Source organism: Taudactylus pleione, unplaced genomic scaffold (genome assembly GCF_031769625.1).
Source record: "Taudactylus pleione unplaced genomic scaffold, aTauple2 ptg000053l, whole genome shotgun sequence".
Classification (NCBI taxonomy): Eukaryota; Metazoa; Chordata; class Amphibia; order Anura; family Myobatrachidae; genus Taudactylus; species Taudactylus pleione.
Window position 1 is genome coordinate 47,017,471 of NW_028284455.1, and position 63,150 is coordinate 47,080,620.

Consider the following 63,150-nt stretch of genomic DNA (forward strand, 5'->3'; position numbering starts at 1 on the left):
TACAAATTATTATTATATGTGTGTTAAGATTGTGGATAGGTATCAGCAAGGCCGTAATTAGGGGTGTGCGAGCAGTGCCTCCAGCCTCGGGGCAGCAACATTGCTGACCCATGGCACCTGCATGTGGCCTAGAATGGCACCCTGCAGAGCTGCAGCAGAGCTGTTTCATACGTCCTTAGGATAGAAATGGCCATCAATCATTGAAGGTTAACCAACATCGATGATTAACCACCGATGGTAGATGGTTTTGCCATCGATGATGGAGAACCAATGGTTCTTCACCATTGATGGCTCAGAGCCCTCAATGGGTGTTTTTCTTTCTGCTTGGTGCCGAGACCCAGAACCTACTGTAGCTTTGCCCCCTCATACAACTCGGAAATCCTCAGCCCCACCTCTAATTGGCCCATTGCCCACTAGTAATAAAGCAGGGATGACTATCGGTGGGAAAAACTATTAATGGTTTCGCTGCACAGGGTGGATTATACCCATCTACAACCCTGGGTTTCAGACCTAAATGGTTAGTACATTACAAAACTTGTTGATAACCTGAAATACTAATTACTAAGATACTGGTATAGATGAGTAGGGGATGCCAGCTCCTGGGAACATGATGTTACACAGTAAATCCTGGGTAAAAGCCGGCATAAATTTACATAATCCAAAAATGATTCTTCTGTTAAAAAAAAAGAGGAAAAACCCCAATTGGAACAATTAATATAAATAACTTTTCATTGTAACTGTTACTATTGGATCCTTCCTGGGCCTCTAATCTCTAATCTCACACAGGAGAACCTTTCCCATAGACAGACGTGTTCCCACTGTCTGCAGGGCACATTGGGTGGTATCTGTTACTACGTAGTTGGGATCCACATAGAATTGATACCAAGCTGTAATAAATGGAATATGTGCATGTAGCTGTTTAGTTCCTCAGAATAATAGAATCTTTCTCCCCAGCTATTTGAACAATTCTTTATTGGCTCATGCTGGACGCGTTATGGGAAGCATATTTCAACAGAAACCCTGACTATACTGTGGTCCGTGACGGTCAGCATTTTATACTTTGGGGCCTTTATATCAGCTCACTTTGCTTCTCGGATGGCAAATAAATATGGGAGGTAAGCTCTACTCTCTTTTAAGTCATTAATATTTTATGTTAATAGGATATTACTCAGTGCTGTCTGTGTGATGTTACTCAGTGCTGTCTGTGTGACCTTACTCAGTGCTGTCTGTGTGATGTTACTCAGTGCTGTTAGAGTAACCTTACTCAGTGCTGTCTGTGTGACCTTAATCATTGCTGTCTGTGAGACCTTACTCAGTGCTGTCTGTGTGACCCCACTCAGTGCTGTCTGTGTGACCCCACTCAGTGCTGTCTGTGTGACATTACTCAGTGCTGTCTGTGTGACTCCACTCAGTGCTGTCTGTGTGACCCCACTCAGTACTGTCTGTGTGACCCCACTCAGTGCTATCTGTGTGGCATTACTCAGTGCTGTCTGTGTGACATTACTCAGTGCTGTCTGTGTGACATTACTCAGTGCTGTCTGTGTGACGTTACTCAGTGCTGTCTGTGTGACATTACTCAGTGCTGTCTGTGTGACATTACTCAGTGCTGTCTGTGTGACCTTATACAATGATGTCTGGTGCACAGTGAGTGCCCTATATACAGTACATATGTAAATTGTGTAGTATATATGTAAATGTGAGGGAATAACTTGTCCTGTGGCCTGTTTCTGGTGCAGCGGCTTCTTCTCATTTCTCCTTATATTCTTTCTTTTATGGCTGAATTTAGACGGACGTCCATCGTGGTCACCAATGCGTTCTCGCTGACGTCTGCGCTGCTGATGGGATCCTGCAAAGTAGCAAACTCCATTGAGATGCTCATTCTGGGTCGCTTCTTAATGGGCCTCTTCTGTGGCCTAACAATGACCCTGACACCTCTATACATTCAGGAGTTGGCACCCACTAACCTCCGAGCGGCCTTCTCCACCATCCATCCATTGGCCTTCACTATTGGCATCTGCATTGGGCAGGTAATCCACCTTCTATAATAACTGAGGAAAATACTTTGTCACACTGTGTAGTCTGTGTATACGACTGGTGTGATATAATGGAAGTACTGACATCATGTACATACTGTGACCCCAGTGGATGTTTGTCATTCTGTTCTGATCTTTGTATGCAATGTATAATTATCTCCTGATCATCACATATCTTGTGTTATGTTCCTTGTTGTCTGATTGGCTGAGAACTCTCCTTTCTCGTGCAGGTGACAAGCCTGGAAAGCGTTTTGGGCACAGATAAGTGGTGGCCTTTAATGCTCAGCATGTCAGCAGTTCCTGGCCTTGTGCAGATTGTGACCCTGCCCTTGTGTCCTGAGAGTCCCCGTTATCTATTCATCAACTGCAGGAGAGAAGAAGAAGCAGTAATGGGTAATACAGAAGCTACTAGTCAGTAAATATGTCCATGTAGGGTGACACGGGGACATATAGCTGTGTGATGTGATAGTGATAAAGGGTGAAAGTCAGCCATTCAGTAGGATTCCTATGGTCTCCTCCATAATATATACCTGCATCCCGCTATGTGGGACAGTCTGCATCTATATATAATGTAGTAACCACAAGTCTGTGCAGCCTCCAGCTATGCAGCATGTGAGATAGCTATGCAGTGGGATAGAGAGCTATTGTATGTAACATGTATAATATAACAATGGTACAATGATACATACGTGTGTGGAACTTTGCTATGTAGTGGTGCATCATGATAGTCAGTGTAATACAGCTATTAGTGTGATAACCCATGTACCGGAACATTGTGACACAGTGACCAGAAGCTGTTCTTGTCTCTTAGGGCTGCAGAGACTCCGGGGGACATCAGACGTCTGGGAGGAGGTAGAAGATCTGTGGAATGAGGTGACCCAGATAATGAGGAAACAAGAAGTGACCTTGTGCCAGCTGTTCACTCAGTACAAGAAGCCAGTGTCTAGGGCCTTCATCATCACTGCCTGCACACAGTTATCTGGCTGTAGTGGAGTAAGTGCTTCCCTAGGAGAATTGCTATAGTGACAATGAGGAATAGATAAAGAAATGGGATATGGGCTGTAATGGCTGGTCAGAATGGCAATTGCTGGGGCACTGTAGAGGATGGGGGACCGTCCACCTCAGTCACACACAGATTTTAGCCACTGAGCACCAATGACCACCGGATGCTTGGAAAGGCTTTCTAGAAATTACCCCAGTCTTGTCTTGTTTTTTTACCCCAAGCTCCTGGCTCTGGACTCCATTACGGAGCTTCCACAATGTTTTGGCCCAAAAGTGCAGCTGAGTAGAGTTTTAGGGGTATATGTAATAGCCTGCGGACTGCAGGCATTGCTGAGTCCTGTGTACTACTACTCAATGTTTTTTAAACACTGGACATGCCGATGCCTGCAGTCTACAGGCTATTACATACACCCCTTAGTCTCCCCTTTTGCAGGGGAGCCCAGACCCTTAGATACGGTACTGACGGGAAGTAGTCACAATGCCCATTTTGATTGGAGAAATTGATGGATAGTTGTTATTTGGTGTCACAGACCCAAATTAAGGACAGTGTTGTTGATAACTCCTAATTTAGCAAAGTCCATTATAGTCTTTGGCCAGCATGGTGTCTAAGGATGCACCAGTCGGTATTACCGTGTGCACAGGCGCTAGAAGTAGGCGTCTCAGTTCTTGCACATTCGGATGTTCTTCGTGTTGGGAGGTCTGTGTACTCATAATTTGTCATCTTGTTCTTTCAGATTAATTACTACTCCACTAAAATGCTGCACAGCGCTGGCCTCCCTCATGCCCAGGAGATTGCATTGTCATTGGGTCTTATCAACATAATTGCTATCATCTTATGTGTAAGTGCTGGAGCACCAGTTCTGCTGATCCCTCAATATAGACACACAGGGGTAATGACCTGAGGAAGTGCCTGGCTGCATTGTATGTGTCATATATGGGATAGACTCTGTACTGTGGGAACATCTGATTACCAGATTGTTACTGTCCCTGGACAACACTGATACCTGCAGATGTGTCCAACTCTGATTTAGCCTCAAACACGTGTACACACGCTAAGTGAATTTGGCCTACACTTGTAAATCTCTTCTTTTCCCCTGTTTCTGTGCTAAAGGGACCACAGGCTGGTACAGAGTGCTAAAGGGGCTATGGCTGGTAGAGTGCTAAAGGGCTTATAGGTTGGCACCGAGTGCTAAAGAGGCCATTGTCTGGTACAGAGTGCTAAAGGGGCCCTTGGCATGTACAGAGTGCTAAATGAGATCACAGGTACAGGGAACCATGTTTCCAGCAGTAGAACATGCATGTCCTTCTCTCTCTCCAGCTGTTGGCATGTTTCTGTTTTTGCTGTATTCATGGGAAAACTAGAATGACACAAATCAGATCAGGGCCAGATTGCACTACAGAGATAACCTTGGAGTGACCAGTATTTCATCATCAAGAAGGACATTTCCTCAGAACATGCAAAACATATCTGTTGTCTTTATTTAGGCTCTTCTGGTGAAGAAGGCGGGAAGGAAGACCCTGCTCATGATTGGGCAAGTTGCCCTGGCTTCCTGTAATATCCTGCTGGTGGTATCAGGGGCCACATTGGTAAGTCATAGAGGAGAACACATCACATATATAGTACAATAGAAGCTATAAGAGTCACATTACTGCAGGAGGAGGTTACATGGTAGAGACTATGGGGTTAGTACAATTAGGTGCGAGTTTGCTTGTGCGAGCTGTTTCCATGGCAAACTCACACTGCATATTGCTGGTGTAATTTAATTCCAAACTTGCATTTTCCAGAGGAAATTCAGGTTTTTTGTGCGCACCACCATGAGGGTGTAAAATGGCAGGGAAAATCTTTATTTTAAGGTACAAAGTCAGGGAAACAGTGCAGAACCACTTGGACACCCCTTCTCCCCCCCCCCCCAATGAATAATTAGACATTTTGGAAGTTTTCAATTAGCTTAATTGGCCCAATAATTACATGTAATTTTTGGTGTTAAACAAAAAATTGCCTCAAATTACCCCAAAATCTACTTTGTCGTTTTTTTTAGGCACCCCAAATTTAATTAAGGTATTTCTTAAATAAAAATAATTGTTTTTTATTATAATTTTTTAGCATTTATTTGACAAATTTGAAAGTGGCCTCAAATTACCAATAAGGGCAGTATTCAATTGGTTTTGCGTAAGCGATAAAGTTTCGCCTGCCAGACTTTTCGCCTACATCGCATCTTTTGGATGCAGAAATTTATCGTGTGCATCCCTGCTATTCGCCGTATTCAATTCCAAAAGACGCAAAAACGCATTCCGGCAAATGTTAAACAGGCGAAAAGTGCTAACAGAATTGGGGAAACCAGCCTGTCACCCCCAAAAAGATTCACTAACATTGGGAATCAATATAGATGTGCCCGAATACCCCTATAAAGCTATTTGGGGTACTTAAGTTGTGTCAATTGCTTCTAATAAGCGTCTTTGTACAAGGGGTGAAGAATGTTATTAAGCAGCTTTTTTGGTGAAAATAAGTAGTCCTGTCAAATTTGGGGTACTTGAAAATGGGTGTAAGCATATTTTAAAGTGGCTAAATTGATATTTTAAAAAACATCAAAAACGCACCTGAAGCAATCACCAGCAATTAAAAAAACACCACACCCATACTTGCAGACCCCCAAAAAGTCTATTTTGCTACTTTTAATGTTTGTAACCCCACTTTGTACTTTTTTGCCCCCAAATTCAAACTTCTTTTTAGGGGTGTTCCTCACTTTTTTTTAGGGATTTTTTGATGCAGTTGTCCATTGAGGGGCTGTCCCAAGGATTCTGAGTGGTTTTCCCACTGTGTTAGTGAGGACAGGGCTGCATGTGACAGGGGCAGTGACATGATGTGAGGAGGGGAATGGAGGCAGGAGGAAGCCACAGGCTGACAGTTATATAGTGGTAGGAGCAGGGTCCCCAGCAGCACAGAGTATATCAGAAGATGGATAATGTGTTAGTGAGGACAGGGCTGCATGTGACAGGGGCAGTGACATGATGTGAGGAGGGGAATGGATGCAGCAGGAAGCCACAGGCTGACAGTTATATAGTGGAAGGAGCAGGGTCCCCAGCAGCACAGAGTATATCAGGAGATGGATAATGTGTTAGTGAGGCCAGGTCTGTATGTGACAGGGGCAGTGACATGATGTGAGAAGGGGAATGGAGGCAGCAGGAAGCCACAAACTGAGAGTTATATAGTGGAAGGAGCAGGGTCCCCAGCAGCACAGAGAATATCAGGAGATGATTGATGTGTTAGTGAGGACAGGGCTGTATGCGACAGGGGCAGTGACATGATGTGAGGAGGGGAATGGAGGCATCAGGAAGCCATAGACTAAGAGTTATATAGTGTAAGGAGCAGGCCCCACAGCAGCACAGAGTATACCAGGAGATTAGTGATGTGTCAGTGAGGATAGGACCACATGTGACAGGGGTAGTGACATGATTTGAGGAGGGGAATAGTAGAATATGAAGCATTACATTTAAATGTTGTAGACAAAATAAATTATTAATAGATGAAGATACACAGTGAGTAGTTATTTGAACTTATTTTAATGATTTTGTTTCTCTCACAGCCAAGTCTAAGCTGGATGAAATACCTGCTGCTAGTGGTATTGTACCTTCTGGTATTCGCCTATCAAATAGGACCAGGGCCCATATCATCGTACATAGCAGCAGAACTATTCATCCCAGCCGTACGCCCTATGGCCATGGCTGTGACCAGCAGCTGGACTTGGCTCATGAAGTTCATTATAGTCATCAGCTTCCAAAGCCTCATGGTAAGTAATATCACTTTTCCACCAAACACCCAGCTTCAACCCAGGACACTGAGCCTGGTCGGAGATGGGTTTTACTTTTTTCACACTGACGGCTGGAACCGGTTATTCCTGGGTCCAGCCGTTCACACCAGACCTGGCTCTTCCACCATTACAGCTACCAGAGTCAGATTGCCAGGTAACTCGACCCAGATTATTTTTCTTAGACTCTTTTACACCAAACATAAACCCAGGTTTCTTCAGCAGTAACCTAGATTATTTGTTTGGTGGAAAAGGGGTATAAGTGAGCCTGTGTCACAGATTTGTTTGTTCTATGGAGAGTCAGACTCTCAGGTCTCTGGTAGTGAGCCCTCCAATTGATAGACCTTTACATGCCGACTTTTCCATGCTGTATAGTCACCTGTTACTGTGGCTACAGCTGTGTGGATCTGCCGTCTAGGGTAATACATAAGGAATAAAATGGGAGAAGTGAAATTAGTTATAAAATAACTTTAATGTATAAATATGTAATAACCAATGTGCATATGGGTAAAACCAATTAGCTCCCCAATTCTACATGTAAAGCTCTATATTATATTCCTTTCTGGTGGAAGTGTAGAACCAGTGGAAATTACATTGTTCCGTAGCTGCAGTCCCAGATATACGCTGTTTGCAAGCCGCGCTGGGGTTACAGTCCATCTGATGCCTACGTGATTTATTTGTAACATTGTGCAGCTTATTCTGGTTACCTTATCTGTAACTTTGATATTACATTTTTATGCATAAAAACTTTATTACTAATTTTGCTGTCAACTGTCACATGTATTATAATGGAATATTTCCCTGTAGAGCTGCCAGTTGTGTCTTGCTAAAGATGGAACCTCTATATAACCTATCCTCTATAGATACATTTATATTCCCAAGTGTAAGTAAGTGATGCGTGTAGTGTAAAGCATAGCCCAACTCTCATTATTACTATTCTTCTCGCAGGGCTCACTGGGACCCTACATATATGTCATCTATGCCACAGTCCAGGTAGCAGCTGCTCTGTATACTGGGCTCTGCTATGCTGAGACAAAGGAAGACCATAGGCAGCCCAAGCCAGATGTGTAGGTGGTGGAAGGGACCCATGAAGAACAAGGATGTTATCATTAGCCAGAGATGTCCTGTCACTCACCTCTGGCAGTTTTGGTCACTCTTACCCTGTCCGGCAGTGCTTTACCAAGGTGGGCCATTCTGTCCCAGTGTGCTATCAATCCACTTCCTTAGGTTCATGAGAACAGCCATGTTGTCTTTGATCAGGTGAGCACCAGTGACCAGTCTCTACCTGTCTCCTGCACTCACATGATCACGTCATCCTATCCCTGACAATGTGCTTCTTTACCTTACAGTAATCTCACTCACTAGTGAGTAAGTGCTACCACTGATCCACTGCCTGAACCTGCGCTACTGGAGTCCTGCAAGCTGCTGCCTCTGAGTCTACTCCATTCACTCTGCAGTACTGCACTGTATGCTGCTTCCAACCAGGACCTACCAGCCTGTGTTCAAGTACTGGCAGTCCCGCTCAACTACTGTTGCTCTGACTGGTCTCACTCTGGTTTAAGCCTACGGTCGCACTCTGGCTAGTTGCTGCCATCTCCGGTTCAAACCTGCAGCTCCACCCTGGCTGCCGCTCTCTCTGGTCCCAGTCCGGTTCAAGATTCCGATTCCACTCCAGCCAATCTGCTGTTACCTCCGGTCCCAGTCCGGTTCAAACCTCTGGTTCCACGAATTGAGCGCGCTATATCTTTTTCTCCATTGTGGTTCCACATCAACGACATCCGGTTGTTATCCGGTTCATCTATCATCCAAGTCTGTGGTTCCAGCTTGTGGTAATCTGAAGTCTCCTGGTCATTACAAAGACATTCCTAGTGCTTCCAGTGCCAAGTCTTCTGCTACAGTGACTTCATCTACAATCAAGTCCCCTGAGTACATCTCTCCTGCTCATTGCAGGTTCAACTGGACTTTAACCTCACTGCACTTCAGTTTACTTCTGTAATTCATTACATTAATTATAATCAGAATTGCATCTCCTGACCTACTTTGGTGCTCACTACTTGCTATACCATCTATCGATGGCGGTTGTCGCTCTGTAGGTCCTCTCCTAGAGTGTTGGGGGTCGTGCCGAGTTTCTGTTACAGTGTTTGTTGTAGAATGTTGGGACCTGAGTGCTGGACCTAGGCTCCTACAGGATTGAGACTCCGGTCACCCAGCCATGATAACCGGTCTGCAGGATATGTAGCAGATAGATTCCAGAAGGGCTACTGATTATCTGTATTACTGTCCTGCCCCTTGAGTTGTACTGGGAGGGGGGAGGGGGGGGCTAGCACTGTTATCATCTTTGTTTATTTAAGAGTTACAGTGAGTAGGGTGTGAGACAGGCTCCCAGCACTCCATGTGCGTCTCTCACTGCACTTCACTGGGTAACAACAATTAATCAAGATATTGACAGTAATCTTAGCATAACCCTGGGCTACTTGTCCTACTGTATTGGTAAAATCAGAAATATTGTCTAAATGCCAGAGCGGTCTGACAATATGATATATGTGAGAGACAGTAAAAATATATGTGATAGAAATAAGAATATATAGAAATTCAAAGGACACTCAGTTTAAAAAGAAAGACACCTACTCACAAATTGACCAATATATATCAAAAGTAGCAAGTAATCTGTCTCTTAGGGTCAATGACTGTGCAATACATTTACACATTATGAGACTACGTAGGTATCAAACGAGCACAAACAAAAACAAAATATCCGCGGTACACACTGCCTTAGAGTCTATAAGGTTTAGGGTGTTTAATGAATATACATAAGAAAGTTAATCAGCAGTGTGGGGGTCATCAATAAATTTACAGTTAAATCACATAGAACCATACAGTATGTTGCAAATAGACCATGTAATCATTATATCTCAAGTTTGAGAATATCATATTTAGTCCTATGAATCATAGCAAAATCATGTCATGTATTCAGAATATCCCAGATCTAAGCATACAGAGGGAGATTTAATAAAGCTTGGAGAGAGATAAAATTGGAGATAAATAGCACCAACCAATCAGCTCCTAACTGTCATTTTACAGGCTGAGTTTGAAAAATGGCAGTTAGGAGCTGATTGGTTGGTGTTATTTATCTCTAATTTTATCTCTTTCCAAGCTTTATTAAATCTCCCCCACAGTACCATATTACTGTACATCATGCGAATTATAAAAGAATCACAGAAAAACATATGTTGTAGGTAGAGTATATATTAAGTATTTCCCAGGTTTAAGCATACCAAAGCATAGCCTGTAATGAGGGTCTATATCTAAATAGAGTTCTTATTAGGTACTTCTAAACCACATAGGACCAAATGTATGCAAATAAAGCATGTGTTCAGTATATCCCAGGTTTGTGCATACCATATTTCATTTGTGAGTCACGGGTAAATCACAAGCATATATTCAGTATTCCCAAGTATGAGCATGCCGTTTAGTTCACAAAAGATTGTCTGTAGCAGATAATGCATGTTTTTAGTATATCCTAGGTTTTGGCCTACCAGGAGAGTAGCCTATAATCATGATGTGTTTCTTTTGCAGTGATGCTTAATCAGTATACATACATTAGCTAACATAGAACACTTATCACATTTTATAATAGTGTAATATTGCTTAGCAGATAATGGCCCTGATTCAGAGCCAGACGCTCTGACCAGAGCGCTCGCTCTGAATCAGGGCCCACCTCCATAATTATGGAGTGTCCTCCTGGACGTTCGTATAGCTGTGGGTCACCACCCACAGCCTATACGAGCGTGCAGGATGATGGTCGCGATGGTCTTGACCATCGCCAGTGCGAGCAGAAGCCTACGGTTGAGTTTCTCAACCGCAAGGCCAGGAGTGATTTTGGCTCTATCAGAGCCAAAATCACTCCCACTGACATCACTAGTGATGTCAGTGGGGCCGGCTTCTGACAGTAGGCGTTCCCTTGGGAACGCCTACGTCTGGCAGGCACGCCCCCGGCACGCCCACCAAAGGGGGCGTGCTGTCAATCAACATCGACAGCACGCCCCCTTTGATCAGACACTACGAGCGAAGGAAAGCCCTTCGCTCGTCGCGTCTCGCGCATGCGAACGACAGAGCTCCCTCCGTCGTGCGCATGCGCAGTGCACACCATCGACCCACTTGCAAGCGGACAGCCGCTCCCGAGTGGGTCTGAATCAGGCCCAATATGTTTAGCCTTTTGTCAAAGTAGTGGTATAAGTAAAAGAGTGGAGCACTCATAAGTTGCTGCCTCTACTGTTACCTGTTATACAAAGTAGTGAACAGGGAATGAGAGAGCAGGCACAATGGCTCTTAGAAATAGATAGAAGCATCATCTGATGTCAGGGTACCTCGACATCTGTCTGCTCTGTTGCTACTGCAGCACATGATAGCACAACACGGGGACCACCAAAGAAAGAGCTGCTAAGGGAATACTCAGGGAGTTCTTAAACATTGATTCCTGCCCCTTATCCCTCCATTCAGTGTATCACTGACCTCTCCAAAGGCACCACATTGGTCTCACCCATGTGTAGACCTCAGATCTTACACCACTGTTCTGCTAAAACCCATCAGCCCAGTGCCCAGGGTCATGATTCAGCTGTAAACACCCTAAACATGACACACATTATCTTCCACTGCAGCCTTATGATTGGATGATGACCCTTTATCTAGGCTTTGGACTCTCATTCTGGTCCCAGTGTTAACAGCTCCTGTGCTGCTCTGGCCCATGTTTGCTTCAGAGCTTGACCTTGGCTAGTATTGACCATTCTATGAACGGATATTCTGGCTCAGACCTCGGCTGGCTCTCACCATTCAACGGACAGATATTCTGGCTCTGACCTCGGCTTGTATTAACCCTTCTACGCATGGATATTCTGACCCTGGTTAGCTCTCACCATTCTTTGGACCAAGCTAATTAAAGAAAAATCTATAGTAACATTAAAAATGTTTCTCCAAAATTATTTTGTATTACCAAAAAGCATATATTTATTACAGTATGTTTAGTGATTAAATAAAATTGCAAACAGACTTATTGTAATCAGTTGAATTGCATTTGTGATATTTAATAAATTGTATTCTATTTTATTTAAAAAAATATAGGGAGTGTTTTGTTAACATAGCATAACATATATATCTGTTGTGTTGTGAGTCATTAATATACATTTATGCTTTTTTTGTTTAAAAAAATACATCACTTTCAAGTCCATAACAATGTGGCTAAAAATTAATAAATAAATAATTAAAATAAATAAATAATAGAATAAAATAAAAACCTTAAAAAATCTCTTAAGATTAAGTATTAGCTTTGCATTGCTTGAGTCATATTGGTAGATGAACATAGATGGGTGTGGAGTACTGGTTTAAATAACCACACAATTATAAAAACAATATATTTATTTATTAAAATAAAGTAACACACATTAAACAAATAAAATATAAATATAAAAGATGATACAATCCAGTGCTGTGATCTGATCAAGCTCTATATTCAGTCCCCAGAATCCGTTCTTAAATAGATGGCTCAAAAAAATAACCAATTACTGACATGTGGGGATGGTAAGTAGTTTTGTACCTGTTCTTCAGTAAGCGCTTAGATAATCATGTTGACCCCAGATGACAGTTAAAAACCTTCAGTATGCAATGCAATGTATTGGACTTGATCCACTTGTTATGTTGAAGATACAGTGTGAAATAAGTGCTTTATATTGTGTACTCACTGATAGGAGTCTTATGCAGACGTGCTCTCAACCGCTTGTGAGCGGGAGTGCAGACAGGCTTTTAAGTCCGCTTAGCAATCCGGGGTGGTCCAGTGCAGTCACTCGTAGCACGGTGAGTGAGAGAGTAGCAGCGGGACCACTGATGTCTCCAGTGGAGTCACACGGAGCAAATTCAGTGTAAAACTGTCTCCGTCCAAGCAGTACTGAGGTGTAGAAGCAGGTAAGTCTATGAGCAAGGTATTCTGGAGGATTGGGGATGATCAGGATCTCCATCCTTGATGCGTTTCTCCGGGACTGGCAACCCCGGTTTCCTCAGAAGGCATGGGTCTCACTTGGCTGGTAGCAGCTATTTAAATGGCTTTAATTGCCTATTAAGTAGTGGGAATTTTCAACAGTTGGTTAAACAGGTTTCAGTGAGATTCAATAGCACTGCTCTATATATATATAATTAGTATCTAACAAAAGATACTATATGTGCACAACTTACAGAAGAAACATAGGGCGAAATGTAATAGTGTGAGTCTGCACTGCTGCGGGAATACATGAGAGTATGCCTGTATTTTTTAAAGCAGCAAGCATGTTAAAGGCTAAACCAGCTTGGTTTAGCCTTTAACATGCTTGCTGCTTAAAACATGTGTAAGGAGCAGGATTCCCAGCAGCACAGAGTATATCAGGAGATGGGTGATGTGTTAGTTAGGACAGGGCTGCATATGACAGGGGCAGTGACATGATGTGAGGAGGGGAATGAAGGCAGCAGGAAGCCATTGACTGAGAGTTATATAGTGGAAGGAGCAGGATTCCCCAGCAGCGCAGAGAATATCAGGAGATGAGTGATGTGTTAGTGAGGACATTGCAGTGATATGATGTGAGGAGGGGAATGGTGGCATCACAAAGCCACAGACTGAGAGTTATCTAGTGGAAAGAGCAGGGTCCCCCAGCAGCACAGAGTACATACAAATATTTATACAGTATTATCACACTAGTATATAGACAGATATTTATATAGAGAGAGATTAGCTATATTAGCAAAACAGACCTGCACTCCACAATGAAATCATGCTGCCTGCCTAGGAGCCCTCCTGAATATTGGATCTAAATAGACAATTCTTAGAATGAAGTGGCAAATGGGGCAGCGTTGATGGTGTAGTGGTTAGCATTATTGCCCCACAGCACTGAGGTCATTAGATTAATTTCTGGTCATGGCTTTTCCAGGTCTTCCGGCCTCCCCCCACACACCAAAGAGCAACGGGTAGGGTAATTAGCTTCTGGATAAAAAAAACCATTATTCATAGTGTACATATGATAGGGAATATAGGGTCTCATTCAGGAGCCTACGCAGCTACAATTTCGTATGGAACACTGCAAAAATATGCTAATGCCTGACAAAGCACAGCCGGCATAAAGACGCCCACTTCTGCCTTCTCATATCAGTCCAACCTCGCTTTTCTGTGTGATTATTGGTACCATCGACGCACATCGGCCCGTCACGCAGCATTTACAGCAGGTCTGGCCAGTCGCAGAAACTGTAAGTCTCGTAGCACGCAGTGAGTACTCAAGCCGTGTATGCAATCACAGTGGCTACTTTATGCACGCCCATCAAACGGCGTTCATATGGACAGGCATGCCTGTGTTTTTCTGAGCACCCCCCTGTCACCACCCCCAAACGCTGACAGCCTGTCACTCACTTTGCGATGGATTCCTTAATGCATCTCGGTAATTACAATGTGATCGCTGTGCACGCGCAGTGTGGCTTGTACGCATACAAAATGGCAAACACTCGCTCGACTGCGTCCATAATCGCTAGTGCGTATGCTGCTAAATCAGGCCCAAAGACTGTAAGCTCCACAGTGTCAAGGACTGATGTGAATGACTGAAATATTCTCTGTAAAGCACCACAGAATTAAAGATTTTTGCCAAAACCGCCCCTCACGTGTTTTGGTTTTGGCTTTGAATCTGTCTTTAAAAAAAAAAAAATGTTTAAAACAGCTAAAAATCACATAATTTGGGCCTGTTTTTGTTCCTACAGTATTATTAACCTCAATAACATTAATTTCCAGTCATTTCCAGCCAATGTAGACCACCTCACAGCTCATAATATTGTTTTCATCCAGTTTAGGCCAAACGGTCGCAACGAGCTAGCTGGCTGACTAAGCTAAGCAACGGTAGTAGGCGGCACAAATACGTGGCAGTTCAACTTCCAACATGGCACATCTAGAAAACAGAGTGGCACTGCAGTGGCAGACAGGATGGCAGTTTGATAAACTATATGACCCCATACAAAGAAACCAAGAATGTTTTCATTAATCAAGAGGCATGAGGGAGATGAAGTATGTACTGTATGTAGTTGAAGGGAAGGAAGGATTGATTAGTTTATACATTTTATTAAGTTTTTTTATTCGAAGCCAAAATTATGATGGACGAGGGGAGAGTATTACAGCAGCTGGGTGAACATGTCGCATGTTTTGCCCACAAAATAAACTTGGTGGTTCAGAATGTTTTTTAAATGAAAGGGACATACAGGAGATGTTGTCTATGGCAATAAACATTTCTGGACATTTTCGGCATTCTGCAACCACATGTCGAAGATTTCAGTGTCTCTGGCAGTTCAACTTTCAACATGGCACATCTAGGAAACAGAGTGGCACTGCAGTGGCAGACAGGATAGCAATTTAATAAACTATTAAAATGTTTGTTGTCTATGCAAAAAGACAGTCAGCAATGCCCCAAACAGTGCATAATGCAAAGAAAAGAGGTGCAAGATGGAATTGTCCTTGGGCCCTCATTGTTATCCCTCTCGATGGATACTGGTGAATCCAAAAATCAACTTATAAAGTAATGAATGTATCAAAACAAAATATATGACAGTGCTGTCTTATATAATCATGTGACTATTATAGACTATAAAAACAAAGCAAAAGAAAAACAGATGTGTCCATTCTAAAATAAGTTTAATTTACCTTTAAATGCCTATTATACATAAACAGTAGCACATAACATTCACAGAGTACTAAGCAATTGTATCAAATTGTAGCCAAGTATACTGTATGGCTAATAAAGAGGGATATATATAGTTATCTACCTAATTATCATTCAGACTACTTAAGAGTATAGGAGGATGTAGTAATTGTTTATTTAGTTATGTATGTGTATTGTTTACTACTATGTACTATGTAAAGTGTTATTTATTAATTTTATGAGGTAAACTTTATTAAATAAATGTATTTAATTTGTATGTAATACAGGAATAGTGTTTATACACTAAGCAGAAGCAATGGCAGGACTTATAAACATACAGGGTATGGGGTTGAGTAGGTTTGGAAGCCAGCCAATGGTGACAGGGGAGCAGGGAGAAGTTTCTAGAAGCAGCATGAGCCAGCTGAGCAGGGGCTCATGCTCAGAGTGCGAAGGAGAGAGGGTGTGGCCTCTCTGGAAGGGCTATATAAGGAGGGAGATCTGGCAATATCAACAGATTGCTGTTCCCCCACGAGAGCTCACACTAGGGACTTACCAGCTCCTACTATACTCCCTTTATAGTAGTGCATTGGTTCTCAAACTCAGTCCTCAGGACCTCCACACAGTTCACATTTTGCAGGTCACCCAGCAGGTGCACAGGTGTAATTATTACTCACTGACACAAATTTAAAAGGTCCACAGGTGGAGCTAATTATTTCACTTGATTCAGTATGGAGACATGGAAAACATGCACTGTTTGGGGTCCTGAGGACCGAGTTTGAGAACCTGTGTAGTAGTGCATCTGTCCAGTACCTAAGGGGTAGTAGTCTTAGAGAGGTAGTGGCAGTAGCTGGGAGCCCTGGATGATTGAGGCCAGTGTGGGCTGTACCTATGGGAAGTGGCAGTGAGCAGCACTGGTTGGGGATTCAGTGTTGCTGTCCCAGCAGAGGAAGCAGCATCAGAGGTGGCTGATCCAGAAGTCCTGGCTCCCATCCAAGTGACAGGCAGAGCGAGGGAGGGATAGAGAGAGCTCCAGCTACGGGGGTGTGGCTTAAGGCTGTCATTCCCCTGGTGACAGGCTAAACGTCTGTGTGCACACAGAGGGCCTGATTCAGACCCGGTCGCAAGCGCTGAGCGCCACAACCGGGTCGATGGTGGGCCAGTGCACATGTGCACAACAGAGCCGGCTCCATCATGCGCATGCGCGAGACCCGGATAGCGACGGGCACTCCGTCGCTCCAGGTCTCGTACCAAAGGGGGCGTGCTGTCGATGTTGAGTGACAGCATGCCCCCTTTGGTGGGCGGGCCGGGGGCTTGGCTGCCCAGACGGAGGCGTTCCCATGGGAATGCTTACCGTCTGCGGCTGGCCCCACTGACATCACGAGTGATGTCAGTGGGAGAGATTTCGGCTCTGTTACAGCCGAAATCTCTCTGGGGCTTGCGGCAACGAGACCCTACCACAAGGGTCTCATCGCTAGCCAGATGGTAATGATGGTCTTGACCATCGCGACCATCATCATGGCCGCTCGCTATAGCTGTGGGTGGTCACCCACAGCTATGCGAGCGGCCAGGAGGCCGTTCTGAAAAAGAAAATGCCCGGCCCTGATTCAGAGCGAGCGCTCTGTCAGAGCGACCGGCTCTGAATCAGGGCCTCAGCCTGCCGAGTGGTGTCTGGCTGGAGCTGACACTGAACACTGACAGGTGATTGATGACCCTGTCCCCCTCCCTGCAAGGCAACATTATCTGGCAGCTGTGAGTAAATTAACTCCTGCACCAACACCCTGAGGGCTAATTATTAAGCAGTTAGCTCTGTACATTAAGTAGCTGTGAGCCAAAGAGGGGAATTTTACCCCTTAGGTACTGGACAGATGCACTACTACACAGGTTCTCAAACTCGGTCCTCAGGACTCCAAACAGTGCATGTTTTCCATGTCTCCACACTGAATGAAGTGAAATAATTAGCTCCACCTGTGGACCTTTTAAAATGTGCTAGTGAGTAATAATTACACCTGTGCACCTGCTGGGTGACCTGCAAAACGTGAACTGTATGGGGGTCCTGAGGACTGAGTTTTAGAACCACTGCACTACTATAAAGGGAGTCTAAACAATATACCCTTCTATTCAGCATAGTGCTAAGGAGGAAGTCAGGGGAGCAATATTGTCAACTAATAAAAGGAAGGATTTGAAAGGTGTAGAGAACAGGCAACATAATACCCTGGACTGCCTTTTATTAACTATGAGCCAAACACAAGTGAAAGTGCATCAGCTGCAGTATACAGCTGGTCACACACTAGACCAACTTTCATCCATCCATCCAACTAGTTTATTGGTTGGAATGAAAATCTGGTAACGTATGGGAGTATATGATCAGCAATTTGCTCCTAAATGCTAGAAAACAGATAAATGGTCGTTCAGACAAGTTTGTTAAATGTTTGATCTAAACAATTTGTTCAAACAACAGTTTTTGTCCATTTTCTGGCTTTTGGGAGCAAATTGCTGATTGTCATTTGCTTTCATACCTTACTAGATTTTCATTCCAACCAATCAACAAGTTGGCTGGTTGGATGTAAGTTGGTCTAGTGTGTGGCCAGCTTAACATACAGATGTTCCTATAACTGGTAATAATATATTACACAACTATGATGTTATGTTATGCACCAATGCTTATGTGTACATATATTTTTACACCTTTTTATTTGTTTACCAACTTTCTTCCTTCTATCCACAGGTCCGGACCACATGGGATTTCTACTGACACTCCTTCTGGTAAATAAACTTCACAAATACATAGATATTTTTTCCTCTCTTTATCCTAAGCAAATGTAGTTAGTTCTCATATATTACACATAAAGGTCACTCAATACAATGCATTACACAATACACTTTAATACATACAATTGTTATTAACTAGTAGATGGAACCTATACTTTTATATTTTATCCTATATTGCCATCAAATAGACTTGTGTCCTTAGAGTGAAAAGTCCAAGTAAAGCTGGCCACACACTAGACCAACTTTCATCCAACCATCCAACTAGTTGGTTGGAATGAAAATCTGGTAACGTATGGGAGTAAATGATGATCAGCAATTTGCTCCTAAATGCTAGAAAATAGATGAAAATGCTCGTCAGACAAGAATGTTAAATGTTTTATCTAAACAATTTGTTCAAACAACAGTTTTTGTCCATTTTCCAGCATTTGTGAGAAAATTGCTGATTATCATTTGCTTTCATACCTTACCACATTTTCATTCCAACCAATCAACTAGTTGGCTGGTTGGATGTAAGTTGGTCTAGTGTGTGGCCAGCTTTAGGCTTACCCAAGCAAGCCTGACTGAGTAACACTGCACATATAGCTTGGGTGGAGGCACTATTATATTAAACCCTGAATCAGGGTTACAAAATAAAAGCATAATAGCAAGATAGTTGCAGATCTCTTTCACTAAATAAAATCCTTAATAAAGTTCCAGAAAACAGCTTCTTTAAAAGTGTTCCAAGAGTCTCTGGCTGTATATAGTAAGTCCAACCACTGAAGTGGTAAACGTGATTTATGCCTGTTCTATATCAGCCTCCTTTTGTGTGTGTACAATGGAAAGTGGCAATCACAAACTTATGATCATATATATTAATAGGAATGAGTCGTTACTTATGGACCCTCCTGCAATCCAAAATAAGTGTATCCACTTATGATAATACTCACAAACCCTGATAAAGCCCACAGCAATGGTACATGTATAGGGCTCGGGTTCTGGAAATATCCGATAACTATAGGCTTATAAATTGTTTAGCCTATGCTCCATCTCATTGGGAGGGAAAAGTATCCATGTGATGCGGGGGCCCCCCTATATTCACTCTCCCGAGCGGCATAGAATGTGGACGACCAGTGGAGATGTCTGTATTGTGGCCAGTGATGTTACCAGGAGGTGCTTGCTGTTTTTATCCATCTGGCATCTCTATTTGTGGTCTATTTACTAAGCATATGACTGGCCCCATAGCTAGGTGTGTATGTAAAACACAGCCCATTCATTACATAGGCAGGGGATGCTGAACTTTGCATGACCCCTTTTCTACTGCAGGACCTCGGGGATGGTTAGCAACAGCTGAAACCCCAAAAACTCCCTGCCTGTTTATTGGCCCCTGGGTTGCAAAGCAGAGGGCCTTTGGGGCAGGCTGTTACTGGGGCCCCTGTCCACTCACTAGTGCGAACCGGACCTGTAGAGGCAATGCTGAGAGGGAGCACGGTAATAAGTAGCAGCTCCCCAAGGAGGAAGGGAACTGCTGTGGTCTGTCTTATGGGGATTAGCGGAGGTACTGGGGGGACTGTGAGCCGGATCGCATACCTCCTTCAGAGATCCTCACTCACCACTGCCTGGAGAGGGTAATTGCCGTCGGACCTCTGGAGCCGACCTAGGACCCTACCGTATGCAACTGTGATTACGTATGCAATCGGCCGATTGTTGCGTTCTGCGCAAGCATATGCATCGCAGTGCACATGTGCGAACTAGCCACTGCGATAGGGACTGGGATTACGGGGGGGCGGGTGGTTGGGTGAACGCAGGCGTGCCAGTGTGTTTCAATGCCATTGCAGGGGCCTGCATAAATTATCCACTGTGATAGCATACGCAGTGTTAAGTCTCATAGCGTGTGTGGTTGTCAGCAATTTCTGAGTAAGGTCAGAGCTTGTGCAAGTGTGCATGAGCCTGCGATGGTACTCGATTGTACCGATGGTTTTGCAGTCTTGCTAAACATTACGGATGTGTGCTGCTGTAAGTAAAGTGGGCTTCCTTATGTTATGCTACGAGTGCATTATGATCGCAATGCATTAGCATACTATCACAGTTGAACTGCGTGCATAATCGCTATTGCATACGCAGTTGCGTATGGTAGTGAATCAGGCCCTCTGTCTGCTGATTGACTCCAACACCAGGAAGACAAGACCCCTGGAGTTCTGCCTGTTGCTGATCCCTGCCGAGGAGTGCTGCAGTGACATGCAATGAAGTAAATGGCTTGGGAGGCACTGCCTAGTATCAGAGCCAGATTTACAGATACATATATGAACCTGAGGGTTCATGTGGGCATTATACAAAGGTGCAGCAGTATATAGTGCTGTAAATTTGGTGTGTTTTGATCAGGGATGTGCGGAAAAGGTAGATAGGAGAGGCAGTGCCTCACCTGCCATACACTTTTTACTCCAGAGTTTCAACTATAAAAATGATTAGAATAATACAAATAAGATATTTATAATATTTTCTTTAAATTTTTCTTATAATTTTTATAGTCAAAACTCTGGTATATCCCTAAGTATGACAGGAAAGGCTCTGCCTCACCTCACCGCACATCACTGGAGTGCTTCCCCAGACGGACTGCTGCAGGGTGTCTGAGAGCCGGAACCCTGGGGAATGCTGCTGGCCTGAAGGAGAGGATCCATCACTGCGAAGGGAAGCTGCTGCTGGGACCGTAAGGACTCCACATACACCGCTGCAGCCTACTGGTGTAGGAGGACTCCGTGGAGAAGGCCGCTGCAGGGACCAGCCCCCATTGACCGGACCCCATACCGGCAGAGTGAGGGATAGCCCCAGCCAGCTAGCACACCGTGAGAGGACCCACTGCCAGAGAGTCGAACTGTGTCTGCCCTACTCTACAAGGGGAAACCTGTGTCAGGAGACTGCCGCTGGGTAGAGCAACTGCTCACCAGACCCTGCAGCAGTGGCAGCCAAGGTTTGGACAGAGTAGTTGGAGGGCCACCCGGTGCAGTGCCTTACATCCTGGGCAGCGCTGCATGCTGGGTTGTTTGGTGGGGTAGAAAAGAAGTCTCAGGGACTCCCCTAGTGTGGAAGCAGGGAGTAAGTTAAAGAGATCCCCGGGGTAGCCTATACTTATCCTCTATTATTGAATTTAGTGGGGGTAAGAGAGTTGTTGCTAGCTACAGTATCCTGCTATGTTAGGTGGGGTCCCAGCTTCAATGTTATTTCCCTGAGGTCCATGGTATTTGCATAACTTTTATGGAGAGAGCTGTTGAGTGTAATTTGTTAAGCAATGATCAGTGGAGCTGATTCAGACCCGCTCGCTATGATGCGAATGCTCGTAGCTGACTGATATATTTTCAATTTGTGCATGCGTATGCATCGCAATGTGCGTGCGCGAACCAGTGCGAGAGATCAGAATGTGTTCGCTCGCTGCGCATAGACTTCAGAGTGAGTGACAGGAGAAGCCATTTGTGGGTGGTGACAGGGGCAGGCCACTGGAAATGGGGGAGTGTAGCTGTGAACACAGGTGTGCCTGAGTGTCTCAACGCCGTTTCAGAGGCGTGCATAATTAAAAGGAAGCGCCATACTACACGTCACTTGGTGGGATTTAACTCTGAAGTGATCGCAGTGCTTGCGGCAGGGTATTGTCAACTTCAAGCACTGCGTTCGCATTGTGACCGATGTACCAATGTTTTCATGCACTTCCAGGAGATGACGTACACAAGTGGGTGTCTTAAGAATGGCTGGTGGGCATCTGCATACACTAAGCGATCGCACGCCAAGACATAGTGGGCATGCTAATGCCTTGCCGTGCAATTGCCTGCCTTGCAGGGTATGCGTTGGATTTGCATACGCAGGGTGCGAGCGAACGCATCTAGCAAGCGGGTCTGAATGAGCTCCAATGATCGAAGAATTGTATTTATCCCACTAACTGGTGCATTACTTAACTACTTTTACGGGCAGCCATTGTAATTATCCATTTACCTGAAGGTTTTGCATAGCCTAAAATGTATTTCTTCACCTGCTGTGGTTTGTTCAAAATGCTAAGTTGATTTAGACCATAGATTCTCAAACTCTGTCCTCAGGACCCCAAACAGTGCATGTTTTCTAGGTCTCCTAACAGAATCGCAAGTGAAATAATTAGCTCCACCAGTGGAACTTTTAAAATGTGTCAGTGAGTAATGAATACACCTGTGCATCTGCTGGGTGACCTGGAAAACATGAACTGTGGCCCTGATTCAGAGCCGGACGCTCTGAAAGAGCGCTCGCTCTGAATCAGGGCATTTTTTTTTTTTTTTTTTGTGCGGCCTCCTGGCCGCTCGCATAGCTGTGGCTGACCACCCACAGCTATAGTGAGCGGCCAGGTTGATGGTCGCGATGGTCAAGACCATCGCGACCATCGGGCTTGCGACGAGACCCTTATGGTAGGGTCTCGTGGCCGCAAACCCCAGAAAGCTGTCGGCTCTAACAGAGCCGGAAGCTCTCCACTGACATCACTTGTGATGTCAGTGGGGCCACCCCCAAATGACAGGCGTTCTCATGGGAACGCCTCCGTTTGGGCAGCCACCCCCCCCGGCCCGCCCACCAAAGGGGGCAAGCTGTCACTCAACATCAACAGCTCGCCCCCTTTGTTGCGAGACCCGGAGCGACGGAGTGCCCGTCGCTATCCGGGTCTCGCGCATGCGCATGACGGAGCCAGCTCCGTCGTGCGCATGCACTCTGGCCCACCATCGACCCAGTTGCGAGCGCTCAGCGCTTGCGACCGGGTCTGAATCAGGCCCAGTGTGCGGTACTGAGGACCGAATTTGAGAACCACTGATTTAGACTATCTTTTATCCGTAAATGCTGAGCTTGCAATTGTACATTTTCTGGAAGGCCCTGTGCAATTTAACTGGGTATTTCTGCCCGCTGTGGCACTTACTATTATTTATGTATGTGAAGTTTTGTAGATGACTTGCTGCTAAAGGTCTAATATTATTTATGTGCACATCTATGCCCACCGTGACATCCTCTGCTATTTATGCATGTGAAAGTTTGTAAATGCATCTTTATTAAATGCCAGTCTTGTGCTAAATGTTTGCTGTACTTTGATGGTGCATTGCTAGTTTTCAATGTATCTTGTATTATACACTGTGTAAAAATCTGAGATTGTGCAGATGTGGTTGGTTAATCTTGTATGCACTGCAATGTAAAAAACAGATTACCTTTCCATCCCCTGGGGCTAGCTCTTTTACCAAAGATTGCCTAAGTGGGCCTGATTCATTACGGTCTGAGATCCCCGGCTTCGGCTGACCAGCTTGGGGTGTGAATGTTTTGGCCATGGAGCCCCGATGATAGGGTCTCCTGGCTGTGGCAATACACCTCAATCGGTTTGGGTACAGTGCTGGTTTTAAATATACCCATACGCATTCCCCCCCCCCCCTTATATTTCAAACCAGCACTGGCCCTGCAGCCAGGTGCTGGTTCCTAAATTAGGGGGGGACCCTACTCGTTTTGTATCCCGGAATTTTAAGAACCAGGACTGGCTGACAAGTCCGGGGCTTGTTAGGCTATTGGGTGGGACCCTACATCATTTTTTTTTTTTTTTTACATTTAACCCGTTTTTTAGAGGTACAACACACAAGCAGCATTCACATATCTCACTGATATGTGCAGGCTGCTTGTTCGTGAGAGTTTTGCAGAGGAAAACACTGCAATCTCGGGTGAGTAATCTCATCTAAACTTGCTACTCGGGGGAGAAATCTCGATCTTCACCATCGGCCAACTCACTTTCAGCTAAATTCACTTCTTAGTAAATTTGTGAGTTTAAAAATGGGAAAATCACAGTTTTGGCGATGCAAATCGAGTTTGCTACTATTTTTATATAGAAATATCTGGCAATTAAACATAGATACACAGACTTTGGGTGGAGCATGACACGCCCCCTCAACGTCGCATTCTACCACCAACTGTAATCTCCCTGAGACTAGTTTTCAAAAGTAAGCAAATATGCAGTAACACCGCCGCTGATTCCTGACATGCACCAACGAGCATGGCATGTATGGCTGCGGCTCTGCATAAGAGAATGCAGCCACTTTCACTGACACGCCCGCCAGGGGCGGATTGGGCCACCGGGACAGCGGGCCATGTCCCACTGGGCCGGTCCCCTCTGCCCTCTGCTGGGCCGCCTGACACCCTAACCGTCGGCTCTAATGGCCGCTACCGCAATAGGAGTTGCCAAGAGCAGCTCACCTTTAAGACGTGACTTATAAAATGGCCGTGGGAGGGCTGCTGCGCATGCCCAGCCATAGCAGCACCTCCCATTGGCTATTGCGGAGCTTGTGAGTGACAGGCTGATCACGGCTCCGCCTCCCGCAATCATGATCACAAGAGCCGGGACTTAGGAGCGGGCTGGGCAGCTGCAGTCTGCACTCTGCAGAACTCTGAAGTGGCCGTGGCTGGCTGGCTATAGGAGCGTCGCAAGTTAGTTGTGTCTGTGTACTTGTTTAATCATTATCTTAATAGCATACCCTCCAACATTTTCCTGTAACAACCCGGTACATGGGGGGGCATGGCCGCAGATAAGGGGGTGTGGTAACGGATAAAGGGGCGTGTCTATGGGGGCTGGAGGCATCGTGCGCTGGCTGGTTTAGAACTTGCAGTTATTGTTATACTGCAAGTTCTGTATAATTACCGGCTGGCAGAGAAGCACGGAGGTCGGAGAAGATCCGGCTGTCACTCAGCAGCGCTGCGGGAGTCCTGTGTCCCAGCAGCGCTGCCTATGAAATCTGGTGAGTGTACCCACCCGGTACAATCGGTACAGCCCCAGTTTGCCGGTACAGCCCATTGAAAAACGGTACTGTACCGGCTAAAACGGCATAGTTGGAGGGTATGTAATAGTCTATAATCTAATATATTGCAGGAGTCTGGGTAGGATCTATGGGGTGGGATTGCGGGGGGGGAGCAAAAATGTTCAGTGTGTGAACATAAGTTATATAAAAAAAAACCACATGTGACATAGAACTCTCTCTCTCTCTAATATACAGGTTGAGTCTCCCATATCCAAAATGCTTGGGACCAGGGGTATTTTGGATATCGGAATATTCCGTATTTTGGAATAATTGCATATTATAATGAAATATACACACAGAATGCATTTATGTGTTATATACACCTTATACACACAGCCTGCAGGTCATTTTAAACAATATTTTTTATAATTTTGTGCATCAAAAAAAGTTTGTGTACATACATGAAATTCATTTATGTTTCATATACACCTTATACACACAGCCTGAAGGTTGTTTTATACAATCTTTTTAATAATTTGTGCCTTAGACAAAGTTTATGTACATTAAACCATCAAAAATCAAAGGTTTCATTATCTCAGTCATGCTGAAAATATTCCGTATTTCGGAATATTTGGATATGGGAGACTCAACCTGTGTATATATATATATATATATATATATATATATATGACCTAGAACTCCATACATATATATATATATATATATATATATATATGTATGTATATATATATATATATATATATATGACATAGGACCCTGTTAATTTACTTATAATATGATCACATCCCATCCCACGCAGGCAGCATCACCTAAAATGCTATGACAACTTGTGCGGTGGGATGTGATATATATGTGTGTAGATCTATATATATATATATATATATATATATATATATATATCTATATATATATATATATATATATATATATATATATATATAGTATCCAAAATGTAGCGGCACTCACGGGTCTTGTTTAAAGCAAGAAATTATAAACTGCTAATAGCAGGCTTGAATTCCAACGTTTCAGATATTTAATCTTTTTTCAAGGATATAGCACAATTGTACACAAACAAATCTTACCTTATATAGTAACACCACACGTGCAACACTTTCCGTCCAGCTCCCGCAACTCGTCCACCCCCGATGACGTCACGCGCCTGCGTCCAACCTGACGTGACACGTCATTGAGGCCATCAGAGAGCGGGTGGTTGCCTAGAGACAGGACGCCAACAATAGATGCAAAACATAACTATTAAGAACAAGACATACATCCATACAACAGACAATATATATAAAGGAGCATCTAGTACTGTCCGACGAGTGATGCCAACCTGTCACAGCTAAAGTGATGATGGCTAAACCAACATCACATATATAAATCGGACAAGGTATGAGAATACAAATACCGCTAAATTAAAGAAAACAACTTAGCGATAATTGTTCATTTAAGCCAAAGGGTTGAACAGTGTTCAGTCTAGCAATCCATCTTGCTTCCAATTGTAATAGAGGCAATAGAGAAAGAGCTCTATTACAATTGGAAGTAAGATGGATTGCTAGACTGAACACTGTTCAATCCTTTGGCTTAAATGAACAATTATGAACAATTATCGCTAAGTTGTGTTCTTTAATTTAGCGGTATTTGTATTCTCATACCTTGTCCGATTTATATATGTGATGTTGGTTTAGCCATCATCACTTTAGCTGTGACAGGTTGGCATCACTCGTCGGACAGTACTAGATGCTCTTTTATTTATATTGTCTGTTGTATGGATGTATGTCTTGTTCTTAATAGTTATGTTTTGCATCTATTGTTGGCGTCCTGTCTCTAGGCAACCGCCCGCTCTCTGATGGCCTCAATGACGTGTCACGTCAGGTTGGACGCAGGCGCGTGACGTCATCGGGGGTGGACGAGTTGCGGGAGCTGGACGGAAAGTGTTGCACGTGTGGTGTTACTATATAAGGTAAGATTTGTTCGTGTACAATTGTGCTATATCCTTGAAAAAAGATTAAATATCTGAAACGTTGGAATTCAAGCCTGCTATTAGCAGTTTATAATTTCTTGCTTTAAACAAGTCCCGTGAGTGCCGCTACATTTTGGATACTATTTGGACACAGATTTGGACTCAGATCGTGTGCGTAGAGGGCACCTGGGCAAGTATAAATTTTCATTATGAGTGCCGGATTCACATGGGTTCTATATATATATATATATATATATATATATATATAATAAAATCTTGCTTAGGCTGGCACTCCCTTGCTACCCAATGTAAGTAACTTCGTCTGGTGCCGTCCTCTTTACCTCTCACTGGTGAGGGACAAATATATAACAAAGCAGGGTCATTGCCACTCTTGACACCTTTGGTACAAAATCGCTGATATGCGTCAACGTTTCAGAACTTTATTGTGCGTTCTTTTGTCAGGAAACAGTGCATCCGGAAAGTATCACAACGCTTCACTTTTTCCACATTTTATGTTACAGCCTCACTCCAAAATTGAATAAATTCATTTTTGCCCTCAAAATTTTACACACAATTCCCCATAATGACATGTAAAAAGTTTTTTTTGCGATTTTTGCAAATGTGATAAAAAAAGACCTAAGAAATCACATGTACATAAGTTTTCACAGCCTTTGCCATGAAGCTCAAAATTGAGCTCAGGTGCATCTTGTTTCCACTGATCATCCTTAAGATGTTCGTACAGCTTAATTAGGCAGAAGGCTGAGGAGGTGATGGGAGGGAACCAATTGGATCCCTATCAGGAGAGGCATCCCGGAAAAAAAAGGATATGCTTCTATTGGGTAATGTCTCCTCAAGATAGCGTTACCTTACGTGACAAAGCTTAGTACAAATGGGGTATGTAGTAAAACCCCTGAAAACTGCATTTTTGGGGGTTTTATCGCATTTTCCTCTGTAGTACATCCCGCCAAGACTCACTTGTTGACTTGTGTTACAAAGTGTCTGCTGACGTGGTGGTGCGGGGTAATAACCCGGGAACAGAGTGTGCGGACCAGGTGGAACGCAAGTGAATGGTTTGCCTGGTTACTGCCATGGTTGTTACCGGCAGTCTGCACAATGGAGGTTCTCCAGGAAGCTGGATACCAAAGCAGTTGCGTGGACATGGCGTGCTTTCTGCAGGTGGGGTACATATGTGGGTGTTTTTAGCACTTGTATGGTTCTGATGAAGGAGAAACGTTGATATTCTATAATACAGTTTTGTTTGCATATAATATGGTTCCTAGTGCCGTATTGTTAATCGGGCACAGGAACAAATTGTGACTTTGAGCGCGTGTGGCAGCAGTTCGGTAGTTTTGTGGATTCTTTCTATCTATATAAAACATCCCATTCAACACCAATTATATATATATATATATATATATATATATATTATATATATATATACGCATCCCTCTACCCCAATTATGTGTTTATTTCTACATTTATGTGTGCTTATAGCGAATATGCATATCATACCTGTCCATCTATACCTGTATGCATTTATTGCCTTGTATTTAATATTGATGGTGTAGGTGCATTTCCTATACACAGTCCAGGAGTTAGGACACAGAGGATTTGGCTCATATGCAGACACATGGAGCCGCCCCTCATCCCAGACAGTGAGCTTACAGTCCCACAGCACTTGGGCCATGTTGCTTTGTTACCCAATCACTGAAGTTGAGAGGAAACATTTTACTATTTTTTCACCCCCTTAAAGAGTCGAATCTCGAAAAATCCCAGCTTAGTGGGCACCTACATCATGGAAGGAATATACTCCCCAATTTTCATGTTTCTAGGTCCAGGGGTATGGGCTGGGTGTTCATGGGTCAGTCAGTCAGGATATTTTATATATTTACCGTATATGATATAGTATGCTGCAGCATGTTTGGTGTGATGGTCACCAGAAAGTCACACCAGCTGCTAACCACTAACATGTAAATGCCAGCCAGAATCTTTCCTAATTGATGTATTTTTTGGTAATTGCTATTTTCTATTGCACCTCTGAACATTTGTATAATTGGTGTGATCAGCAGGTAGAAGTGGAGTGACATTATGTAAATATGCATGGTCCTATTGTAGTTATTTTATATAGCAAGTACCAGTACGGCATAGTAGTATACAGCAATGTGGGCTTGATTCTGAGTCAGACGCAGTGGCAATGTTGGATGCAGTGTAGTGATGTTTAGTGACGTGCGGTGAGGTCAGTGGCTGGGTAGGCACTGAATGACTAACACCCACCCCCCTCAACAGACCCTGCCCCCACAAGACTCCGCCTCCGCAACAGACCCCACCCCCATTAGGGCTGCTTCCAGAAATTTCCCGGGCTGGTTTTTCATCCCAATCCGCCCCTGACGCCCGCAACACCCATCAGGGCCGGATTAAGCCTTCGGGGGGCCCAGGGCACTTAAAAAAGTGGGCTACTTCCCCTCTTGTCAGCAACACCCCTCTGGCTGTGCCAGATGAGCGCCTCCTATGCGAGTCCCTCCCCCTGCACCTCCATGAGGCAGCCGCTAAAAGAAAATGAGGCTTTCCAGTTCTCACAGTATTTGGTTCAAATAGCTTTGGGTGCTGGGGTGCAAATAGACGGTTAATCTATTTGGGCAGTGAGGGTGGGAATGATCTGACGGATGCTGATAATGTTACGTAATAGTTTTATAGTAAATATGTCAAAATAGGCCAAGATCAGTATAGGGTTGCAATGCAAGATAGACAAAATTGAGAAACCACAGATAGATTAATTATGAAGATGAAAATAAATGAGGTACAGAGATGGTAATAGCATGAGAGGTATTAAGGGGGGTATCCACTTAGCGATTTAAGCAAGCGATTGCACAATAATGGCATCGTTATCGTGCAATCACTTGCAAATCGTGCATGCATCGCTCAGGTTTAGGTCGGAAATGACCAGCGATGCGTGTGCCCGCTGGTTGTTTCCGACATCTATCATCACTCATACATGCTGGTCAACCTGACGATCCCGTCAGGTTCAGCATGTGCAGGGATGATGGATGTGCCTGGACTGAACGAGTGAACGTTCAGTGTAGGCACATCACTAGACATGGAAACGAGAGCACGACTGCAATGTCGTAATCGTGCTGTCGTTTCCATGTCTACTAGTGGATACGCGGTTTTAGTTAGCTGCTCCCAGCAGGGGTGTTGGGGGTCAGTGGGTGCAGACAATGTTCAGGTCTCTGTGGCTGTAGCCTTTGGTACACAGTATATAAACTGTATAAAGGAGACTGATTCCTCCTGCTCTGATGGATTTATTAGGAGAGCTGCTCTCGCTGGGGCCAAAGGTGCGACATATCTGCCTGAGGAATCTGTTATTTCAGCTCTTTAGGACCAAGAAGAATCCTCCCTCCAGTCTCTCAACCTCTCCTCCTTGTGTGCAGTGGCTGTAAATTTCTGTTATCAAAACAGTAGCAGCCTGTTAGGGTGATGAGGCTTCCTACCCCTGGATCACGGTATGCAAAACACTACTCCTGTTCTTAATTTTCCTTCCAGCCGGCTGGGGAGATGATGAAAACTCAACACACACTGTGGTGAATCCACTCAGCTCTCAGAGGCACATCCCCTTTGAGTTGTCTTTTATAAGTTCAGAAAACTGCTGTCTCAAACATTTGCCAAAAATGGTTTGACAGTAAAGAATACATATGATTGATTTCACAAGTACAGAGGACGTATCAATGCATCTTCAGTATGTCTTTTTTTTCACAGTGTCCAGACTTGGTATCCTATTCTGGGATCCTTCAGCTGCTGCTGTCTTGTAACATGCTCGTTCAGGATAATGCTGGCTTGATCTCATGATATTTGTGTAAAGGAAAATGGCTTTTTCTGATAAATCATACAGTATGTTTTAAATAAACACTATAAATTATTATAGACTCTCACAATCCCCTCTTTTTATTAAAACATACTATCTTTCCCTTACTGGAGTCATGGCTTTCATAGTAACTATATTACTTCCATAGGCACCCTATGCAAGTAGATGCAAGCATCGTTCATCACTAGAATACCAAGAATCCCGGCGCATCTTTCCCTAGAAAGAGGGGTTTCTTCCGACATCAGTACTACAGAAAACACATTTCTTGTCAGGTGTGATCAATGTAATTCTTTCACACGCTGAACACTTTTCCCACTCGTAGGCACTCTTCTTATGTGTGACAAAGAGAGTCCCTACCGATGCAGATGCTTTATTTACCATTTTCCTAAAATTATAAGATAGATAGCAATTCCACAAAATGAGCAAAATTAATACAATGATTATAACGATTACTGGATGAATGAGACCACTAAACATCCTTTTGACTGAAGGTGAGTTATCTGTGAACACATCCCACCAATGGTGCTGTAAATTATCTTTTAATTGTGTGGCTACTTCCACCAATTTCTCTGCTTCTACAATTGTCTGCATTTGTGCATGATGGGCAGAATAGTTTACTTTCTGTAAGTGGTGAGCAAGTTTTTCTGTATTATTAATGGCATTAATGATACTTTGGAGATTAACTGTAAGGTTATGGGGAGGTATCTCAGTCACCTGAAATTCAAACTGTACATCTTCTTGTCTCTTCGCATAGAACACATAAGTAGTGTTCTTCCACCTGAGGTGTGTAACGTTAAATAAGCATCCAGAAAAAGGATTTGGTAAATTATAGAGGGAAGTTGTATTCATATCATATGTGACTAGGCATACAATCTGAGGCTCTACCTCTATAAGCATATCCACCTCTTTATCATGCAATTCCCAGTTGCATACACTGGTTGGGTGTTCTAACTTACAAGGCTCATATAGCTGTGTTTGCTGAGGACATACTAATCCATCATCAGTATCAGTACATAGGGATAAGTCATGTGTCCTATTACTGGTGTCTATGTGTGTACCTCTCATCTGGGGAGTCCACAACTGAGTGCCTCCAGTAGTTGTCCACAAGGGGACTGGTAAGATGAAGTACTTACACATAACCTGTTTCTGTGTGACATTATACACATGAACTTCACCCGTGCAAAAGTTGTCAGTACACAACATCTTCTTTCCCTGAACTTGTATCCATAACAAAGAAGATATATTAAACATCCTTCTGTATACTTGTTCGTTACCTGTCATTAACTGTGTTTGTGCTTTACCCTTTTGCATATTTTGATGCATGGTTCTGAGAGAACATTCAGTCCAATTAAACAGTTCAGAAACATTTGTTGACAGGTAAAGTGTGTTAAACAATGTGCTATTGAACACCTGTAAATATTCATTATCCCAAGATATACTGGCCTGTAATGGGGTAAATACTGTAGGCATCCATGTAGCTTGCATTGTAACTAATCTTCTCATATCTTCTCCTGCATTACTCATTTTGCTGGCTAAAGTTTCTATATCTATACTATTAAGTAACCCTATACCTGTACCTGATGCTCCTAACAATGTATCATACCATTCTCTCTTTTGTCTGCTATAGCATTTTGGATCTGGGGGGAAAGAGATATTAAATCTTAATATAGTGGTTTGTCTTTGGGTACCCACATTTACACAAGTGGAGGGAACTTTAACTAGTGAGTCATTCCTTATAGTGGGCTTGCTATTTAGGACATACATCCTTGTCATTATTACTGAATTATTTGGTAATTGCGTGGTATTAGTGCAAACTAGCACTACACCTCTTTCTATAGTTGTTGGGCTTCCTATGGGTATACCAGGGTCTGTACTTATTGACACATTGAATACCCTGTGCCCACGTTTTCTTAAATCCTTTATAGCCCGTAAACTTATCAGTACAACACTTAATTTTTATTCCACTTATGATAGTAATATTATCATGCTCCCTTGGTGCCCAATAGAGATGCCTTATATTATACTGTCCCAAACTTTTTACATATATCGAACCTCCTGACCAGGTTACATTAAATCTGTGTAACTGGTAAGTTTGGTTACCATAGACTACCCTAGAGTACTCTATTTGTCCTCCTGTTGTCCCCTGGTGTGTGTGCAATACCCTTAGACTAAGTATAGCCAACATTATCACACAAAAAGGATTCATGATGGTGGTTCAATCTTGACCGTCAACTTCTTGCAATGTGAGGCGTGTATCCACGTGCTCTTTCCTCCAATTTTCACTGAAGTTGGTGTAGTCAACAGAACCTGATATGGACCATCAAATCTTGGCTCCAGAGACTTTCTGACGTGTCTCTTAGTGTATACCCAATCGCCCGGTTCCAATGAATGTACACCAGGTACTGCTTCTGGGTCTGGAAGGGAGGAGAAAACTAAAGAATGGATGTTATTCACTTGATTACAAAGAGTAGATACATAGTCTGTTAAATCTGCATGATTGTGCTGCAACTGTTGGGGGAAATAACACCCTGTCTTAGGAGGTCCTAAGAATAATATCTCATAAGGTGACAACTTATGTTTTTTACTGGGGGTGGTTCTTACTGAATATAAAGCTATGGGCAGACAGTCCACCCATGTCTTGCCTGTTTGTGCCATCATCTTTTGTATCTTTAGTTTGAGGGTACCATTTAGTCTCTCTACACGCCCACTGGCCTGAGGCCTATAAGGGGTGTGAAAGGCTTGTTCAATGCCCATATCCTTCATGATATGCTGCATAATTTCTCCTGTAAAATGTGACCCTCTATCAGACTCTATAGTTTCTGGTATACCATATCTGCAAATTACTTCACTTATTAATTTCTTAGCTGTTGTTTTTGCAGTGGCTTTAGCAACTGGCCAGGCCTCTGGCCAATTAGAGAAGAGGTCTATACAAATGAGGGCATACTCATATGTCCCCACCCTAGGCAACTGAATATAGTCTATCTGCAGTCTCTGAAACGGGTATAATGGCTTTGGTGTATGTTTCTGTGGTACTTTTACTGTCTGTCCTGGATTGTGTTTCCCACACACCTGGCATGATGCTATGTACGCTGTAGCTGCTGCATTAAAGCCTGGTGCTATCCAGTGCTGGAGGACCGTGTTTACCATGGCCTCCTTTGAATTATGCACTAGACCGTGGGCCAGCTGGGTCATCAGGGGATATAAAGCCCTGGGGAGGCACCACCTGGTGGCTTTAGCCCAATGCATATTAACACAGGTGGCTCCCTCTTTTTCCCAGCCTCTCTTTTCGCCTTCTGTGGCTTGTTCTTGAAACTGGTGTAAAGCCTGTATGTCCAAGGGGTCTTTCTTTGTGTCTGTTTCTATACCATAGAGGGCTGGGATAGGTAACAGGGCATCTTGCTTAGCCGCAGCATCTGCTTTGGCATTCCCCTTGGCCTCAGCTGTTTTCTCCTTGGTGTGTGCTTGCACCTTTAAAATGGCTACTCTACTTGGAAGCTGTAAGGCTGCAAACAATGATCTAATGAGCTCAGCATGCTTAATGGTTTTACCAGCCGAGCCCATAAAATCCCTACTCTTCCAAATAGGTCCATAATCATGGGCCACACCCCAGGCGTACCTGGAGTCAGTGTAAATGTTTGCTGTCTGATTTTCAGCCATTATACATGCCTCAGTGAGTGCCCTCAACTCTGCTTCCTGTGCTGAGCAGGAAGGTGGGAGTGGTTGCTGAATCAATACCTCATCTAAGGTGGTGACTGCATACCCTGTTTTTGGGGACCCTTCATGATAATATCTAGAGCCATCTACAAACAATTCCCAGTCTGGATTAGATAAGGGAACATCTGTTACATTCTCTAGTTCCTTCATTTCCATTTTCATAAGTTCAAGACAATCATGGTCAGAAAAATTTTGATTTATATTTTTATGTGACTGTATTTGCAGTACATTATCCCCCTCATCATCCTCACTGTTGTGTTCCTTATTGCCATTACCTGATATGTTATCAACAGGTGTATGTATGCCTCCCTCACTATTCCCCTCTTTTGAATCCTGTGTTGGAAGCAATGTAGCAGGATTCAACACTGTGCACCTCTTAATTGTCACATTGGTAGGGTTTAGTAGGGCTACCTCATACTTGGTTAACCTGGCTGCAGAAAGATGCTTAGTTCTGGCCTGGTTAAGTATTTCTGTTACTGAGTGGGGAACCTGTATTATCAATGAGTGGTCCAGCACTAAATCTGCTGCCTTGTCTTTAAGCATAGCTGCAGCTGCTACTGCCTTTATACAAGAGGGTGCTCCTTTGATTACTCTATCAAGCTGCAATGAATAATATGCCAGGGGCCTTTGTTTACCCCCATGTTCCTGCACTAATACCCCTTGAGCATGTCCTTGTGTTTCATGACAAAATAACATAAAAGGCCTGTCATATCTGGGCAATCCTAGTGCTGGTGCTTGGGTAACTGCAGTTTTTATCTGCATAAAAGCTTTCTTCTGTTCTGATGTTAATGTTACTGTTTTGTCTTTTGTATCTGTCAACGCATCATAGAGGGGCTGCATTATGAGGGATGCGTTGGCAATCCATTCCCTGCAATACCCTGTTAATCCTAGAAATGCTCTGAGTTGCCTGGTGGTAGTGGGCTCTGGCACTTTCTGTATAGCTGATATCCTATCTTGTGTCAAATGTCTTGTACCTTGAGAAATACAATGTCCTAAAAAGGTAACCTGTGTTTGAGCCGTTTGCAATTTTTCTTTTGACACTCTGCAATTTTGTTCACACAGAAAAATAAGTAATGATTTAGTTTCACTTTGACACTGTCCCTCTGTATCTGCACATAGGAGCAAATCATCCACGTACTGCAACAACTGGGTGGTCTCAAACTGTGGTCTCCACCCTTGCAGTATGATGGACATAGCCTCTGTAAATGCAGATGGAGAGGTTGCCCCTCCTTGGGGTAATCTTGTCCAGCAATACTGTTTACCCATACTTGTAAAAGCTAAGTAGAGCTGACACTCTGATGTAAGAGGTACAGAAAAAAATGCATTAGCTAAGTCTATTACTGTGAAATGAGTTGCTGTTGCTGGTATTTGGTTTAGCAAGGTGTGTGGATTAGGCACTATAGGTACATCCACCACCAACCATTTGTTTACCTCTCTTAGATCATGCACCATCCGGTATTCCTGTTTACCATCTACCCCCACCTTCTTTTTCACTGGAAATAAAGGGGTGCTCCATGGGGACCTGCATTCTCTTATAACCCCTGTTTTCTGATATGCAGCAATCTGCTGCTGTATGGCCTTTTCCTGATCTCTGGTCAGTGGGTATTGTTTAATCTTTACTGGCACTACACCTGGTTTTAAGGTTAGTGTAACCGGTTGTACATCCAGTAATCCCACATCTGTTTTACCCTTAGACCATAATTTTTCAGGGACTCCTGAAAGCCAGTCAGGGATCATTACTTCTATCTGTGTCTGGTGTTGCAGCAAATATATTGCTGCTGCTAGCTGACATTGAAGATCCTGCCCTGTACTTCCTTTCAGTATTACATTACCATCCCTGTATTCAATGGTAGCTTGTAATTCACTAAGGATATCTGCTCCTAACAAATTAACTGGACAGGATGTGGAGGTCAGGAATTCTACAGGGACTTTAATTTTTGCTGGTCCCACTGCAACTTTTATGGGCTTACTAACATGTAAGGATACAGTATGTCCTGTTAGTCCTGTTCCAGGAATTGTCTGATTTGTTACATATTTCTTGGGAACATCTTCTGCCCTTAAAACGGTACGGCTTGCTCCAGTGTCTATTATACAGTCAATTTGTTCCCCCCCAGGTAGTGTCAATTGTATTATTCCCTTGGGACCTGAGGTATTAATAATGGATTGTGGGGGACCTGACACTGGACAGCCTATTTCCTGTGCACTGTTTGAACCCTTACTCCAAATTGCTCCCTTTTCTCTGCCCATTCCTTATATTTCTGACAATCCCTTTTCATGTGACCTGCTTTATGACAGAAGAAACATAACCCTCTCCTTTTTGCTTCTTCAGGTGATACTTTCCTATTATCTCTGGTCTGCCTAGGCTTTGGTTCATTATAGGGACCATCCTGCATCAAATGAACTGTCACTCTTGGAACCTGACCTCTCTCTCTTACTTTCCTTTTCTTTTCTTCTTCCTGATCTTCTATAGCTCTTAATACATCCAGTACAGCTGGAAGTGTCATAGTACCTGCTTCTGGTCTCTTTTGGTATAGTTCCACCCTCAAATTTTCAAGTAAGCCTCCCAAAAAAGTAGTTCTAAGCAACCACTCATGGGTAGGATTATTATCTTGGAATCCCCTATCTAAGTGTGACTGGTGTGTTTGATCATAGTAATCCTTTACTGACTGTCCCATTCTCTGCCTGCCTTCAGGCACAGCAGGCATACGCTGCTGTTGCTGCTCACACCACGTTCTTAACCTAGTAACAAAGAGTGTCCCTGACTCAGGAGTTTTTCTGTTATCTGCAGCTGGGATTCCCACTACCCCTGCTTCACCTATTGGCAGAGCTAGTATTTCTGTCAGGCTGCCTGCTCCCACTGTCATCCTACATATTTCCTCCAAATCTGCCCAAGTAGCTCCCCAAATAGCTACTAATCTCTCCACATATCTGTGGAGGGCCAGTGGATTCTTTCTGGTGTCTGGGGCTTTATTTACAATATCATTCATCTCTGCTGCTGTCCAGGGTCTATACTGATTTTGGGTTCTCACTCTTATCATAACTGCTGCATTCTGGGGATTTGGTTCAAACACCTCATTTGTAGTTACAGGATAAGCCTCTACAGATGTGTTTTGGTATGGGGGTGGACCTGTCCCTTTCTGAAAATACATCTGTTCACCCCCACAGTGTTCACAGCCGCAAGGTTCATCATTATTGCCTGTGGCTTGCTTCTTGCACACCCGTGTCCTGTGTCTGTTTTTATTAAACATCCAAGGCATTAAGGTACCTGCCCACCCTTGTATGGGAATGGGGCTGAAATTTCCTCCTGCATAAGGCAGTGGAGGAGCTGGTGGTGTAACGGGTGATAAGTGTGGAGGTGATGGATAATGAGGTGATCTGGTTAAGCCTTGTTGATCACAGGGTTCCCCTGCCCAGGGCACTTGATTCCCACAAAATGGACAATTAGTGTTGGCATTAGGTACACATTTACCACATCCTGGGCATTTCCTGCCATCCCTTACTGGTGTGGTAAATGGAGCCAAACTTGGGTACTTTGGGCTTAAATCAGGGGCTGTTGGTGATGCCTGTTGATTTACAAAAGGGATCACTGGGACAGGCCTCACAATATTTGGACCACAATCTTCCATAAACTCAGTGTCTTGTGTTACCTCCTGTTCTTTATATATTTCTTTGGCTACCTTTAACCAAGCATGTACTTGCTTGCCTACTTTCTTACACTCTATCCAAGCCTTGTTTTCTTTTGCAAAGGTTTCCCATCTTACAGGATCTAGGGAACCCACACTGGGCATCCCTGCTTTCTGTAGTATCTTTTGAATATCTTTAAGTGCACTTTTCCCCTCCCTGGATTCGACTAGATCCACAGGAGCACATGGTAATTCTTTTACCATGCCTTTACTGCCCTGAGCCCCCATTGTGGGTTTTTTAAGCTCCTAGTCTTTCCTGAATCCCTTGAGGAATCTTTATTTTATTCAAAAGAACAGTCGCTACTTATTCTGCGTTCCTACTGGGTAACCATACAACAATACCTGTCTTATCAGCTTCAAATACCTATCAGCTGGCAACCCCCTAATAACTAGACAAGCTACTACTGAACTATCCCTGCACAAATTACTGGCTAGCTAATTTATTAGTCCAGCCCAGTCCTTATCTATCCTGGTAGCCAAATATGTTAACAGCCTATGAGACAAATATATATATCACAGAGATCCTCTGATTTATTACAGCTATTAGATCAGGACTTATAAATGATCTGGTTTTCTGTAATACCACTACACAAGTACACCCCTCAAACTTTAGTTATATGTGGTTCATATATCAGACTCTGGAGACCTGTTATCCCTGTCCTTAAAAAGACAATACAGTATTCCCAATGTCACTATAACACTCCCACAGATTATGACCCACTGTTCTAATCTTTCTGGCATGCTACACAGATGAATAACATGTACATCCCTTCAGCCCCAGGTGCTCCTAGGGGTACCAATGAGGAAACGTGAAGGACCCTATCCCGAATCAATGGGCACCTTTCTCTGCACTCCTAAACACTTTTACCGTGTTTAGGTGCTAGGTGTCACTTATTACAGCTACTATGAGAGCAAGGAGATCAGTGAATGTCTCAACCCAGGGATCACACGTCTCAAACGACAGGACAAGCCTCTAATAGCAGGTGAGAGGTGCAGTCTTTGGTTGATTATTTAAAGATCTGGTTCCTTTATATACATCTCACAGTTAGCACACATACAATCACACTCCTTTTACTCACTTCAAGACAAGACAACTTATACTTTAAAAGAGCAGGTTTGGCATACAATATATTCATAGATCCCCGATTAGCCCATCCATACTGAACCCCACAATACTAATCAGGAAGCGCAGAAGAGAGCATTGAAAAGCGCAAATGCGCATTTGTTTTTCAATACTCACCCGGGTTTTGCTTCTGCAGTTCCAAATTTTCAAGTGGACATCCGTCAGTATAGACAGGCAGTTGGGGATCCCGGACGAGCCCCCACAAAATGTTATGGTGATGAGGCTTCCTACCCCTGGATCACGGTATGCAAAACACTACTCCTGTTCTTAATTTTCCTTCCAGCCGGCTGGGGAGATGATGATAAACTCAACACACACTGTGGTGAATCCACTCAGCTCTCAGAGGCACATCCCCTTTGAGTTGTCTTTTATAAGTTCAGAAAACTGCTGTCTCAAACATTTGCCAAAAATGGTTTGACAGTAAAGAATACATATGATTGATTTCACAAGTACATAGGACGTATCAATGCATCTTCAGTATGTCTTTTTTTTCACAGTGTCCAGACTTGGTATCCTATTCTGGGATCCTTCAGCTGCTGCTGTCTTGTAACATGCTCGTTCAGGATAATGCTGGCTTGATCTCATGATATTTGTGTAAAGGAAAATGGCTTTTTCTGATAAATCATACAGTATGTTTTAAATAAACACTATAAATTATTATAGACTCTCACAAGCCCTCATCTCCCACCTTCACGGACTCTCTCTCTCCCCCACTATGCCCATTTGTTTCTCCCTTTGCTCTGCACTATTTTGAGCTGTGTGTGCTGTCAGGCTACAGTGGGAAAGTTGCCACTTTTACTACTATACCTTATAGCTCTCATATGCCACCAGATCGGCATCTGCAAGCTGTGTTCACGCTGCGTGCATGGATGGATCACTGTGCCTGTGCGGAGCAGAGGGTGAGGGGAAGGCAGGAGAGCATTGTAGTCTCTGTTGTCTCCTCCCCTTCCCCTGTCATGTGGAGCGCTCGATGGTGACAATACTGTACAGGAAGCGCTGCTGATTGGTCAGAGAGGGCGTCTGCTCCCAGCAGCAGCATGTCCCTCTCAGCTGACTTTCCTGGCCTGGCTGTAACCCCTCCCCTTCATCATCACTGAATTGACAGACTGACTCCTAGACAAATAGGTAGAAGTCCGCAGCCATTTGAAATAAAACAAAAACACAGCTTCCGCAGGGGGCCCCCTGAGAGAGGGGGCCCGGGGGTACTCACCCCCTATGCCCCCCCCTTAATCCGGCTCTGCACCCCATAACATGCCCATGAGATTTATTTTTTTGGCGTTCACTACAGTACATCTCACAATCATCACCCAGGTAAGTCCATCACTTTGCCGATCCATTTCTTTTACTGTCTCTCCTGATGGCAATAGAATATCTGAGCGTACACTGTGACTTTGTGTAATACATGCATAGTAGGGGTTTTCTGAACTTTTCACGCATGTGCAGTTGCAATTAATCGCTCACCCACGTGAATAGGGGCATTGCGTGCAGTTAGCATGCACCTCTGAATCAGACCCTGTATGTTTAGGAGTATAAGATGCACAAACTAATATTTGCCAATAATTTTATTAATTTCTACTTGAAGTGGAAAACCAGAACTGTCTTGCAAAAACCTAGAGACACAGGAATCACCTTTGGATCTTACAAAAGAACAAAGCATGATAGTGAATATAAAATAGTGAAGCCTTTCTTGCATCGCCACATAGATGAAGTTAAAGAGATAGCAAGAGCTACATTATTAAGTAATCACTGGGGTCAGAAGCTAGAAATAGGAGTTTTGTTTATTAATTATAACGTGTTTAGTGTGTGATGGAACTCAGGGTCTGATTCAGCAAGGATCGCAGTTGCTAATACGCATGCAATCGGCCGATTGTTGTGTTTTGTGCATGCATCACAGTGCGCAAACTAGCTATTGTGATCAGGACTGCAATCGCAGAGGCTACACAGATCCCTCACAGAGTGATTGACAGGAGCACCGTTTGTGGGTGGTGACGGGTCAGGGAAACGCAGGTGCGCCAGTGCGTCCACACACCGTTGTAGGGGCATTCATAAATTAGCCACTGCAATGCCATACACAGTGTGAGGTCTCATAGCGTGCATGATTGTTAGCAATTTCTGAGTAAGGTCAGGACTTGTGCAAGTGTGCGTGAGGCTGCGATGGTAATGGTTAGTACCGATGGTTTCACTATTCTGCTAAACATTACGGATGTGTGTAAGGTAAAGTGAGCGTCCTTAGGTTGTGCTAAGTTTGAATTGCGATCGCAATGGATTAGCTTGCTATCGCAGTTGAACTGTGTGCATACGCAATATTGCGATCCATAGTGAATCAGGCCCAAACTCCACATGGCAGATAACTTAAACAGGCTTATTGGTTTAATTAACCGGCAGATAACAGGACGCAGGGTAACACAGGGCTGATGCAGGTATGCACATACAGCAATTAGAAACAGATCCAGCTAGGAGCTTACAGGGTTAATGCAGGCGGAGTGCGCAGTACTCTCCTAACAGTAATAATGGGAGCAAGTAGTTTAAACAATTCCTACTACTCAATTCTAAGCAGATGTTATTCTTAAAATAGTGTAGATGAAGAAATGGATTCACTTTAGTAATACTCTGATTAAATATTTATAAAAAAGAGAGAGAATAGGCAAATCATGGCATTGAATACAGGGGGTTTGGCTATGATGATGTGACTTACAGAGAATAGCATCATCACGCCCCCTGTACTGCCCATTTCACTAGGGAGTCTCTCTGCCAAGTATTTATTTATTACCAGTAATTTATATAGCGCACAGATATTCCGCAGCGCTTTACAGAGAATATTCGGCCATTCACATCCATCCCCGCCCCAGTGGAGCTAACAATCTATATTCCCTATAACATGCTCACACACATACACACTAGGGGTAATTTTGTTAGGAGCCAATTAACCTACTAGTATATTTTTGGAGTGTGGGAGGAAACCGGAGGAAACCTACGCAAGCACAGGGAGAATATACAAACTCCACAAAGTTAGGGCCGTAGTGGGTATCGAACCAATGACCTCAGTGCTGTGAGGCAGTAATGCTAAGCATTACACCGTCTGTGCTGCCCAAGTATGTTCTGCAAACTATAGTAGGAAACTGTCAAATACATGACTAATCTAGATACAAGCATATTTATTTATTTATTTATTTATTACCAGTTATTTATATAGTGCACACATATTCCGCTGCTCTTTACAGAGAATATTTGTCCATTCACATCAGTCTCTGCCCCAGTAGAGCTTACAATCTATAATACCTACCACATGCTCACACACACTAGGGTTGTTGGGACCCAATTTACCTACCAGTATATTTTTGGAGTGTGGGTGGAAATCGGAGCACCCGGAGGAAACCCACGCAAGCATAGGGAGAGTATACAAACTCCACACAGTTATGGCCGTAGTGGGAATCGAACCCACGACCTCAGTATATACACATATATATTAATATATACAGTATATGGATGCTTGTTCTATGCATAGGGCAGCCGGCTGAGGGGCAGGCAGAAAAAGATGATTCCTGGCCGACCTGATTGTGAATTACACAAAATCAGAGCAGCCAGACAGCATTCTCTGCTTGCCTCCCAGCCTGCAGTCACAGAGCCAGATTTAGGGGGTCCCCACTCTCTCAGGGGGCCTCCCTACTTTAATCACAGCTGCAGCGAAGAGCAAGAACTGCACTGCGATCTGTAGCAGAGAAGAGGGATGTGGAATCCATGATCCTCGCTTTACACCATGTTTTTTATGTTTAAACACTGAGGGGAGATGTATTAAAAGTCGAAGTGGTATCAGCACACTTATGTGGGGGGCTGGGCGGTAATTGACAGGGGCGCTATGCGAGTTGGCAGCGCCGATGGGTAGGGCAATATATGAACGGTCAGTTCACCTGACCATTCCGCCAGCTGCAGCTATCGATATAGACAGCTGCAGCTTGGCATTGCCCTATCCCCAAAGCAAGGACAGTGCTGTTCCTGCTGCTGCGGCGGCTGCCCGCTCCAGGGCTGCACGCGGGATCTCGCAATGCTTGCGAGATACCGCGTATGACCAGTGGAGCCGGTCGGGAGTGAGACACAGCACATCAGCACTAGGCTGATGCGCTACGTGCTCAGGCAGAGATCACCGGAGGGGGCAGTTTTCTATCCCCGGCTCCAAACGGTGAGATGTTAATACATCTCATCATTATTGCTTTCTGTTTGCCCTGGTAAAGAGGCAAAGCAGGAAGCATTATAGCGGCACGATAAGTGCCGCTATAATACATCTCCCACTGATTTTGTTGAGAGTACCAATAAATTTAAAGGTTTAGTTTTAGTGACCGTTTACTTTTGTATTCTCGTGAATGGGTGGGTGGGGCCTCAGGGCCTGATTCAGACCCGGTCGCAAGCGCTGAGCGCTCGCAACCAGGTCGATGGAGACCCAGAGCGCATGCACACGATGGAGCTGGCTCCGTTGTGCGCATGCGCGAGACCCGGATAGCGACGGGCAATCCGTCGCTCCGGGTCTCGTACCAAAGGGGGCGTGCTGTCGATGTTGAGTGACAGCACGCCCCCTTTGGTGGGCGGGCAGGGGGGGTGGCTGCCCAAATGGAGGCATTCCCATGTGAACGCCTCCTTTTGGGGGCGGCCCCACTGAGAGAGATTTCGGCTCTGTTAGAGCCAAAATCTCTCTGGGGCTTGCAGCAACAAGACCCTACACAAGGGTCTCGTCGCAAGCCTGATGGTCACGATGGTCAAGACCATCGCAACCCTCTTCCTGCACGCTCGCTATAGCTGTGGGTGGTCACCCACAGCTATGCGAGCGGCCAGGAGACCGTTCTAAAAAAAAAATAGCCCATCCCTGATTCAGATCTAGCGCTCTGTCAGTGCGTCCGGCTCTGAATCAGGGCCTCAATGCATTGCTTTGCCCAGGGCCTACAATGCTGTTAAGGCGGCCTGGCCCTGACCAGACATAACATTTAAACCACCTGCCTAATACTGTGTAGCAGCAGATCTTTTAAGTCCTGTAATTTGTGGGGTGGGGACTTTTTCAGCACATTACACAGATGCTCAATTGGATTGAGATCTGGGAAATTTGGAAGTCAACATTTTGAACTCTTTGCCATGAACCTCAAACCATTCCTGAACAATTTTTGCAGTGTGGCAGGGCGCATTATCCTGCTGAAAAATGGTACTACCATCAGGGAATACCGTTGCCATGAAGGGGTGTACTTGGTGTGCAACAATGTTTAGGTGGTATGTCTCTAAGCAGGGCCGAAACAAGGATTTGTGTCACCCGGGGCAAGGCCATAATTTGGCGCCCCCCCCAATAAAACTACAACATAGAGGACGAAAAGGATATGTGGTTTTGTGACACAATAATGCCCCTTATAACAAATGATGGCCTCAGTAATGCCCTTTACAACACATTATGCCATAGTAAGGGCCCTTATACATTAAGCCACAGTAATGCCCCTTATTTATTAAGCCACAGTAATGCCCCTTAAATATTTATGCTACAGTAATGCCCCTTATATATTTATGCCACAGTAATGCCCCATATACATTATGCCACAATAATGGCCCATATACATTATACCACAGTAATGCCCCTTACACATTATGCCACAGTAAGGCCCACTTTACATTATGCCACAGTAAGGCTCCTTACACATTATGCCACAGTAAGGCCCCCTTTACATTATGCCACAGTAAGGCCCCTTACACATGTTACATTAAGCCACAGTAAGGCCCCATCTCCCTTCTCTTACCTGCCAGGGCCGTGCGGTGGGTGAGCTCGGTGTGGAGCAGGATAGGGCTGACACACGCTGGGGAACTGTCAGTACTGTTTACATTGTAATGTGGCACTGCTCGTGAACCAATTAGAGCTCATGGACTGGCAGCCTCTACTGAATGGCTGCTGGTCCGTGAGCACTGATTGGCTTGTGACCGGCACCACATTAGTCTGACTGTGTCTCTCAAGGCCGGGATGTGGCTCCAAACCCACAAGAGCAGCAACCTAGCTTCCCGGCAGCCTCTCCCCAGCACCCCCTCAAGTCCGGCACCTGGGTCACGTGACCCCTTAGCCCACCCCTAGTTGTGGCCCTGCTCTATGTAATATAATATAGGTACTACAGTTGACAGGGTTAATAATTTTAGAATTAAAATTATTAATCGTGTCAACTGTAGTACCTATATTCTTAAGACAACTTTCAAGGGTGCATTTATCAGTTTAAGATTGTGCATATAATTCGACGAGATTTAATTATCATTGTTCACACAGAGAGGGTATTTTCCCTCCTGTGACCAGATTGGAACATATACTTATTTTATCATTCTTTTGATATATGTGAATTTTTCACTTATATTCAACATATGAGTTTGCATACTCACTTATGCAAAATCAGACTTTGTATATCTTGTGTATTTTTTGGTGCGTACACTATATGGTTTATGATACCCCTTTATTTTAAAGGTATAAGAATAAAAGTAAAATTTTAACATACTTCAGAATCTTTCACTTTCTGATAAGAGTGCCCCCATCAAAGAGTCTTCTTTTTTCTTCCCCAACATTGTACCTTTTTCTGACTCTGGGGAGCACCACCAACATATTAAAATGTACACAATATCCAGCGTCAATACCTGATCAAGTCGGTCTTTGAATATTTTTCTAATCATCATAGACAACTCAGCGATGGTACATCTTGTATTTATCCTGTGCGAGCTCTAAAACCATATGCTCACTATCTTTCTATCATAGCCAGCATTAACTTTTTCAACAATTTGTGCTACAGTTGCTCTTCTGTAGGATCAGACCAGACAGCCTACGCGCATCAATGAGCTTTAGGCACCCATGACTTTGTCACTGGTTCACCAGTTGTCCTTCCTTGGACTACTTTTGGTAGATACTAACCACGGCATGCTGGGAACATCCCACAAGACCTACTGTTTTGGAGATGCTCTGACCCAGTCATCTGTTCATCCCATTGGTCTTTATGAAAGTTGCTCATATCCTTACGCTGGCACATTTTTCCTGCACATCACATGATTGCCGGTACACACTGCACGATTTCATGAACAATAGAATGATCACTTGTTCCATCCTTCATTAATATGTATGGCGCTGCATGCGATATCGTGTGATTGGCCGTGCTCTACAGCCAATCACACGACATCGCATGTGATCGCGGAAGTGCGCAAGTTGGGGATACAGACTGCACGTTATGCCCCATTTGTCATTACGATTTGGCTAAATTGGGCCAATATCATGCAGGTGTGCACCCATTCTAAGACAGCAGCAAATTCCATGTATCTCCATGCCTCACTGATAAACAGTCATGTAGGGTTAATACTAGAGATGTGCACCGACCCTCGTGTTTTGGTTTTGGTCTTGGATCTGGATTGGTTTTGCCAAAACCTCACCTCTGTCTTTTGTTTTCATGTTTTGGTTTTGGATCTGGACTTTTTCTTAAAATATAAAAAAAAATTTTTTGTTCCTACAGTCTTAATAACCTCAATAAAATTTATTTCCACTCATTTCCAGTCAATTGTGACCACCTCACAGCTCACAATATTGATTTTTTTCATCTAGTTAAAGGGCCAAAAGGTTGCATCCAGCTTGCTGGCTCAAAACTGATTGATATAATTATTAATAGAGTTGAGGACTGTGCAAAGATGATGGTTGGGATACCCTTCAGGATTGGAGAATTGATAGTTGATTGTTGGTGCAGCCCCTGGCTGTAAAACTGATAATAAGTGAATTAAAAAACAATTCATTGGGTGCAGTCCCTGGCTGTAAAATTGAGAATAAATTAATTAAAAAACAATTCATTGGGTGCAGCCCCTGGCTGTAAAATTGATAATAAATTAATTAAAAAACAATTCATTGGGTGCAGCCCCTGGCTGTTAAATTGATAATAAATGATTTAAAAAAACAATTCATTGGGTGCAGTCCCTTGCTGTAAAATTGAAAATTAATTAATTAAAAAACAATTCATTGGGTGCAGCCCCTGGCTGTAAAATTGATAATAAATTAATTAAAAAACAATTCATTGGGTGCAGCCCCTGGCTGTTAAATTGATAATAAATGATTTAAAAAAACAATTCATTGGGTGCAGTCCCTGGCTGTAAAATTGAGAATAAATTAATTAAAAAACAATTCATTGGGTGCAGCCCCTGGCTGAATAGTTAATAAAAAGCAATTCATTGGTACAACTCCTGGCTGTAAAATTGATAATACATTAATTAAAAACAATTCATTGGGTGCAGCCCCTGGCTGTAAAATTGATAATAAATTCCTTTAAAAATAAATCATTGGTTCCTAAACCAGCCATAACATTAATTTAAAATGTCAGGCAGCAATGCCCCAACCAGCACATAATGGAAAGAAAAAAGGTGCAAGATGGAATAGTCCTTGGGCCCTACCCTTATGTTGTGTACGAAACAGGACAGTTTAACAAACAAATCATTTCAGCGACAAGGACTGCCAATTGTGGATGAAATTATTGATTTGTTTGGACCCCCATAAAACAAGCTGCCAATGTGCATTGGACATGGAAATGAAAATGATCCCATACACAAACTGGCTTTACATTACAAGTTGTCCTTGTCCTCCCCATCAATGTGTACATCCTCTCCTTCACACAATATTGATTCGTCCCCGCTGGAATCCACCATAGGCGCCTCTGTAATTTTTTGTTGTAATTGTTGGTAGAGGTCTTCCTCATGGAATTTGTAATTAATTTTAATGAACATCATCTTTTCCACATTTTGTGGAAGTAACCTCCTACGCCGATCACTGACAAGGTTGCCAGCTGCACACTGGAGGATGGGCAACTTAAGTAATGCAAGCCAGTTTGTGTATGGGACTCCAAATTGCCTCTTTTTCCTACCAGTACTGAAAAGGACTATCTGACATGTCTATTAGGATGTTATCTCTCAAATAGTCCTCCACCATTCTGTGAATGGAGACCGTATCACACTTAGTCACGGTAGAAGACATGTCACTAGTAGGCAATTCTCTCAGGCCTGACCAGATGTCAATTTTTGGTGAACGATCTGCATGACCAGTAGGCATTCTGTAAGGAAAATTTAGTTTTTTCCTGGCAGCTGCAGAAACTGAAGGAGGAGATGATCGCGTTTCACGTGCGGCTGCAGCTGACACATTTTTTACCAACAGCTCTTTGCAGTTTTAGATTTGGGTCTGTTGGAAAAAAACTCACAAGGTAGAACTTAAACCTAGGATCCAGAATGGTCGCCAAAATATCTTTTTCAGATTTCAATAGATTGACGACTCTTGGATCCTGGTGAAGTGAATCAAGGGTTTGATCCACCAGTATGACATACTTTGTGCAATTGCTCCGTTTCACCTCCTCCTTCAGTTTCTTCAGCTGATTTTGCAAAAGTCTGATGAGGGGAATGACCTGACTCAAGCTGGCAGTGTCTGAACTAACTTCAAGTGTGGCAAGTTCAAAGGGTTTGAGAACCTTGCACAACATGGAAATTATTCTCCAATGTGCTTGAGTAAAGTGCATTCCCCCTCCATGGCCTATGTCATAGTCCATTGTATAGCCCTGGATGGCCTTTTGCTGTTCCTCCATCCGCTTAAGCATATAGAGGGTAGAATTCGACCGAGTTACTACCTCTTGCTTCAGCTGATGGAAGGGCAAATTTAACAGTACCTGCTGGTCATGCAATCTTTGACAAGCGGTCGCTGAATATCTAAAATGTCCAGATATTTTGCGGGCCACCGAGATCATCTCCTGCATGCCCCTGTAATTTTTAAAAAAATGTTGCACCACCAAATTAATTGTGTAAGCAAAACATGAGACGTGTTGTAATTCGCCCACATGTAATGCTCTCACAATATTGATGGAATTGTCTGAAATCACAAATCCAGAGGAGAGTCCAAGTGAGGTAAGCCATTTAGCAATGATTTCCCTGAGTGAGAGGTTCTCAGCAGTATGCCTCGTAGTGAAATCAGTTATACAAAGAGTAGCCTGCCTCTGTATTAGCTGTCTTTTGGTAGATGTTGCTGCTACTGTTGCTGTTATAGGCAATACACCTACCCAGTGGGCTGTCACAGTTATGTAATCCTTAGTTTGCCCTGTCCCGCTTATCCACATATCAGTGGTCAAGTGGACAGTGGGTACAATGGCATTTCTGAGGACATTAGTGGGTACAATGGCATTTCTGAGGACATTAAAAAGGTTTTTTTTAATGTCCTTGTACAGACTTGAAATTGCTGTTCTAGCGAAGTGGAATCTAAAAGGGATCTGGTAGTGAGGACACAAGACCTTAATTAACTGTTGAAAACCCACTGCAGTAATGGCGGATATTGGACGCACATCTAATACCAGCATAGCTGTTATGGCGTCAGTAATCTGCTGTGCAAATGGGTAATTGCTGTCATACTTGTTTGCCCTTGCAAACGATTGTTTAACAGTTAATTGGTTTTTGGAGGATACGCTACAAGTAGTCTTCCTCCTGGTCCCCTTCTGGGATGAAGATCCACTCACAGCAACAGCAGCAGCAACAGGTGTAGTCATCAAGGATCCTTCTGACGAATCACGGATCGGAGAGGAGTCAATCATGCATCAAATTCCAACATTGGATGCAGCAGGACTACTCCTGATGATGAGTGAGGATGTTAATGATACAGATGTTGGTGTTGGAGATCGAAGGCGCTTGGATCTCACAGAGAGGGAGCAGGTAGGTGACACTAGACTTGTTAAGTTTTGGAACTTGGCGATGTACACTTTGATATTTGATGAATGTGCTCCAAGTGACGTAACAAGGAGGAGGTTCCTAGGTGGTTTAGGTACCTTCCTCTACGCACTCTTGCATGGCAACGGTCACATATGACTTGACAACTGTTGTCCTGATCGGGGTGGAAATAATTCCACACGTGAGAAGTAGATTTTTTTGTCTTTTGTGACGGCATGACAGCAATGGGCTTTGGCTTTTCCAAACCATGGGCAACAGCTGTTGCCTTACTTACACAAAGGACATCCTCGGCATCAACATCCTCATCACCAATATCTTCATCATCAACATCCTCATCATCCTTAGCACCTTCATCTACCAAAATATCCTCCACCTCCATGTGCAATTCCACAGAAGCATCTTCGATGACTACATCTGCAAGATGTTGACTGCCCTTCCCCACATTTACAGAGGGCACACAAATGTTGGAACTTGGAGGAACCTCCAGTACACTAGTATTTAGATCTGGCTCACACATGGCGACCGGGGACACACTTGCAATCTCCTCAGGGATTTGTGAATTCGATTTCTCAGGGCACACAGTTGGTTTTTCCAAAGGGCTATCAGAACCAGAACCAGCAGTCTTCCTAAAGAAATGCCAAGGCCTTATCCTTTCCTTGCCACTTCATGCAGTGAATGGCATACTGCCAATTTTTTCGTTTATCTCAAGGCAAATTTCCTTTCAATTTTTTTTCTTTACTTCAGTAAAAGTAGCTTTACCATATCAATGGCGTGACTTAAGCCCTGGGGCATGGGCCTTCATAGAGCACGAGGAAGTTGACGGCCTTGCACTGCTGGCAGCAGCTACAACATGTGGTTCTTGGCCTTGCTCTCCTGTCATGTGATAGCCCTCCATATTTTGTGCGGTCTTGATGCAGTTGCGTTGCGTTGCTGACTTGCTAGATCTTGTGCGGCTAAGCCTAACACGCACAGACACACAGACAATTATTAGAAAAAAAAGACAAGTTTTTTTTTTTTCAGCTCCAAACCTTGGGCCCACAGCTCCGATTGATGACGACTGGAGTCGGGCAGCATTAGGTTGCAACTTGCATTGCTGGCTGGATCTTGTGCGGTTAAGCCTAACACGCGCACACGCACACAAAGATAAAAACAGAATACTTTATTTTTTTTTTTTTTTCAGCTCCAGAACTTGAGTCCAGAGCACCGATTGATCATGACTGGAGTTGGACAGCACTAGGTTGCAACTTGCGTTGCTGGCTGAATCTTGTGTGGTTAAGCCTAACACGCACACACACACACACTGAAAAATATTCCACAAAAAGATACTTTTATTGTTTGTTTGTTTTTACTAATCTTTTTTTTTTTTTTGAGTCCAGAACTTGGGCCCAGATGGACGCAGCAAAGCCCAGATGTATTCTGCACCAGCCCAGATGGACACAGCAAACAGCACAGCCCAGAATGGATCATCAGCCCAGGACACAGCAGACAGCACCAGCCCAGAATGGATCAGCAGCACAAGCCGAGGACAGAGCAGACAGCACAGCACAACCAGCCCAGGACACAGCAGACAGAACCAGCTAAGAATGGATCAGCAGTGCACCAGCCCAGGACACAGCAGACAGCACAACACCAAACAACACCAGCAACTCTCCCAGCCCTACACTACCCACCCTCCCTGTTCAGTCTCCACAGCCGGAGTGAACTGGCGTCCACCGTGTGGTCCCTATATACTACATTGATCATAGAGACGTAAGCTCGCGAACCATGTGATTTCCAACTCTATGGTTTTGCGATCCGAGTCAGACGTGAAACCCCGAGCTTGCTTGGATCCGACTGGGACCTGCTAAATTCGGGTGGGTTCGGATCTCTGAAATCTGAACCCGCTCATCTCTAATACAGGTTATTATAGGTGGACATTTGTCACCTTGGGAAGCAGGAGAGAACAATGTTTTAATCCTGTTTGTTGGTCGTCAAGTTGACTACTAGTTCGAACAGTGTGTCTATGCCTCTGAATTTTTATAAAGTTTGTTGAGGATGGCTGTAAGCTCCTTGATTGAGGAGGAGCCATTCACTGGCTTATTAATGGGAACTTCCAGGTTTTGGCGGTACTTCCGGTCAGTGGAGCGCATAAGGACGTCACTTCCAGTTTGGTGGAACGCATAAAACGTCACTTTTCGGTTTGGTGAAATGCAAACCGGAAGTCCAGCTGCGTTATGCCGCGATTGGTATATTTATTTAATGTTAGTAGGTTTTGTTCCTGTGTGAATATAGTGGATGGCTGATCATTAATTGACAGCAACAGGTAACTAACGCTGGAGTGGGTTCAAGTGACAATCGGGCTGTTATAGTGAGATAAGTTTTGCCTAATTGTTTAATGAGGGGTGGAGTTTATTGATACCAGTTTGGTATATAGTGGAGTTACATGGCAACACACAGCATACTGCTGTCTCCTGTGGTTTGTGGGTATCATCCTGATGAAGGCTGCTGAACGTAGCCGAAACGTTGATATGTGATACTTTTTTTCGTGAGTAAATAAAGCAACTTAAACAGCTTTATGCCAACCTACACTGTGGATTATAATTTATATATATATATATATATATATAACATAGGAGATCCGAGCCCACCCGAACCCTGTTCGGGTGTTCCCTGCCTGACTCGGATCCCCGTTCAGGGCCATCAGGGCTCCTCGAGTGTAGGGTAGACCGCTGTGATAGCGGTCTGCCCTACACAGATACAAACACACAGCCGCCAGTGGCAGCTGTGTGTTTGTTACAGCAGCCAATGAGAGTCACGCAGACTCTCATTGGCTGCTGCACGGAGGGAGCCAGCTGGAGCTCACTCATGAGCTCCGTCTTCCGGCTCCCTCCTTGTCGCGTGGCAGCAGAGCGGGGATACAGGCAAGTTTTTTTTATTTTTATGTGTATATGGGGGCCTGCTAATGGAGGGGCCTACTACTGGGGGGGGCATACTACAGGGGGCCTGCTACTGGGGGGCCTACTACTGGGGGGACATACTACTCTGGGCCTGCTAAAGGGGGGGCATGCTACTGGGGGGGCCTGCTACTGGGGGGCATGCTACTGGGGGGGGGCATACTACTGGGGGCCAGCTAATGGGGGGCATACTACTGGGGGGGCATACTACTGGGGGCCTGCTTATGGGGGCATACTACTGGGGGGGCATACTACTGGGGGCCTGCTTATGGGGGCATACTACTGGAGGGGCATACTACTAGGGGCCAGCTAATGGGGGGCATACTACTGGGGGCATACTACTGAGGGCCTGCTTATGGTGGCATACTACTGGGGGCCTGCTAATGGGGGTATACTACTGGGGTGGCATACTACTGGGGGGGCATACTACTGGGGGCCTGCTAATGGGGGCATACTACTGGGGGGGCACTGCATAGGGGGCCCTACTACTAAGGGTACTGCATAGGGGGCACCACTACTGGGCGCATTGTGTAAGGGCCACCACTACTGGGGGCATTGTGTAAGGGACACCACTGCTAGGGGCATTGTGTAAGGGACACTATTGCTGTGGGCATTGTATAAGTGGCACTACTACTGTGGGCATTGTATAAGGGGCATTACTACTGTGGGCTTTGTGTATAAGGGTCACTACTGTGGGCATTGTGTAAAAGGTCACTACTGTGGACATTGTGTAAAAAGGGCACTACTGTGGACATTGTGTAAAAGGGTCACTACTGTGGGCATTGTGTAAAAGGGGCACTACTGTGTGTCGTAACATAAATAAGAGACACTACTTTATGGTGTAATGTAATGTGAATAAGATTGTGCACTGTGACTCCTTGGGCCGTAGCCCACTATGTAACAAGTACTGTGACTCTGCTAGCCGTACCCCACTGGGTGGGTGCACTACTTTTCATTTCTGCCACTGCTGTGTGGCAATGTGTCATAGATGTGTTTTATACTGTGGTGTCTGTGCCGCTGCTTTGTCGCTTGGTAACCAGTCAGCTCACTGCAACCTTTGGCCAATAATGTTGAAAACAATATTATAAGCTGTGAGGTGTTCTAAATTGACTGGAAATTAATGTTATTTATGTGATTTTAGCTTTTTTTTGTAAATTTTTGTAAAAAAAAAATCCAAATCCAAAGCCAGTCACCACAGTTTGGCAAATCCAAATCCGGACGACGAATTAGAACCAATTCCGGCAAAAATGTTCTGGCGCACATCCCTAATATAATTATATACCTTTCGAATTACCCTTTGTCCTTTTTTCACTAGGTTAGCACAGAATCGGTATGAATGAACGCCAGGGTGCCAGTGAAATGATTTATATATTTTGTAAATCAGTAGGTCCTGTGATGCTTGCCATAATCTTGGTTTCGACTTCAGCTGCCTTGGTGCGGCAACAATCAGCATCAGTAAGGCGAGCTCAGGGAGGACAGAAACCTCCCGTAGAGGTCTTCAGATTCAGGAGGAGGATTGAAGTGCTCTAGATGGTTGAAAAGTATCTCCAAACTTGAGAGAACCTAGCACCAGCTGCAGGCAAATATATATCTCTCAAGTGAGACCTGCACTCTGTCAATAAAATCAAATAAAACCTAAAATGGTGTCTAATGTTCTAAACAAACAATCGCTGCAGCTACTCAAAGGGAAGAAAGCTATGCAGGAGGGATGGCCATCAACCATCGATGTTTATAAAACATTTTTTTAACTTAATTCCAGGACACAAAACCTAGCTCCGCCCCCTGATGCACCCGTTAAGCCCCACCCCTAGGTTCTGATTGGCTGGCAGCCCATTATGTCATTGAGCAGGGATGACTTTCGGTGGTTGAAACCATTGATGATTTTCTTTTAAATTGTTTTATACAATCTATGATAACCACCGATGGTACCATTGAAGGTCACCCACTGATGGCCATCCCTACTAGACAGTGGTACATCCCAGCAAGTGAGCAAGGTCCTAGTAGAGAGGTCTAATAATCCAACCAATCAACTACTAGATATTATTTATCAAGTGCATGCTATAAAATGTTTGAGAACCTAGCACCAGCTGCAGGCAAATATATGTCTCTCAGGTGAGACCTGCACTCTGTCAATAAAATCAAATAAAATCTAAAATGTTGTCTAATCTGCTAAACAAACAATCACTGCTGCTACTCAAAGGAAAGAAAGCTAGGCAGTAGGGATGGCCATCAACCATCGATGTTTATAAAACATTTTTTTAACTTAATTCCAGGACATGTAACCCAGCTCCGCCCCCTGATGCACCCGTTAAGCCCCACCCCTAGGTTCTGATTGGACGGCAGCCCATTATGTCATTGAGCAGGGATGACTTTCGGTGGTTTAAACCATTGATGATTTCCTTTTAAATTGTTTTATACAATCTATGATAACCACCGATGGTACCATTGAAGGTTACCCACTGATGGCCATCCCTACTAGACAGTGGTACATCCCAGTAAGCGAGCAAGGTCCTAGTAGAGGGGTCTAACAATCCAACCAATCAGCTTCTAGATATGATTTATCAAGTGCATGCTATAAAATAATAGATAGAAGCGTAATGGTTACTATGGGCAGCTTCTCAGCCTGTCCTTTTTAGATGGTTTAATACATCTCTGACATTATCAGTCACATTCTTCTAACACATTTAATTCATAACCTCATTTAAGAATATGATTTGCATTGTATTGTCATTAACGTTTTATTAACTTCAACTACTATTAATAACTACTTTTAACATATAGAAAGAATATTGATACTACTTTATATACAACATTGTCTTACATCTAAGGACAGAACGTCTATGGGAAGTGTGATACGGGCAAATGTTTTCCTGCTGCACACTGCACAGCTCTGTCTCTATTCTTTCTCTCAGCCTCAATCCCATGATGCCGAGCAGCAGGAGTCAGAGGACAATGTGATAAGCCCTGATTGGAGGAGCTTAGTGTATGCGCCTGTGACCCCCTACAGTGGCAAACGCAGGATTTTGAAAGGGGGGTTTCAAAATCCTTGGTTACCGAACCAATGAAAAGACATCTAGCCACAAATAGATAGATAGAAACAGCTTACACTAAAATATACCACTCAGCCTATGACAGGGTACACACACACTGATTGACACACACATACACACACCTCTATCACTAAAAAACATGAATGCAGCAGGCAAATAAATACAGCCAGCATGATTTATTAAAGACCCCCCTCCCCCCAGTAGTGTTCCCCTCTTTGCAGTGCCCCCAGTAGTAGTTCCCTTTATGCAGTGGGCCCAGTAGGACCCCTTATATAGTGCCCCCAGTAGTAGTTCCCTTTATGCAGTGCCCCCAGTAGTAGTCCCCCTATGCAGTGCCCCCAGTAGTGCCCATTATATAGTGCCCCCAGTAGTAGTCCCTACTATGCAGTACCCCTCCCATGCAGTACCCCCAGTGGTGCCCCTTATATAGTGCCCCCAGTAGTAGTCCCCCCTTTGCAGTGCCCCCAGTAGTAGTCCCTACTATGCAGTACCCCTCCCATGCAGTACCCCCAGTGGTGCCCCTTATATAGTGCCCCCAGTAGTAGTCCCCCCTTTGCAATGCCCCCAGTAGTAGTCTCCCCTATGCAGTACCCCTTATATAGTCCCCCCAGTAGTAGTCCCCCCTTTGCAGTGCCCCCAGTAGTAGTCCCCCCCTATGAAGTACCCCCAGTGGTGCCCTTTATATAGTGCCCCCAGCAGTAGTCCCCCTTTGCAGTGCCCCTTATATAGTGCTCCCAGTAGTGGTCCCCCTATGCAGTGCCCCTTATACATTGCCCCCAGTAGTAGTCCCCCTATGCAGTGCCCCTTATATAGTGCCCCTTATATAGTGTCCCAAGTAGTAGTCCCCCCAGAAAGGGCCACCCCCATTCAGTGCCCCCAGTAGCAGCCTTCTATACAGTGCCCCCAGTAGCGGCCACCCCCTCTATATAGTGCCCCCAGTAGCGGCCTCCCCTATGCAATGCCAGTGCCTGTGCCCCTTACATATACACACACACACACACAAAAAAAAACACAACTTACCTGAATGCCTGCTCCTAGCGCTGTCCGCTCCTCCCAGCCCGCTCTGCTCTATGGGAGAGACGTCATGACGTCTCTCCCATCACCCGCTGCGGGGGGAGCCAGAAGGCGGAGCTCATGAGTGAGCTCCAGATGGCTCCCTCCGTGGACGCAGCAGCCAATGATAGTCTGTCTCACTCTCATGTGCTGCTAAAATAAACACACTGCTGCCGGGTAGTACGAGCGTACTACCCTGTGCCAGCAGCGGTGTATTGGTTAGTGTGTAGTGCGGAGTGACCTCACTCACTGCGATCCGCACTACACTTAGTGATTGGTGGGCAGGGGGGGTTTCTGGGTACTCAGAAACCCCTCTCTGTGCACGCCTGCCCTATGATTGACTTCTAATACAGAGAGTGATGTGCAGAAAACTCCACCCCTACTGCACTACTCTGATTGAGCATAGCTGTGGGAAGCAGCCTGCCAGTAACCCTTCCAGCAATGGCCCAGCAGACCTTTATAAGCAAATACCCGCACCCAACCCACTGCTGGCTTGAGGTCACTTGGATGGATGGCAGGCCAGTTAGGGCCTAAAGGACACTTGTGAATGTAGTGTTCATCTCTGCTGATTGGGAAATGCTCCACATTAAATGTACTGATGCCATCACTGTCAGAGCTAGAATAAGATTTTGGGTGGCCCAGGGCACATTTTGTCTAAAATATAAAGTCAAACTCTGTGGTGTAAGTTTAAGAAAAAGTGCCCGTACTATGCCAGAGACAAGACAAAGATGACTCCCCAGCAGTCCTCAGATGCATGCTCTGGCGGCTCCCAGTCTGCCAGACACTCCTCACTTGGCGATGAGATCACATGTGCCAGTCCTAAGGGTGGTATCACACAGATACATTTCTAGGTGTAAAAGCAAAAGAGCTCATAACACTCAATCACTCCTGGTGACATCTGGTAAAAGGTTGAAGTGGAGGATTGTCAGTAAACCTTAGATAACTTTGTAACGATATGTGTTGGTGTATTTCTAAAATGTTAGTAGTTATACACTAATAAGTGGTGTTTGATAAAGTATCAATGCATAGGCAGGGCCATAACTAGGGGTGTGCGAGCGGTGCTGTAGCACAGAGCCCCAGGGGCGGCACCTGCATGTAGCTTGTAGGGTGCCTGACGTGGCACCGTGCAGCAAGTAGCATTGATGTAGAGCAGCCTGGAGCGTCCTTAGGAGCCAGCAATCTCAACTGTAATGTAACAGGTTTAGCGTGGCATAGAGGCCTTTTCCGGCCCTGTGCATAGACTCTTACCATCTGTCCCTAAGCATTTATCTCCCAGTGTGATTCTCACTATTTATACCTACTCACTAGGCTGTCTCCCTGCACTGTAGGAGGGAGCACAGCCTTTCCCTCCATGCAAATGAACTGCACAACTGATGTCTCAGAGATGGATTTCCGTCACTATTCTGGCATGGTAGATAGAATTGCTGCTACACAACATTGTGGCCAAGGGATCAACTCAAATCTGTGTTGTGATTTTTTTGTGTTCCCACCTAGGTTTCCTCCAGGTACCCTGGTTCTTTCCCACATTCCAAAAATATACTGGTAGTTTTATTGGATTTTAACAAAATGACCCTGAAAAATTAACGTATGTGGTAGTGAATGTAGAGTGTAAGCTCCAATGGGACTAGGGCCACTGAGAGCAGAACAGGGCCCGGGTACGGGGGGCGTGGTCATGGACCCTCTGAAAAAATACTCTACATTGCCACATAGGGGGCACCAGTGTCCACTCACTACAAATCCAGTAACCCATCTATATTATTTTAACTTAATTTGTTAAAATAGCAGATAAAACATTTCTCACCTCCAACCTGGAAGCCACATGTGCAGGGCCAGATTATGAATGGGGCAGATGGAGTTTCAGCTCCAGGCCTCCACATAAAAGTAGGCCCATCATCATGGCAGCATAATGATGACCAGCTGCCTAGCTGGCCACACAATCGGCCATAAATCATAAGTATTAAAATTGTGTTTGTAGTTCTCTCACAAAACTATGTAATTTTTCTATTTTCATGTATTTAGAGATATTGGTGCTGATCGTGTAAGGGATGTACATACCGATGTGGCTCTGGACAGCCCCACACAGCACTGGTCTTGGCTCCTCTCCTTCTCAGTATAGGTGCAGGAAAAATTTCAGCCCCAGGCCCATGTGGCCCTTAATCCTGCCCTGAACATGTGGTGCATAGTAAATAGTACACCCTTCTCCAATTAGATGTGTTGACATAAGTTATGTGCTTTATGGCATAAAGCAGAGGACTGGGAACATAGAGCTGGGGTTGCAGGTGAAAGTTCTCCAAACAACTTTGCACCCCACAGACCAACTTTTGCCAATCACCAACTAGGATTGTTATATGTGATGAGGTTACGCGTTGCCCACTTTTTTAATAAAACTAAACAGCACTAAGGCTCCCTCTACACTTCAACCTGTCAGCACATTAGTGACTGACACTTAGGAACACTGGGTCTCATTCAAACCCGCTCGCGAGTGCAGGATGCTCGCAAGCGGGTCGATGGTACCCAAATGCGCATGCGCACGACGGAGGGAGCTCGGGGTCTCGCACCAAAGGGGGCGTGCTGTCGATGGTGAGTGACAGCACGCCCCCTTTGGTGGGCGTGCCTGCCAGATGGAGGCGTTCCCATGGGAACGCCTACCGTCTGGGTCCGGCCCCACTGACATCACTAGTGATGTCAGTGGGAGTGATTTTGGCTCTGATAGAGCCAAAATCACTCCAGGGCTTGCGGTCACCGAGACCCTACGGCAGGGTCTCATCGCAAGACCGATGGTCGCGATGGTCTTGCCTATCGCGACCATCATCATGGACGCTCGCATAAGCTGTGGGTGGTAACCCACAGCTATGCGAGCGTCCAAGAGGCCGCTCCAATGTTAGGTAGGAGGGCCCTGATTCAGAGCGAGCTCTCTGGTCAGAGCATCCGGCTCTGAATCAGGCTCACTGCACATTGATAGCTAAGAAGGTGAAAATGTTTGAAGAACCCACATAACAACACCCTTAAGCACAGTAGGACTGGACCTAAGGAGGCGCCTTTCTGCCCAGCACTTGTCTTACATAAAACTTTGCTTTGATCTTTTTAACAAAGATGAATGAATTAAGGGAATGCAAAATATCTACATACTGAGGAGGTGACAGTGTCTTGAGAACCCAGAACATTTGCTTATGGTGCCAAGACTAGTGACTGGCTCCAATTACATAAATCTGTCTCTGCATGTGACTGTAGCTCTACTGTTAAAATATTGTAATTTTTTAGTATTACTTTGTATAGTGACAGGTTCACATCTCTATTCTTATTACCTGCACCTTCCAGCAATACTGAAAATAAAATGTCATGTCAGATTGATTGTGGATCTTGTATAACTGTGTATAGGTCTTTCTTCCTGTAATATAAACTAACTGCATAACCGAGATTTACATCAGCATTGCCACAATTTTCACCTGATATCTATTCTGCTGTTATACTCCTGTAATAGGCTTGAAATGAGATTTCACACACACTCAACACGACGTGACACTGTTTTACTTATCATCAAAGCTTTATTATATAATACATACAGAAAATAAATTTTTGTGATATCAACTCAAAATGAAATCATGAAATTATTAATACACAACTTTAGTGTAAAGTAAACAGTTATTAACATGCTACGTCTGTTTATATTCCATTATATCTGAACATTATAAAATAACCACTTACAAAGAAATTATAGCATAACTATAGGTTTCAACATCACATCTGAAGTGAATGATTTTGTTTAGTTTGGTGTGTACAAATCTTTATTGTATTATCCACTTTCTGTTACACAACCACAAATAATCAAGTATATTCATTTACACACTACCACAAGCAAAGATAACCTGTGTCTAGTGTGTGGAACTACAAATCTCAGCATGCACTACTAGACTCTTTCAAGCTTTCCACAACAGCTGAAGGACCACATGCTACCTTGGTCTGTGATAAACATTAATATTAAAGTGTTTTCTTTTAATATAGGTATTATGGCTTTTATGGTACTGAACAATAGTACCAGAATATACTGGTTGCTGTTATTTCTTTTGTCATATATATATATACATTTCTTTGGTTAATCATTTTAATTCATTCTTTGGTGTTATTTATTAAGGAGTTTAGTCAGTCACAAAACAATTAATCTGGAAAGGTGTATTATACATACTATTTCCAGGCATACTCCAGTAAGGCAATGATCCTGATAGCTGATAAATACATATACTCATACTGCTCCCATACGTAGCTGGTTTTCCTTGACTGATGGGGTCTCCCCAATTAAATAAACTTCCAGAAACAAAAGGCACCAGTGGTGAAAGTCCCGTAAGTAGGTTTCTCACCTGTCTGCTTCAAGCAATGCTGCTCTTAATGGGAAACTCATATCTAGATGCATCTTTGTGGAAATCAGAAATACTTGTCATCATTACTTACAGTATATATTATATGTTAGAGATCATTCATCATTTTTAATATCTTCCAGTATTTAAACTATTTTTCTAACTTTTATTTAGTTTCAAATATAACTGTGCTAAAGAGACTGTGGAGGTAGGCAAATATAATATACAAACATGTTCAAAATGGTAATCATTCACAAATTCCACCTTCACTATGCCAGCGTTCATAATGACAAATGTTTTGATGTTGACATGGTTAAAATGTTGACATCTGGAAAATGTCAATATGGTAAAAATGTTAATATATGACATGTCGACATAACCATAAGGGTTTAGAGTTACATGTCAACATTGTAGACATCTCAACATTATGGCAGTGTCGACATGTTACAAAGTCATCATGTTACATGTTGACATATAGTACATTATAACCACCAACATAATGTATGTATCCCCTTCAACACTGACCACAGTGATCTAGACTGACGATTCCATTTCCAACACATGGTTCTGAGAATTGCATAGCTCTGAAATGGAAGAAAATACTCTGAGGCTCAACTTCATGCCAACTGCTTGTTTTATTACTGAGTAAGCTTGGGCAGCATGTTGTGTGGAACCCCCTAGTAAGATGCTAATGAACATACCCGAGTACACATTAATTAGTAAAAACAATAAAGATTATGCTATAAATATTTACATTTTCCAAATTTAGGACAAATTACAAAATAGAATTACAAAATTCCACATACTGTTTAAAAAACTGTAGCATATAGTACTCATTGTTCTCAAAGCTGCCACAAGGTGGAGCTCTATATTGAGCTTTAATTCAAGTCTTTCGATTTGCATAAGCATAATGCTTGAAGTATTACTGAATCTCAAGTGGTCGCACCAAATGGGCCCCCTCACCCGTGCTGAGCATCTTTCTCGCTCAAAATCTGCGTCTTATTAGCATAAATAAAAGAACTGGGAGCGACAAAACTACATTGTTCGTTTACAAATTACTATGATAAATTTGATGTGCGACATTTGTACATCTGTGTGAAACTGAGTCTGAATCTGTATAAAAAGGGCTCTGATGCGAGCACCCGTGGCTTTTCCTCACTCATAAGGGTAGATGTACTAAGGACCTGATTCAGACCCGTTCGCTAAGGATCGATCATTCGCTGCCGGGTGAATGTTGCTCAGTGCGCATGCGTATAATTCGCAGTGCGCATGAGCAAGCCTGTCTCAGCAATGGGGAATCGTGTGCTTGTAGTACACAGACTGCCCGCTAGTTTGAGTGACAGTGCCGTTTGTGGGTGGTAACAGGGCAAGGTGCTTGTAAAAGGGTGGATTGGTGTTGCGGACACAGTCATGTCAGGCCAACAAAATGCCGTTTAAAGGGTATGCATAATTAGCAAAGTAGCGTCATTGTACACGTCACCTGCATGTATTTCAGCCAGCACTGATCGCAGTGGTTGCGTCGGGGTAAGGCTACCTCAAGGGCTGCGAGCAGCTCCAATGGCTCTCGATGTTACCGATTAATCAAACAATTCCAGGAGATTACGTGTGCTGCGAGGGGAAAGGGGGCGTCTTTATAC

At 44.0% G+C, this 63,150-nt stretch overlaps 1 long non-coding RNA gene across 1 annotated transcript; it reads left to right on the forward strand.

The window, feature by feature from the left end:
- Positions 1-16,445: 16,445 nt before the first annotated feature.
- LOC148535415 (uncharacterized) lies at positions 16,446-51,346 on the forward strand. Its single transcript, XR_015875695.1, has 3 exons — positions 16,446-16,492; positions 18,257-18,294; positions 51,306-51,346. It is a non-coding gene; the product is annotated as an uncharacterized LOC148535415 (long non-coding RNA).
- Positions 51,347-63,150: the final 11,804 nt, after the last annotated feature.